Source organism: Ochotona princeps, chromosome 4 (assembly GCF_030435755.1).
Source record: "Ochotona princeps isolate mOchPri1 chromosome 4, mOchPri1.hap1, whole genome shotgun sequence".
NCBI classification, from domain to species: domain Eukaryota; kingdom Metazoa; phylum Chordata; class Mammalia; order Lagomorpha; family Ochotonidae; genus Ochotona; species Ochotona princeps.
Genome location: NC_080835.1, coordinates 105,116,803 through 105,188,891, shown reverse-complemented (window position 1 = coordinate 105,188,891; position 72,089 = coordinate 105,116,803). Strand labels below are relative to the sequence as shown.

General features: G+C 42.0%; 1 protein-coding gene across 1 annotated transcript; it reads left to right on the top strand.

The window, feature by feature from the left end:
• The first annotated feature begins 12,201 nt into the window (after nt 1-12,201).
• LOC101532403 (beta-galactosidase-1-like protein 3) lies at nt 12,202-61,474 on the top strand. The gene is made up of 19 exons (XM_058662336.1): nt 12,202-12,386; nt 12,571-12,783; nt 17,866-17,934; nt 18,596-18,691; nt 19,958-20,066; nt 22,396-22,488; nt 26,309-26,390; nt 27,310-27,374; nt 40,311-40,395; nt 41,906-42,028; nt 42,714-42,794; nt 43,465-43,571; nt 44,764-44,904; nt 45,216-45,287; nt 45,754-45,832; nt 46,127-46,214; nt 48,529-48,640; nt 60,952-61,068; nt 61,209-61,474. The coding sequence occupies exons 1-19, from the start codon at nt 12,202-12,204 to the stop codon at nt 61,272-61,274; spliced, it is 1,983 nt and encodes a 660-aa protein (XP_058518319.1). The 3' UTR covers nt 61,275-61,474.
• Nucleotides 61,475-72,089: the final 10,615 nt, after the last annotated feature.

The window sequence follows — 72,089 nt, the reverse complement described above, 5'->3', positions numbered from 1 at the left end:
AGCGTAGGTAATCAGTAACAAGATGTCGGTAAGTACAGCATCAATCACATTCTGAAACAGTTGCTAGGAACAATTGAAGCTAAGCGTGTGATTAGTTTCATGACTTTTTTCCCAAGCATCTAGCCAACCGGGGTTTTCCACTGTCCCATAGGTCTATATTCAAAATGGCTTCAGTGTGGCTATAGTGCACGGCTCCTGACATAAATAAATCTTTAAAAAAATAATAAAGAAGACTAAATCAATGAATAAATCATGGCTGAATGACAGGACCAAATTACCACCTATTTATATTAACCCTGAATGTAAATGGCTTAAACTCATCAACCAAATATCATAGATTAGTAGACTGGTTTAAAAAAACAAGCCCATATATTTCTTGCCCACAGAAGATAGTTCTCACTAACAAAGAGCAGCAGAAACTATACTTCATGAATTTTTATGTTTTTGCTTTTATTTTCATTTCTCCAAAACAATTTTTTTCGTATTAAATTCCTCACTGACACCCGCGCGAAAGACCCGGAAGATGTTCCTGGTTCCTGGCATCGGATCAGCGCGCATCGGCCCGTTGCGGCTCACTTGGGGAGTGAAACATCGGATGGAAGATCTTCCTCTCTGTATATCCGGCTTTCCAATAATAATAAAATCTTAAAAAAAAATTCCGCACTGACTCATAGATCATACAGTAGCATCATTTTTTAAAAAAAGGGTTTTGATTTTCATTTCTTCAGTGACACATGTCATTCAGTAGCATGTTATTTAACTTCATGGCATTGTAAATTTCTTTTTTTCTTCCTGTTGTTGGTTTTGTTCATGGCTTTTCATTTAAGGGGATGTATAGTAACTGTGCAGTGGAGACTATCATATCTAGCAGCATGTTATTTAACTTCATGGCATTGTAAATTTCTATTTTTCTTCCTGTTGTTGATTTTGTTTTGTGACTTTTCACCTGGGGGGCATATATGGTGACTGTGTAAGGGAGACCGTCATGTTCAGATGTGAGGATACAGTGCAGTGTGCATCTCTACTTCTGAATCGGGGATAAAGTCCCAGTTCAACTGTTGCATGTGTCTTGACAATGGGACACTGGACTCTCTGCCATTGTCCATGCCCGCAGTGATGGAGTTATGACTATTTATTAGGAGCTATGCTGTTGTACTGACACAGGGGAACTCAGTAGGAGGGGATTTAGGAGGGAGTGAAGGAAATCCCAGGACTTATGGAACTGTATCATGAAATGATAATAATACTATAAAAGGGGGAAAAAAGAAAATGAAGGATAAATATGCTACTGAAAAAAACACATTACAAAGGATCAGCTTGTATTTAAAATTAAAAATATATTCTGGGTTGACATTGTGGTGTAGTGAATGAAGCTGTAGCCTGCTATGCCAGCATCCTGTATATATTCTATTTCAGCAGTATCCTCATGGTGCGTCCGGGAAACCAGTGGAAGATGCTCCAAGTGCTTACACCTCTGCACGCATGTGGGAGACCCAGATGAAACTTCTGGCTCCTGACTTTATCTTCCCCCGCCTTGGCCATTGTTGCCATTTGTGGAGTGTAAAAGCAGATGGAAGATCTTTTCCTCTCTCTCTCTTTCTCTGTGTCACTTCTCTCCCTGTAACTCTGTCAAACAATAAATACATCTTTAAAATAAATATATTCTTAAGAATACATATTTGTTCAAAACAATGATAATTATCCCAGGATCTGTTAGTAAAGAAAATAAAGCTTATTTAAAAAGTCTAATGGGAAGCATATAATGGTTCCATATTTTTGCAAATATCATTAGTATCATGAATGAAAGCCAACTAAATTCTCATAACTGCTTTAATATTCAATGTTATTTAAGGAAAAATTCTAATAGAAGTAAAATAATGTCAACTTAATCAAAACAGTGATTATTAGTAAATTTTAAAGATTTACTTATTTTTATTGGAAAGCAGATTTATAGAGAGGAGAGACAGAGAGATTTTCCATCTGCTCGTTCACTCATCAAGTGGCTGCAATGGCTGGAGCTGAGCTGATCTGAATCCAGGAGCCAGGAGCTTGTTATGGGTCTCCCACGAGGGTGTGGAGTCCCAAGGTTTTGGGCTGTCCTCTACTGCTTTCCCAGGCCACAAGCAGGGAGCTGGATGGAAAGTGGAGTATCTGGGACACAAACTGGCACCTATAAGATCCCGGCTCATGCAAGGCAACGATCCAGCCATTGAGCCAAGGCACTGGGCTCAGTTATTAGTAATTTATTATTAATAGAAATGCCTTATTTTCCTTTTCTTGTAGACAGTCCAAGCCAGCAATGAATAACAACAACAAAAAGGTGGATCTCAGTTGAAATGTAATTTAACATGCATTTGGTTATGGAATGATTTTTCATTTTAATATTTAAAAATGTTTATTCATTAACACTTTAGGATGTAACTTCAACAAAAATCCAAAGTTGGTGTAGAAGTGAGCCAAACAGGTAACTGAAAAAAGGTATTTTCAATACTCCAATTTCAAAATGTTGAAGGATATCTGGCCACATGCCAGTGTTGTGACAAACAACATTAAGCCACTGCTTGTGACATTGATTTGCATTTTGGCTGCTCCACTCCCTGTTAATACACCTGGGAAGGCAGCGGAAGACAGTCCCAGTCCCTCAGTGCTCGCTTGTCATGGGGGTATGGCCCCGAGGGTACTGTAGTTATTTGGGGAGTGAACCAGAGTGTAAGATCTCTCTCCTCTCTCCTTTTGGCTTCTGCTTCTGTCTCTGTCACTTTGACTTCTAAATCAATCGGTCAATCAATCAATGAATGCATAAATTAATAAACTGGTTTCACACAAAAACGAAACTGGGGAAAGCAGAAATCTTAGTAATCTTTTGTGACTATTAGTGTGGATGATTCATCTTTAATGCCTAAACTTTTTTGAATAGTTTGTTAAGGGTTAAAGCCTGGAATTCAAGTCATATAGACAAGCTTCTTGGCCTAATATAGCACATATCTCTTACTGAGGTACAATTTTGCACCAGTGTCCTTTGTTTCATTGAATTATGCAGATCTTCAAAATGTTGACATGTTTTATTAACCAGTATGAAAAAATTCACCTATTAATATCACCTAACAGAAGTAAAATAGTCTTTAAGATTTTTGTTTATAATATTTTTTTGTTTATATAAAAAGTCAAATATTATATACTGATCTTCTGTACCGTTGGTGAGAATATAAATTATTATAGGCACTATAGAAAACAGTATGGAAAATAAAAAAAGAAAAAACCCCTAGAAATCGACCCACTAAATGATGCAGTGCTCCCATTAATGGGTCATTCCCAACAGACATGAACTCATGGCTTAAATACCTATTTCATCATGCACGGTTCACAACAGGCAAGAGATTAGATCCACCAAGGTGTCCACTGTCAGATGAACAGATGAATAGGCTGTAGTATATATGCACAGTGAAACTTTATTCAATTATGAAAACAATGAATTTTGGTTTACAGCAAAATGGACTGAACTGGAGGCTGTAATGTGCTAAGTGAATTAACTGAGACATAAATGTGGGAACTAAAATTTAAGAAAAAGAAAGAAAGAAATGGCAGGCCCGTTTCTTTTCTTCTTCTTCTTTAATGACAACCTTATTGAGCTAAAATACATTTGACAAAGTTAATGCATTTAGAGTAAAATTGGGTAAGTTTGGAATAGTCACAGCATTGTACAATCGTTATTGACAGCCTCCCTGTGGAACATTTCTGTCACTTTAGGAAGACAGTGGTCACTCCTTTGTGGGCACTCCCTGTTTGTCCTCCCTGCACTTCCTAGGAGTTAGTTATCTACTTTCTGTCTCTGTAACTGTTTTTTCTTTTCTATCAAAATAGATATTTTATAACCTGCCCATTCTCTGCCATTTTTTTAAAGATACATTTTTTTTGAAAATGTCCCTCCCCGAATGCTGTCTCACTCTCAGTTATCCGCAGAGCAGGAGCCAGGCGTCCCAGAGATGCCTGACATTGTTCTGCTGGTGTTAGCTGGAGCCAAGACTGTCCATTTAGTCTCCGCAGGCTTTGTTAGCCTTGAGAAAGCTTAGAGCCTGGAACTTGATGGCTTCCTTTTTTGGATTATGCTTTCTGCTTTCTGCCAGATAAGTGTTAACAAAGGCCTCCTTCGACTGTCAGAGGGAGGAGCGTTACCACACACCATACAACTGTTTTCTTCTTTAAGCCCTCCCAACTTGCTGCTCAGAATTTTCCTCCAAATTATATCTTTTTTTAAAAAAATCTTCTTCGTCATGCTTTTTTTTTTAGCCTTTTAAAATTTTTAGTGCTGTAAAGGGAACAGATTCCATGCCTTCCAGAGGCACAGCTCCAAGAAGACAAGCTCACTGTCCTTGCTGTGTGCTACACGCGCCCACAACCCTCCTTCCCTTCCTGCACCTCAACAGTATCTGCACAATCAGCGTTCTAATCTACTCTAGTCACAGGCTTGGTGGAGTTTTAGACTCTTTACTGTGGTCCATCAAGGTTGAAATTCCTCACTAGTTGAAATTCCCCACTGGAGCCTTACTCAAAAGCAAATAATTCTTGGGACTCAGACCTAAAGGGATGTGAACAAATGCATCTTCTACATCTAAGATGTTATTGTATCCTCTGGCGAACTGGCCCACAGAACATAAGAATTGGGTTCTATGCGATGGTGAATATGCCGATCTGCTTCATTCATGCCCATAAGGTCCTATATAAATATACACTCATTAAATCCAGGTCTCTTAATAGGTCACATAAAGATGTCGTGGGACCTATACGTGGTCTGGTTAATTTATAAGGAGGCTCATTAAGACTGTAAGATTCTAGCTCTTGCTTCGAGTCTCTGGTGACATTTCATAACTATGGCCCAATGATTAGTTTGTTTTAGTATCATCTTTACAGGTCAAGTGTTGACAACTTGTCCAACCTAACCTGGGGTTCATATATCTGGATTAACCCAAGCTAAAATATCTGATAGAATGATTTCAGGATGTTTATGTGCCTTGTGAGAGAAACAATTCCCTTTTTGTCTCCTTAGAACTTTCTACTTTGACTTGGTCTTGCTTAAATACACGGTAACACCAAATTAGTTATCAATATCTTTCCAAGACTGTGATGGGACACATGGGGACACAAAGGAGCAAGAGAGTCACAGCTTTAAAACTTATTTTATTGTCAACACTTCCAGAAATTTCTTCATTTTATCTTTCCCTAGCACTCTGTTAAACATCATACTCACTTTTCAAAAACTATTTGTCCATTTTTGTTGGAAAGGCAGATTATTAGAGAAAGGAGAGACAGAGAGAATGATCTTTAGTTTGCTGTTTAACTCCCTAAATGACTGCAATGGCTGGAGATGAGCTGTTCTGAAGCCAGGAGCCAGGGGCTTCTTGTGTGTCTCCAATGGGGGTGCTGGCTCTCAAGGCTTTGGTCCATTCTGCTCTGCTCTCCCAAGCCACAAGCAAGGAGTTGGATGGGACGTGGAACAGTTGGGGATGTCTGCACTTGGAGGTAGAGGATTAGCCAGTTGAGCCAATGTACCAGCTCCTATGCTCACTTTTAAAGACAATCTATTTTAGTGATCAATTTACTGTATTTGCCTCCAGCATCAAACAAAAACTTGCCTTTCATCATTTCTATCTCCAGGGTAGCCAGGGAGTCCTGCGGGGGAGGGGGGTAGATTTGGACTTCATAAAGAGCCAAGTGGGGAGCCCTGGCTCCTTCCATCTCCCTCTATCAAGGGTAACTTAAAGGAATAGGGAAAACCCTTGCTGACTTGGATACTCCCATATGAAGGGTCTCCTCATTTTGTAGAATGCACCTTGGTTAGGCTCTCATGTGGCAGGTGGCCTAGTTTTGGTTGGGCATTGGGGATGAGGGTTACTCATGTGATGCAGTTTCCCTTGTCTCCCCTTAGCTGGAGGAGGCTAAATAGCTGTGGCCAGTAAACCACCTGTCCCGTTTCAGTTGTCCAGCACTGTGAAGTCAGTCTCCACCAACTTAGAAGGGTTCATCCCAGGAATGATAGCCAGTCTCTGGAGCTTTCTCCAGAAGGTGCTTCAAACTGCCTGAAGTTCCTGGTTTGTAGGGCTCCAAGAATTTTTGTCTAAGACTGGCTTAGTCTCAGCAAGGAGGCGTTCCTTGGTGTTCCCACTTGCGGCCATCACTGGGACTGATTCTACTGTTGCATGCTTTCTTCCTCCCCTCACAGAGGGAGTTTTCCAGAGCTCAGCAATGGTGACCCAGTACACAGGAAGTAAGGATCTTTTTCCAACTGTACAGACATAGAAAAGTGGTAAATCTCACACACCACGAAGGAAAGCACAGATGCAGAAAAATTAAGTTTCAGACATAATTCCACAAATGATAATATTTTCTATTATTTTCTAGCTGTTCCCGGAAGAGATCTCTAAACTTGAATGGTGTCAAACTTATGAGATTAGGATGAACACGGTCAAATAACCCAGAAAACCAAGCCTGAGCATTTCCTGGGGTGCTTCTTTTGCAATCCTTAATCCTAGAGTGGACCTGATATGTTTCCCACTGTCCTGGGAAAAGTCTGACCCTGTTTAATTGTTGATTCTCTCCTGATAGTGTAGTTCCTCTCTGGCTTTCATTTTTAGCATGCCTTAGAGATTTGTTATGAAGCGGTCTCAATTAACTCACCCCTTGATTTCATCAGGTGTTAGATAGAAAGTGGTTCAGTTGGTCATTTTCACCCCTTGGACTTCTGAATAAGCAACTCAGGAATGCTAGGTGTCACATCAAGCATCCCATATGGACAAGATAGAACAAGCCATGGACAAGCTGCTGTTGCCAATTGCTTCATTTCCAGTTGCGTTTGGGTTCACCAATTTCAATAAGGAGTGGTGTCAAATAATAGCGTTTGTGTAGAAGTTGCTCAGAGGAAAGCTTTTTGGCAGGAGGAGAAAGGAGAAACAGGGAAGGTTTACTTTTCTCAAGAGTAGCCTTTGTGAGAAGCAGCTTGCAAGGGCATGTATAATAAGGGTTGTGGGGGTGCGTCCAGGAGGGTTCAGCAAGGCCTTTCCTGTTGTAGCACCAGGTCTTCATATACTGCATGTTTAAGATCTGACTTAAATTAGTTTCTCACAGCTTTGATTGATCGAGTGTAGGTGTGGGTCCCTCCAAACACAATGGTGTGAATAATTTTACCTGGAATATCCTCTGATAACAAGCTCAAACACTGAACTGTTTTATATTCCTTGCACTGTTCTTGTACCTTTTATTACCTAAGGTATACACTCTTCGTTAGAAAATCCACAAAGTGTGTAGGAATGATTGAATTGAAAGATGGTTTTGAGTCTTATCTGTTCTTCTTGCAATTCAACTCTGCTAACTTGCTGGGGAGGGAGGTGAAAAATGGCCCTAGAACCTGGAACCAGCCTGGGTTGGAGTTTCTGGCTTCTGGATTTAACCTGGTTCAGACTTAGATGTTGTGGCTCTCTGGAGAGTGAACCAGTAGATAGAAGACACTTCTTTCTTTCTCTCTTTTCCTCCCTGTCATGCTGCATTAAAAAAATGCTTTTTTTTCTTAACAAAAGGTTCATTTTAAGCATACTTTCTTGAAATCTATGTATAATTTTTCATAATATGTATTTTACATGAACTTTTTGAAGATCACTTTGTGTTCTGTTTCTGTGGTCTGACCTCAGACTTCAGCTTGGAGAGAAATAATAGGTTCTCATTAATCTTTGATTTTCAGAGACCAGAATACAGCTTCACTGAGGAAACACATTTTTGAATAAAGAAAGCAATACGTCATTACTGTGTCTTAAATATAATCTAATTATGTTTAAGAAAGCATGGCAAGTATTTAATTTTCTTTTTAAAAATATTTATTTATTTCTATTGAAAAGTCAGTTATACAGAGAGGAGGAGACACAGAGAGGAAGATCTTCCTTCTGCTGACTCACTCCCCGAGTGGCTGCAATGGCCAGAGATGAGCCAATCCGAAGCCAGGAGCCTAGAGATTCTTCTGGGTCTCCCAATGCTTTGGGCTGTCCTTGACTGCTTTCCAAAGCCACAAGCAAGGAGGTGGGTGGGAAGTGGGGCTACCGGGATTAGAACTGGCACTCATATGGGATCCCAGTACATGCAAGGTGAGGACTTTTAGTTGCTGTTGGAAAACCTATGCCATATCTTATTGCTGCTCTCTTATTGTCTTACGAAGTAGCTGACACACAATAAATAGTAAAAAATAAATAAATAAATAAATAACAAACCTGTAACTGCAGAACAAGTTCAAACTTGCTCTATTACACAAATAAGATAACATATTGAAACATTTGCTTTGGTGATGATAGAATGCGGAGACTTTTTGGGAACACAATGTAACATGAAATATTGAAATATTTGCTGACAGCAAACAACATTGGGCTATTTTTTCAGGCTTAATATAATAAAAAGTGACAGGTGCCCTTGTGTGCTGTAGCCTAAGGCCTCAGTGGAATACAGTCCACTATTGTTGCTCAAGGTTGTCAAAAACCAAACAACTTGGTCTTTGTCTTAACTTTTTCACTCCTCAAGCTAAGCTGTAAATTCACCTTATGATTAGGGAGAAACATCTTATGATTAAGGAGAAACATCTTAGAACAATTATGGAGGTAACAGATTAGGTCCTTGCTTTCATTCTCCGTGGTAGAAGCAATTACTTCAGCTGACGACTTTGTGACTAACCAGATTTATGTTTAAGGTAACAGATCAATAATATTTGCTCAAGAATCGCAGAAACTGGCCTTGAGAAACTCAAGTGAGATTGCAAGGCAATCTGGATCACCCGGCTGGAGGCCAGCATGTAGCTAATCCTGTCTCTTGTCCCCCACTTCCTGACCTTCTTCCTTTTGTCCTCCTTTTTTTCCACCAAATTGCCTCTGATAACTTGCAAGGTGAGGACTTCAGCTGCTGTTCTACAACACTAGGACTGGCAGATTAACTGCTAAGATGGTTGTGCCGATCCCTGCAGAAGGAGCATTCCCTTTGGAAAAGGACTCTGTTTCTGTGTGTGAGAATTTCTGTCTCTGTGGTGAGCTATGAGAAGCTCAGCATCTGTTCCACTCCAAATCCCTTTGACCTGAAGCCCAGCTGACTGGAGAGTCTATAGTTATTATGAAACACCCTGCATGATGTATGTATGTGCTGGTTTCCAAAGAATAAGAAGGTTCAGGGTGTCTCCTGGACTTTCAGAGCTAGCTGCATCTTCCCCAATGGAACCAGAGCTTGAGGAGCCAAAAGTTCCAAGTGCAGTTGAGCTAATCAACCAAACAACAAAAAAACCCACCACTAAACCAAAATCAAAACCCAAACCCAAATCCAAAATCCAACTGTGTAATTGTTGCATGAGTCACAAAAAAGGCAACCAATTAACTACTCCAGTCATTAGAGCACTGAGGGCTCGTTTGATGCTGACTCCTGCTCTAATAGGGACTCGTGCACTGTTGAGGTGATCATCATATCTTGTTTCTTTTCTCTATAAATTCACTTTTATATTTTGTTTGGTGCATAAGCTATAATTATAGTGCTAGCATGTAAAGACAATAACCCCAGTCTCTCGATCTCTCTCTTCTATAGCCTGTAAATATCTAAAGAAGTTTACTTCTATTTAAAAAATATTTATTTTTGATACAGTTCCATGGGCTTCAGAATTTCCCCTCACTGATTTTCCCTATCTTATATATCCTGACATTGTAGCTATGGACAATGGCAGAGAATCCAGCATTCTATTGTCAAGATACGTTGAGCAGTTCATTGGGAGTCCATCTTTGCTTTGGAGATAGAGATGCACACTGCTTTGGAGCTTCAAAGCTCAGAATGATAGTCTGTGTTATACAATTCCTAAGATGCATGCTTACTTATATGTCTATTGTTCTTTTATTTTACATGAAGTTTTTCTTCGATCAGAGAGAACGTATGATATTTGTCCTTTCAGGCCCCAAGATTATCTATGTAGAAAAAAGAACAAGAAATCTACTACCTCCTGAAAATAATAAGCGCGTTTACCACGTTCACGGGCTTTAAGTCAGAACAAGAAACTCTTTACATATTTATAGACCAACAGTAAACATACTAACAAAAATATAATAACATTTCAAATATTTCAAAGGAAAATAAAACTGAAGTTCAATAATCTGGTGTCAAATTTCTGTATTCTGGTTGAGACAGAAATTAATCTAAATTTTATATGGCTAGACAGAAGTCCTGGAATAGTTAAAAAATATTGACAAAAGTATGTGATGAGACTATAAAGACTATAAAGCCAACTCATAGAGAAAATCAGAATGGTCACAATGATGCATTGCTGACACTGCAAATGAAGTTGATATAAACCATCTGCAAACATTTTGGGGAGCTTATTGCTCAGAGAGGAAAACACACACATTAAAGTGGGAAAGAAGGAGAAATGACAACTGATTTTGTATGGTGGAGGAGAAGTAAGGGCATTCAAGGGAAAACATTAAAAGGTTTCTTTCATGGGCCTAGAGATCTTAACTCCAGTATTTCTGAAGTTGGGCCCATCATGTCTCCTCGCTCTCAATACTGCTGTGTAGTGTGAAGCAGGGTGGTCTCTGGGCCACTAATCTCACACAGTTTTCAAGAGCTACCCCTTTCACCGCACTAGTCTCCCCTGAGCCTGTATGCTGCTCTTGTTTCTTATTTCAATCACAGATCATACCACTCCCTTCATTCTGGGGTCGCCAGGCCTAGGAGATGATTTATTTCCCATTTAGCCTCCATGTTGCATCAAGCAATCTGCAAAAACCAAAATACCACTTGGTTTCTCTTTGAGATTGTTTAATGGTCTCCCTCCACCACATTGACATCTGGAAAGATACGGAGCAACACGGTACTGCATCCACAGTCACGGCTATCCTGAACTTTCCTTCTGCCTGGCCCCTGCTACCTTATACTTCAAGAATTCCAAAGCAGTCCTGACACGTCCTGTGCTTTGTAGCTACTTCTAAACTATTCCCAAGGCGACTCTCATTCCTGTCATGACTCAGTTTGGAAACGTGGCACCCTTCAGTGCAGCCTTCATCCTCCTTCACTTTGTCTATACTTTGTGGAGCTTTAAGGAAGCATTTGATTTGCCCGTTGAGAAAGACTCATTCTTTTCTGATCAGAAGCTCTGTTTCTGAACATAATGGGAACCAGAGATATCAGGACTTCTTGCTCTGTCAAGTACAGGAAGGCAGAGTTCTCTCTCCCTTTTCCTCCCACTCACTGATGTGTTCCCTGCCTGCTGGCCGTGCACTTCCACAGTGCATGACTGGAACTGATAACACAAGGTTCCCAGGGCTGAAGGGCACCTCCATTCCTGAGAGCACACACAGTCCGGAGCTCTGTGCTGGGTAGGTCCGCAGCTGGAAAGCTCCCACTTGGGGCCGCAGGAGGTTCCCAGATCTCAGGCTCTGCACAGTGGAGGGTGCTGACAGACTGCAGCGTTGCTACTAGCTGGTTTTGAAAACCTGCCCTCAGCTTCTGCTCAAGCGTTTCTCTCTCTACAGAGCACACCGGTGAGCCTGCCTTGCCCTGTGGAATCCGGATCCCGGTGCTGAGTTTGAGATTGCTGAACAGGAGCTGGAGCAGCACGCTACGCGGGCTTCCTGGTCTCAGCGCCATGAGCACTTGGTCCTGCTTCAGGTAACAGACTCCTCCAGGGGCCCTGGCAGGTGCTGCCCTACCTCGTGCCCCACCTGGATCCCTTGGGTCCCTGTGTGCTCTCCTGGGTGCTTCCTAACTATCCTCAGGTTCTGCGGGTGGGAGTTCATCTTCATTGTGTGAGACATTGGGTAGTTCTGGGGGCCCTCAGCCCTGCTGGAGTCGGCTCCTCATCTCTGTGAGCCAGCTCTTCTGTAGACTTTGGACTCCACTGTGGAAGAAATCCAGGCTCCTCCTCCTCCTCAGGACAATGTGCTCTTACTGACCCTGAGGGGATGCACAGGGCCTTTTCTCCTCCTCTGTCAGTCCTGGATCTTCTGCAGGTGTCCAGCTCCATCATGTTCCAGGATATTCTGAAGCTCAGGTTCAGATGGAAAAAAACTGGGGCACATTCCAGGGATGGGATGCCTTATGGAGTGGGTGGAGCCCAGCCTCCTCTGTTAATGTCCCCTAAGACAGTACTTTTCACCAGAGGGTCAGTTTGTGACTCCCTTCTCTGCAGAGCAGGATAAGAATTCGATGGAGGAGGCTGATAAGCTCCCTGTTCCTGTGTCTCTATCTCCTGACAGCCTGTGGTTCTCCTGGAGAAGAACCTGGGCCATCATTTTCCTGCCACTGATCTCAGCAGGACTCGCTCCCCGCCCGAAACTGAGAGGGAATCTCCCGTCCCAAACAACACCGTCATCTCCTGCCACTCATGCCAGGTTTGCGGGGGCGGGGGGGGGGCGCGAGAGGCGGTATGCTGTCTCTTCCTGGAGAAAATGATGTACATAGGCAGGTGCAAATCGTGTCCTGTTCAGCAGAAGCGCATTTCCCTGGGGGCTCAGCAGTCCCCGCTCTTTCCCATTCTTGGTCCCTTTCTGATCTCCCCCTCCATCCCCTCTGCAGATATAACTGGCCTCATTTGAGCCCCCTGGACCTGAAGAACCGATCTGTGGGCCTTGGCACTGAAAACCCAAGCACAGGTCACGCACACTTCACCCTGGATGGTCACAAGTTTCATATCTTCGGTGGCTCCATCCACTACTTCCGGGTTCCCAGAGAGTACTGGAGGGACCGCTTGCTGAAGCTGAAGGCCTGTGGCTTCAACACTGTCACCACGTGAGTACAGCCCCAGCCCCCTCACCTCGGGACCCTTGGGGAGCTAGCACCTGGAGCTGCAGCCTGACTATGAGTCTTGACTCTGTTTGGGACCCAGAGTGAGGACCTTCCTTCTGCCTAGGCTTCCTGCCAGTGTCTGGCATGCTCAGGCACTCAACGGTCACCTATGTTTCCTCTATGATTAAGGATTTTGGGGAGAGGGAATATGAGATAAATAGGGGTAATACAATAGGATTGTGTAAAACTGAAAAATTGAAAGATCTATAGTTTTGATGCAAAAAAGATTGGAATCCATGCACAGTTTTCTTCCAGTGTGCGTGTTGCCTGATCTTTTGCAGAGTGTGATTTCCTTAGGAATTTCTCTGTGTAAAATGAGTTCTCAGTTCCCTTAGGTGCATTTAGTTTAATGGCATCAAATGTGTGGTTCTCCACTAAGTATGTGCAGAATAAAATAAAAATCTATTTTAAAAAAAAGGATTACTTATTTTTGTTGGAAAGTCAGATTTACAGAGAGGAGGAGAGACAGAAAGAAAGATCTTTCTTCCACTAGTTCACTTTTCAGGGCTAAAGTGTTCCAAAGCCAGGAGCCAGGAGCCAAGAGCTTCTTCTTGGTCTCCCATAAAGGTGCAGGGTCCCAAGGTTTTGGGCCATCCTCCACTGCTTTTCCAGGTCACAAGTAGGGAGCCGATGGAAAGCGGAGCAGCCAGGACACAAACCAGCACCCATTTGGGATCCCGGCTTGTTCAAGGCGAGGATTTATCCACTAAGCCATTGAGCTGGGCCCCAAAGTTAACTTTACATTGAAATAAAAACTTCAAGAAAGCCCTGTATAGGTTTTCAGAATAGCTATGTTCCATAAACTTTTTGAGTCCCTCTCCCATGTGCATGGGTTTCAACATTCTTTGCACTAAAACAAACTCCTACTTTAACTTTGCTTTCCTCAAGCTTTGTGAAATCTCCTTGTCTTCTCAAGGTTTGCCTACAGATGAACACACTGTTACAGATGAATACATCTTGCTGAATCAGTGTTTATTTGCTCAAAGGGCCATGTAAACTATTGACAGCAGTATCAGAAAGAGAACTTTAAAAAGCAGAGGGCAATTTAGCTTCAGTGGAGCAGCAGGGCCTATAGGGAGTGAGCTCTGTCATAGCTGAACGCATTGAGGGTTTGGCAGGCTTGGCCACCTGCCCAGCCTCTGCCTTTCTTACCATCACATCATGTCCCCAGTGTCCCTGACTATACCAGTTGGTTTGTAAGGATTGTCATGGTGGCTAGAGGGGGAGGGAAGCTTACTATGATCTCTGTAAAGTTTCTGTCACCACGCCAGGCATTTTAACTAGTATGTTCCTGGCATGCATGAGTGTGTGGCCAAAACAAGGGGGAGCCAGGGCCTGTCACCAGGATTGATGTGTTAGTTGACATGTGTTGACATGGTTTGTGAGACAGAGCTGATGTGCTTTGAAGGAGGAGAAGGCTGATTCTCAGGCATGTTGCAAGTATATTCTCACATCATGTTGCTTTCCTAACTGTTCTGAGACATGAGCAGTGCAATTCCCACTTGCAGAAGAAAAGGAGGGCTGGGGGTTCATGAGCTCACGAAGGAGAGTGCCAGATGTCTGCTTCACAGTGCAGCACAGCTGTGTGGAGTTAGAAACAAAACCCACATCTGTACAGTGTGGCCTGACTGTGTGAGACTGAAATTAGGAGGGACAGGGTTGCTGCATGTGCATGGATCAGAAGGCAGATACACACCAGGCACAACGTGAAGAAGCTATGAGCAGTGAAGCTCTGTTGCTAACATACTAGCCATCAGAAAAATCTTTTTTTAAAGATTTATTTATTTTTATTGGAAAGACAGATATACAGAGAGAAGGAGAGACAGAGAAGATCTTCTGTCCGATGGTTCACTCCCCAAGTGGCCACAATGGCTGGAGCTGAGCCAATCTGCTGAAGCCAGGAGCCAGGAGTCAGGAGCCTTTTCCGGGTCTCCCACGTGGGTGCAGGGTCCCAAGGCTTTGGGCCGTCCTCGACTGCCTTCCCAGGCCACAAGCTGGGAGCTGGATGGAAAGTGGAGCTGCCAGGATTAGAACCGGCACCCATATGGGATCCTGGTACGTTCAAGGCGAGGACTTAAGCCATTAGGATATTGAGCCGTTTTCATGTATTTTTTGACATTATTAATTATTTTTAGAATTGCTTGTTCATACTTTGTCTATTTGGAATATGTATGTTCTTGCTTGTTTTTTGATCTTCTTGACTAGGCATATTGAACATTGTGTTAACCTGTTGACCAGCTATGTACCTTCTTTTTAAAAACATCCCTATTTAATGTGCATTTAAAAGTATTTATTTATTTGAAAGGCAGGTTCCAAGGAAGGGAGAGACAAAGAGAGATACTTCATTTGCTGTTTCACTCCCCAAATGGTCACAAAGGCAAAGGCCACGCCAGGATGAGGACAGAAGCCTAGAATTTCATCCAGGTCACTCTCAGGGCTGACAAGGACCCAAACATTTGGGTCATCTTCTGCTGCTTTCCTAAGTACATCTGTTGGGAGCTAGATGAGAAGTGGAGTAGCTAGGACTCCAGTAGGGGCCCATTTTCAGTGCTGGTGCTGCAGGCAGTGACTTAACCCACTGTATCACGACCCTGGCCCCTATTCAGTTTTAAATTGGATTATTTCTTTCTTTAGGACCTTGTTGATATCCTTAGTTTGGTTATTAACTCCTTGTTAGGTGTATAGTTCTAAAAGCTCTCCACCCACTCTGTAATTCCTCTCTTTTGCTCTCACTGTCCTTTTTTTTTCTTTCCTGTACGAGGGCTTTTATTCCAGGAAATCCTGTGTGTCTGTTTTCATCCTTGTTCCCTGTGCTTTTGGAGTCTTATCATGGACTCCTTTTCCATTCCAATTTAATACGTTCTCTGCCCTGTAAAGATTTCAAAATTTAGTACCTTAGATTTAGATTTCAATCCATTTTGAGTTTATTCTTATTTATGATAAAAGGTAGGAATTTTAGTTTTACTCCTCTTCATTTAAAACATTTTACTTACATAAGGGGAACAAATTTCATGTATTCAATATGCACAGTTTTTTTTTAATATTTATTCATTCCTACTGGAGAGGCAGATCTACAGAGAGAAGGAGAAACAGAAAGATCTTTGGGTTCACTCCCAAAGTAACTGCAGTGGTTGAATCTGAGCTGATCTGGAGCCAGGAGCCAGGAGCCAGGAGCCAGGAGCCAGGAGCTTCTCAGTCTTCCATATGGGTGCAGGGTCCCAAGGCTTTGGGCCATTCTCGACTGCTTTCCCAGGCCACATGCAGGGAGCTGGATGGGAAGTGGAGCAGCCAGAACATGAATGGGTGCCTGTATGGGATCCTGTACATATAAGGCCAGGATTTAGCCACTGGGTCACTGTGCTAGCCCTGATAGCATAGACTGTATTGAAAAATTAATTTATGGTTTAGCTGAAGTGCACTTGGCTTGTTGCTTCTGCTGGATTTTCAGTGAACCTGGGAATGTAGTTTCTGAATCATTTCTTTTATTCTCATTCTTGTCAACTGTGTCTTTAAGATGCACAATTGTCTACTCTGTTGCTGTTTGGAGGGATGGAAGTATAGCTTTGAGAAGGTCCATATTTAATCCAAATTGTATGTATATTGCTCCAAACAGAGTTTGATGTCAGTCCCTGGCAAATGTGATAGCCTGGACCTTATTATTGGTGTTGAAGAAGGAAATTTGACTGCTACCTTGTCCTCCTGGGAAGCCTGAGTGATGCTGGCACGTGTGGCACCAAGTGCATTAGCTGTGGGACTGTGTGATACACATGGATATTTCCTCAGGTCCTGTTAGGAGATTTCAATGGGTGCTGTGGCTTTTAATATCAATAGCCGTAATATGAGGGCTGTTAGAATCTTACAAGGTGACTACAAGGTATACAAGTTGGTTTGCTCTGGATGCTGTGAGACCAGAGAGGTAGAATACAGGTAGATTCCAACCTGTGTCCACTGGGTGGTTTCCAGTGGCACCAAGAAATTTAGAATGAATTGTTACAGGTCTGGTGTTTCAGGTCATTCCTTGTGGTTGGAATGATGATGTGGATCTTTTAATTGACTGATTTTAGTGTTTGCTTCCAGAAATTGAGGTTATTCCCTCTTGTTCATGTAGTGAGTGAACATAGCTGTTGGGCTAGTGCCCCAAGCTTTCATAGTTGCCTCAAACTTTGCCCTGCTGGTAGGAGTACAACAGTAAAACAGAGCAAGCTTGGAAGGCTTCCATGGCCAGGCATGGTGCCAAATGTAGTTGGAATGAAGGCAGCCCGCTAGCTGCTCAGACTGCTACCAGGTTGAGTCACATCTGGGTCCCATTAGTCACTGGTATTCTTGGCAGGCCAATTTGATGCTTCTAGTGGTTTGTGCAAAAATGAGCCCATAGTACCACCAAGCACGAGTCTCTGTCTAACCCCATGACAAGTCTGGAGGGTCATTTTGTAGGCATTGGTCTGGGCTTGGAGGTCTTTGAGCTTGATCCAGTGTGGGGGTTCAGAGCAGCAGTTGGCAAGGCTCTTGAGTCCAAGGTAAGGTCCCAGATTCCTTCTTTTGTCCTCTCTACAGCAACAGAAGCCTTGTTCTGCTTTCTGGTTGATGGAGGGGTAGTGGACAAAACTTAGCATTGTGGGGTTCAAATCCTCTGCAAGGATGAGCCTAGAAGCCAGGCTATAACTCTAAGTGCAGTAGCGGTGGTCCTGGCATTGAGCTTCAGTTCCTTCTCTCCTCAGCAGGAAGTGACACTGGAAAGTTGTACAATTTAGATCTGGGTGAAGAGAGACCTAGGTGACCTTCACACCTGCTTCGTTCAATGTGATTTGGGAAAGTTATACTAACATGAGACACTTTTCTCCCATCTTGATTCTGTTCTGAACATTAATAGGTGCACAAACAGCTGTCCAAATTGGTGTCTGTGAGTGGAGATGGTCCCTTGTGCTTCCTCCTCAGCTGCTTGTGGTTCCCACATTCTTGTAATGACTTAACAGTTTGGAGAAGAGAACAAAGAATCTTATGCTGCTTCTCTCTTATGTCTTCCAGGTACATTCCTTGGAACCTCCACGAGCCAGAAGAAGGCAAATTTGACTTTTCTGGGAATCTGGACCTAAAGTATGTGATGCTGCTGCTGTGAGCTTGTCTGGGGGTGCAGGGAAGAGGCAGAGAGGTGCCTACACAGGGAAAATGAGGGAAGTGTGCTGTCTCCTGTGAAAGCCACAAGGCATAGGGCTTGAGTCTCTCCTCAGCACCATGTAAGAGTTTCTTCTCCACAGATATGACTCATGTGGGTTGTGTCTGCAGATGGAAGGCTACTGTTTGCACCACAGCCCGGGGAGAGTGACCTACCACTGCAGTGAGACTCAGCAACATGGGATGGGACAAATACTGTTTATTGGGTTCAGGTTCACCTTTTAACTGTTTGACATCCTTTAGGCTCCCAGGCTCCTTCTTTTAACTTCAGGCTCCTTCTTTTAACTGTCTGACATCTTTCAGGCTCCCAGAAGGGTTGATGGGTGGTCATAAGACTGGCAGTTGGAAAGATAAGTTCCAGAGTAAGCTAGATAGCTTACAAGTCCTCTGCTCTGTGACTTAGTGTAGGGACACCCTGATCTGCTAGGGGTATAGCCGAGACTTCCCTCATTTTATTGTCTCTGGTGGCGAGAGAGTGGGAAAGAGACAGACCTCTCCTGTAACCTGCAGGGCACTCATGCTCCCATCCACCCAGCCTTTGCTCTGGACTCAGGCCCAGGGTTGAAGGGTTTTATCTTTCCAGAGCCTTTGTGATGACAGCAGGGGAGATTGGGCTGTGGGTGATTCTTCGTCCAGGCCCCTACATCTGTGCTGAGGTTGACCTTGGAGGCTTGCCCAGGTAAGCTGAGTTCTTACACCTGACCTGTGGTTTAGTAAACTACTTTAATTTGTCAAAAGTAAAATTTAAACCTAGTTATGACGAGAACAACTCCAGTGGCTGAGTGTGTGTGTCTGGCATCGGATCCTGGGCTTTACTTGTGTTCCCTTTTTTCTGCTACCTGAGAGCTGTGGTCATGGGATGGTTCCATAGTCACTCCTATTGTACAGAACAGTAGTGGAAATGGCCTGGTCTTGTTCCTACTGCTGTGGTTTTGTCAGGGAGTAAGGAGAACTGTGAAGAGTAGGGGGGATACTGTCCCCATCCCTTCCCACAGGAGGAGCTATGACCTTTCTCTCTTCTTAGGCAGAATCAATCAATCAATCAATCAATCAGCCAATCAATAAAGGAAATGGAAAGTTTGGGCCTGCAAAGAAATCCTCATTTTACTAGTCTTTCTCTCATGTTGTTGCCACTTCTTAAAGCCATGAAACTTGACTAATCCCTTTCAATCTCACTTCCTGCATCCAATTTACTCATTTTAGATGTTGGCTGTTGACACAGAGGTGAGTTTTGGGAGAGAATCAAGAATCTTGTTCTCTTATCTCTGCCATCTGATAAGATTCCTGGTTTCTTTCCTGATGTGTTTCCAGATGAGCACTTGTCTCATATTCATATGGAGGACATTTTTTTCCCCATGATCAACTCCTTCTGTACTCCAGTTTACGAAAATGAAAAGCCTGGGCCTTCAGGAGGTAGAATTTTAGAGAATTAACCATTCCTTTTGCTGATCAGTCACGGACCTGGCAATATCTCAGTGGCCAGCAGGGGAAGAGTCCGTGGACTTTTAGCTCCCATCCTGCACGTAGGTGTTAGGGGAAATGTGACCCTATCCACAAGGAACAGATGCTGTGTTCAGGAAACTGTGCTTAAGGACTCAAAAGAGTGGAGATGAGCTGTCAATTCATTGAAAACAAAAAATTCATAAAGCCAGGCAGGCTCAGTCCCTTAGACTGACCATTCGGATCTAACTCTTCTAGGTTGTAAGGTGCTTTGGGGATGCAAGTGATGTTTGCTTGTAAATCCCACCAGAGTGGGAGTGGTCCAAGAACTGGAGCAGATCTTTGCAGGATTCCCCGGTACATCAGGGCTCTGAGTAGGAGCTGGATGTGTAGAGGTGAAAGCTGATGAAGGTGGCTTTTAGGAGGGCATAGAAGTTATGCTCAGTGCCCCACACTTTATCCTACCTTCCTGTCTCTTCACTGAACCTGTCCTTCCTCCCCGCAGCCGTCTACTGCGAGATCCCAAGCCCCAACTGCGGACGACTGAAAGAGGCTTTATTGACGCAGTTGACAGGTATTTTGATCATCTGGTTCCACGAATGATTCCTCTTCAGGTAAGATTTTGTGTTTTCCATCTTCCCCTCACTCCATGCAATGAACATGTTTTATTCTGCCTGACATCTCTGGACCTTCAGACTGCGTACCATCAGCTGAGGACTTCTTTCAGCTCTGTTTCACTGGGGCTTATGGAACTATACCAGGGATTATCCTGGATCCTGGTGGACACTTAGTATTTACTAATGTGCTGGCATACATCTAACTTGTCTCTGCTATTATTTCAGCTTTGCTGTTTTACAGTTAATGCAGATTTTGCAAATATTCTTGCAAGGCAGCAGAGTGGTTAGTAAAAAATCAAGGCTCCCTTTTCATCTGAACCAAAGGCACATAGCTGTCTGGAGGAGACAGCCAACTTGCTAAGGAAATTGTAGAGGAAATTGTAGACAGAGAGTCAAGTTACAGACCTATGACAGTGGACACTGCATTAAGGACATAATGGTTTGAATGGATCAGACTAGGGCTTCAGCTGGTAGGCATGGCACGGAACAAAGTTTGGTACTGGTAGGGAATTCCTTGGCATGTTTTCCATGGAGACCTGGAGGCTGAGCAGGCCGTTAGCTAGGCAAATGTGTTGGTCCTGAGTATCGATAACAGAGAAGTAATAGATGGGAAGAAATGGAATGAGGGGCACAGAGACAGGAAGCCCAGCATGCCTGGGCAGTGGAGAAGAAAGAGAAGTGAAATGTGACTTGTAAAAGAGAATTCCAAAACATTCTCATTGTCTTCTGCATCCTTCAGAGTTCTATCGTCTTGCCTGAAATAGCACAGCCCCTCTGTGGTTAGCATCTTTGTTATGGACAACGGGATTCTCTGGGTTGTATGTTGGGAATAAAGAGATCAGGCTTTTGTTCTTGACAGTATACTTTGCCGTCAGTATCTTTAGACTCCAAAAAGGAGGAGATATGCTCACAGCGTAAGGACTCTAAATGGATAAATCCAATCAACTGGAATTGTGCTTTAGCACAAGCCTTCAATATTAGTGAGACTGGGTGGAGGTTTTACTAACACAGCTTGAGGAGCAACCAGAATGTGAGAAAGCATAACATGGATGCAGTGATCTGTGGCTTTCTTAGGAAGACAGAGTGAGAAAACCGTGGGACACATCCTAGACAGCTTGACCCTATTGCTGTGTGATGTGAAGATCCTGGATAAATGTCCTTTATGGTGGAGGTCACTGACATGGAAGGAGAGGTCAGAGGCGCATGAGGGAAACTGTGCCAAGAACCTAAGCATGCGGAGGGCACTGGGACCCGGCATGAGATGATAACATCATCCAAAGAGAAAGCAGGAATTTAGGAAGTCTCTTTTGGTTCTACACATCGTCTGCTTCCTGCTTCTTTAGTTACATTACAACCCAGGAAGCTGAAACAGAGTCTGAGTCTGGATTGAGTTTTGATTGCCTTTGCTTTTACTCTTCTGCGCAGAGTCTTTCAAAGCATGACACCACTGTTTCACTCTTGGATCTTTTTAAAAAAGCTTTATTTATTTTTCTTGGAGGGACAGATTTATAGAAAGGGGGAAAGACAGAGAGCAAGTTCTTCCATCTGCTGGCTCATTCCCCCAACGACCACAATGCCAGAGCTGAGCCTATTTGAACCTAGGAGCTTCTTCTTGGTCTCCCACACGGGTGCAAAGCCCCAAGGTTTTGGGCCATCTTCTACTGCTCTCCCAGGCCAGAAACAGGGAGCTGGATGGGAGTAGTCATAACACAAACAGGGATATTGGTGCTTACAAGGAGAGGATGAGCCAGTTGAGTCATTGCTTAAGGCCCTCCCTCTTTTATCTTAAATAAAAGAACGAACATTTTGAGATAGTTGATAGATAATGGTAGTTTATTTGGTTCTTAGTTATGAAGAAGTCCCAAAGTATGGTTCTATCATCTTCTCAGATCATTATGGATGATTGCCTCCTTAACTTCAATTAATCTTCGTTCATTCCTAAACCTCCACCTTTAAATTGCACTACCAGAGGACTCGTAGGCTGTTTGCAACACTGGAAAATCTGGTTTCGAATGAGATTGTTACAGGTGGGAGTGTGGGCAGAATGGGTAAGAAGCATGTGACTGTGGGTCTGAGACTTCGTAGTCAAGTGTGATAGTCAAGTTAGAAACAGAGGAAGCCTGTGGTAGCTCTTATCTTGAGCACTGTAGAGACAGAAGGGCTCCTGCGTTTATCTTATTATCTGGTTGGAAAGAGATGCCAGACTCTAAAGGACTTGGACTATAGCCCCCCAGACAAGCTGTGCAATTATCTCCAGTGGCTCTCAACATTTCAGTATTTGTTCCTGGTAGCCTCATTCTTCAACCCTCATGTGCTTGTCTTTCAGTATCTCTATGGAGGCCCTGTCATTGCGTTTCAAGTAGAGAATGAATATGGCTCATTTGATAAGGATAAGCGTTATATGCCTTACCTTTACGAGGTAAGAACACTTGCTGTGTATCCACACTTACATGCATACTCCCTCAATCTGTCTTTTTTCAGCACTGGTTTCTGATTTCCTACATGGAGATCACCATGTGAGGCACTGTGCATTACCAAGATACCTAAGATCAAATTGAATTTCTTTATGAATTGATAACTAAGGACTTTCTTTGTATATTACTGCCTTTTGTTTGCTGTCTATATCCATATCTCCGTGACCCATATTTTAAAAATTAAATTTAGATATTAGTGAGTACATTTATAGTTACTAGTGTTTCAGTGGCATGATGGTGATATCTAGTATAGCAGTTTGAAATTTCATGGTATTATGAATGTTTCATCTTCAGATGTGTTTGTTCCTCTTTTGAAGGACTTCTCATCTCAGGAATTAACTGCAGGAATTAACTGTTGTCTTATCTGATGGTGCAGGTCCCTCCCTGTCCCTGAATGACCACATCAGGGGCTGATTAGGTTCTATTCTATACTTGGGGTATTGATCAGGATGAGGGACCCCACAATCTGGCCTGACATACTAGACTGCTGTTCTGATTAGCTCTTTGCATAAGGTGAAAGATCTGGGGGAATCATCAGCTGGGCAAGAAGAGGTGGGCAAGCACACTGTGGGACTCTATAGATTTGGTTCCTGACCAACAGTTGTGGAACTGGATAAGGTCTGCGAGGAATTCCTCTCTCACACTTGTCTCAGGGGCTGCTAAATATCTTAGTCAAATCAATTTGACTATTATTATTTTTTGTTACGTTGAAATTTCCACTTGACTACATTCCCAGACACAATTAGGCACAGCTAGAAGAATAGATGAGATACATTAGGAATACAAGTTGAACCCCTCACCATCTATCTATTTCCTATACTCTCAGTAAAGCTGATTTTTAACTCCTCCTTCCACAGTTATAACATTCATTGCACAGGGTTTAGTCAGGAGCCAATGTTTGTAACACTGATCAGTATTCCTTCTTAGAACCCATGGCTTCAGTCTGTGTCTTCAAGCACAAAATAACTCCCATATTTTATTTATTTCTTTGCGTTATATCCCCCTTTTGTTTTCTGACAAATTCTTCTTTTTTCCCCTGGAGGGTTTGATTGTGCGGTGTCAGAGACCATGCTCAGCTAGTATTTGGGTAGGAAAAAAAAATGCTAGGTTGGACAGATGTGGTAATTCCTCCAGTGTCTTAGCTTGCAGATAGTTATTGTATCAGTCAGGTTCAGTACTGTAATGAAACACCCAAGGCAGCCTACTTCTGGCGTAAGGAGGTGTATGTTAACTCATGGTTTTGGACGGCGCAGTCCAAGATCAGGCATCTCCCATTTGTCTAGTTGTCTAAGGAGGCCAGTAAATTGCAGTAGTGGAACATGAGCAGAGGAAGAGCTCATGAGAATCATGAAGTAGAGAGTGGCCCAGTACATCTCAGGAGATTATAATCTACCTTCTTACAGCAACTGCTTTCTCCAGTCACCTATGGACGTCCTACTAGTCCCATTTACTGGACACTAGACTTGGATTAAGTGTCTAAGCTTTTAGCACCATGAATTTATGAACTGATTTAATTGTATGAGCACAACATACATAATTTACCCAAGTCCTATTGTTTTACCTCTAGCTTCCCCAAACTCTATGTCTTAAATACAGCGTGCAATCATTTCCTCCCCAGTAATTTCATAATCTCAATTTCATCCCAGCATTGATTTAGACTGAAACTCAAGTCACACTTCTTCAGCTGAAAGTCCAAAAGTCCAAATAACAAGATACAATGATGGGATGAGCACAAGGCATACATTCTATTCCAAACGTTGATAGCAGGGAAATAGAGAATTAACTGGATCAAAACAAGACTAAAACCCCTGAAGACAAGCCTTAAATGTTAAAGTTCTATATGCATCCAGGGGACATTGTAGTAGAAGAGGGTACAATGGCTTTGGAAACTGCCTTTAATACCTTTCTTGGTTAAACCAGGTACTTTAGTTATTACCCTTTGAAGTCTTATGATTGAAAGTCCACAAACTGCTTTCCTATTAGAAATCTCATTTATGGTTGGCATTGTCTTGGTGGGGTTTCTTGGTAGTGGTTCTGTCATTGTGACAGGTCTCTGCCCAACCTCTTGAGTGGTCTGAGACATCTATAAAAACAATAGGAGGATTCTATGCCTCTGTCGCTTTGTTGCTCTTCGGCATGGTCTCCCTCTGAAGATGAAAGCTGATGCATACAACTTTTCTGAGTGAGCATATGCTGCCAGTTGGCTTACCTTCCTGAGGTGCTCGCATTAGGCTCACTACCAAAGCTTCATTAGATATTTCTCCATTAAAGGCTCCTTGCAGAAGCTCCAATCCAATAGCATGATTCTGCCTGGTTTTCCAGTATTTCCTTTTGGATCTTGGCAGAAGTATCATGACCTTGTCCCCTTGCATTCTGCATGCCTGCAGAAGAAGTATTGTGCAAGTGATGTGAAAGTCTTCCTGCCCCAGTTATGTCTGTATGCATTGGAAGCAGGACTGCACAGACACAGAGCGCTTTGCTGGCAAAGGAGAATCTGGAGCTTGCCCTGGGATAGAAGAATGCATTAGGACTCTTTCCTGAAAGGAGCTCTCCAAGAAAGATCTTTGAAACCAATTTGCACTTCTTGGCTTCAAGTGACACTGTGATGGGAAGGGCTGGTTCCAGGGTCTCCTAAATGCCTTTGTACTCTTTTCCCTCAATTATTTATTAGGATATTGTTCCCTGCTAATTTTTTTATCAAGGCATTTCCTATGATCCTTCTCTACTTGCACAGTAAAATTTAAGTATATCCATTTCATACATTATTGCTTCCAATTCTCAGTGCAGTTTTTACTGAGAGCTACATAAAGCTAATGGTGCAGTCCTAGTACCTTGCTGCTTGAATTCTCTTTCTCACAGTACACTAGTATGTCATTTGTAAGGCCTGCCTCCCACAAACAGATAGCTTCTGTGCTAGGGAAAGGCAAGTTTTTAGTTCAGTTCCTAATGTAACTCTGATCACCATCTGAAACCTCACGAGGGCTTTCTCTCAGCATTCTGGTCATGACAGCTTAGCCAATCTTTGAGAAATACTGACTCCATTCTAGATTCCTTGTCCTTGAAGCCTTCACCAGCATCCCTCAAAATATTCTGACAATAATATTCTAGAATTTTTCTAGTTTTAGGGTCCAGTAATTTTCTGATGTCTGCCAGGTCACTTACTCCAAAGCTGTCTTTTTATTTCAAGTATTAGTTATATTAATGATCCTTTGATATCCTTAAATATCATTTTTTTCTGTATTAGTCAGTTTTTTAGTACCACAATGAAATACCTGAGATATGCCATGTATGAAATATGGAGTTTTCTTTTGTCACATGGTGTTAGAATTTCATAGCTCAAGATTGGGAGCCCTTTTTGGTGCGATCATTTGGAGAAGACTCAAAGTGGCAATAGCAGAGAACATATAGAGAGAGTATCAGATGGCTTGCTGGGAAGCAGCGTGGCTGGTGTAACTCCTGCCACTACATGAAACATCTCCAGGGAACTATCTTCCAAGAGCATACCACCAATGGTCTTAGTGTCTATCGCCCGCCACATGCACACCATAATTGGATTAAAGTTTCATCCTCTTAGTATCACACAGTTGTGTCTTGGGTTTTAACTAAACTAACTGCATGAGTTCAACAAGTCATAGTAGCCGCACTCTGAATCCTCTAGCTCACATCAGCCCACCTGAATCCAGATGTGCCATTTCTCAATTGATTTGTATTTTTCTCCTGTGGAAACAAGGGACAGGAGCTAATTTTTTCCAATTTTCTCGACAGGCTCTAGTGAAAAGAGGGATTGTGGAGCTGCTCTTGACCTCCGACAATGAGAATGAAGTGCTGAAAGGCACCACCGAAGGAGGTACAAGTTATGGTGTTATGGGAAGGGAGAAATGAGGCTCTTATCCAGCTGATGTGAGACTTGAACAATCCATGTGGCTCTCCAATGCATGTCTTCCATGCGCCAATTGAAATGGGTGCCAGAGATTATGTTACCTGAAGTTCCAGGATGTAGCTGAGAGCTCATTGCTGCCCCGGAGCTGTGGCTTTTCACTGCTGTCATCATCTTTAACAGGGCACAACAAAATTCGTTATGACTAGTCTGTTTTTTTTCCATGTTCCATTTTTTTCTGATAAGCTCTGGGCATGTTTATCATCCTGACCATCCCCCACTAAGACAGTGGAGAGACAAAAATAGGTGTATAAGGAACACTGCCTGGCAGAGCCCATCCCTTGGGGTCCTATAGCTTTAGATTGAGTAATGGTATTCAGTACATCCTAGAAAATGAAGTAAGAGGACAATTCAGCACATTATTGGAAGGTGACAAAAACGAGGGGAGTGATCACTTTGAGTGGACAGGTGAGTCCGGAGCCTCTATCAGGGGACCTTTAGCAAAGACCAGCTGTTATAGCCAGCGGTTGTTTGCCTTTTAGTTGTTCCTCCCTGCAATGACATAGCACACTAGAATGTGTGCTGAGTCTGACAAAAAGAGACCTGCGTATAATTCTGAGATATATTCAAGTCAATGGCATTGTCCTGGCCTGTTTCTCTGTACTTAGTGTGCTTGCATTTGACTGTCCTTTTCAGCAAGACGAATGACCCCTGCTGGTGGTCAGGGAAGAAAAAAATGTTAACAAAGGCTTTACAGTGAATTGAAAGTAGTATCTCATATTTCTTACTCAGCATGCCTCCAAATTCTCCTGTGTGTAGCCTGTCCACCACCCATTCCTGGATGACACGTTCAACAATGACCCAACAGATCTTTTTATTCTTTCTGCAGCATTAGCCACTGTCAATCTGAGAGAAATTCGTGACAATTCCTTTGATCAGCTTCAACTTGTGCAGGTAAGTTACTTCAAACATGAGCTGTGTACTTTTGTTGTCATAAGCCATGCCCCCTGCCCTGCTTAGCACGTGCAGGGGAAAACAAGATGTTTGGCAGGAATATCGCAGCTCTCCACCCTGTGCGTCTAATGTTCGCTACCATGTTGGGAGTGTGTTTTCCTTTTGGGGAATGAAGAAATTCCACTTCTGGATTGATCAGTTTACAAAGGATGGTGGGAAGGGAATGGGCTTATTTGAGGTAAAGCCTAATTGCGGAATGAGATAGGTGAGATATGTAATTACTGGTTACACCTGCTTCTGCATGGTTTCCTCATTCTAGCACACAGCATTCCTATTTCCTTTGACTTTGCCCACACACATAGGCAGCTGTTTACCCAGTCTACCTTACTACTTAGAGGTCCTATGACAAGAGAATTAGTCCATTAAGTTAAGGAAATAGCATTGGTGAAGGACCATCTTGCCTATTGTCCTCATGCTAGCATATGAAGTTGTAGTTGAGTATTCTTATTCTGCGTACTATTTGAGGGAGATTATGGAAAAAATTGTCTTTCATGGTCCAGATGTCTGGTTACACCATCCAAAGGGATTGGCTGGAAGCCTTGACTCATAACCTGTAGCTGAATGTCCTGTGCTCTGTTAGAGACAAACAAGTGTATTCAAAATACATTCAAAATACATATTCCAAAGGGAGAAAGTAAGAATGTACAAGATACGGTATTAATGAGAGATGACAAACACGATTTCCATGACCCAGTATATTAGGCCAGACATTCCTGCCCTGTTCAGTCTGGCCCTGGAGTTGCCTGGCCTCATCTAAGAAGCAGTGGATTCTGTTTTATGCCTATACAGTTTGACTCTAAACCAACATTCTGCATGAGGTCTGCTGTTCCCCTCCCCTCCCCCACCTTTGGGACAGTTGTTAGCATGCCTACAGTCTGCTTTTTTGAAAGACCAGGTTTAGAAATCCCATTGTGCTTGCCCTATTAATGGCTGCCTTCCACTTGGTGAAAGTTGTGCTTTGCTTTGTTTTTCCAATTGAGGAGTCCCTGTCCTGGCTTGTTCTTTTTTTCCATTAAACCTGTTTGTTAGAGAGATGCATGAAAAATCACAAGTTTGTTGGCTCAGGTATTTTTTGTTTGACCTGTATTCTCTCTGTGGCTAATCTCTGTTCCCCCAAAGTGAAGATGATCTCTAAATAGTTAACTTCCTGCTACCTCATTGGACCTTTTCCTTACACATCCTGAGGCCACATTCTGTTAGAAAGTTGAGAGTGCATGTCAAAAGACCAAAATTCACTCTTAGTGGGTTATCAGACTAGATCTTCACTTTGCTCCTCTCCTCCCAAGACTTTATCTTTGGCAAGGGCCTGTCCAACTAGGGGGTGGGATGGTGTTTAGAAATCTTAGCAGCAGCCCTGTCCAGGTTAGCTGTTGCTTGGGACAGTTCCATATCCAGTGACCTAGGTTTTTTTTTTTTTTTTTTTAGCAGAGTTGATAAGGTCTTTCAGAACCAGCTTCAGTCATGGCTGCTGTGTTGTCACTGCCTGGGCCTTCAACGTCTGAGTCAGAATGGCCTTGTAGGACACTTCTGAGAGCAGATCACCAAGGAATGCAGCTACCAACTGGTCCTGCTGCCTATCCTTACGATGTTTGTTTTGACTTGTTCACTTTGATTTTTTTCCCCATTTATCTATTAAAGCTGGGCCAAGGTGACTAACAGCCCAGCAAGGAGGGGGCTTGTGGCTTGTGCCTGGGCTAGAACTGTGCTGTGTGGGCTGGCTGGGGTTCCTCAAAAGGGCCCAAGGCTGGAAACACACAGACCAAGATAGTCGCCTGGCCTGGTGGGGTAGGGTTCTGTGTCATGTGGGACTAGGCACAAATTAGATGGACCCATTCGCTGAGATTTCCAAACCTGTCACTTACAAGACCTATACCTTTAATCACCTGAAGAAGAGATGAAACCACATTTCTTCACAGTTATAAAGAATGACTACATATGTTCTCTTTGATATAAGGCAATCTTCATGCAAAATACAAGATCAATAGATATGTAGGTAAACATGCATTGACATATAGCCATCTAGAGGAACTGTATAAACCAAACTGTCACACCCAGATGTGAAGATACAGTGCAGTGTGCATCTCTCCTCCCAGTTAAAAGATGAACTCACAGTGAAACTGTTCAATATATCTTGAAACAGCATGCTGGACTCTCTTACATTGTCCATATCTATAATGCCAGTATTCATTTAAATAGCAGAATGATGGACTTCTGACTATTTATCAAGGACTTATACTACTGTAATAATATAAGGGAAATCAGTGAGGGGCAGAGATCTGGAGAAGAGAGGAGAAATCCCAGAGCCTACGGAAGTGTACCATAAAATAAATAAAATAAAAAAAAAACAATTTTGCATAAAACATAAGAAAGAATAATGGTCAGAAATCTCTGAGAGGGAGTTAAATGGGTCAGTCAAGTAGCAAGACCAGTCAGGAAACAGAAGCCCTACTTCTGGCCTGTGTAGCAGCCCTTTGCCCTGCTGCATCCCCTTCAACTGTGGGTGGTATGTAGCCACTGCCCTTCCCAGATTACAAGAAGTCAGGCAACCAAGAGGGACACCCTCTGTCTCCCCATGGACACAATGTGAAATTAGAAACATCTCTCTCCCAACTTTCCCCTCACTGCCTACTCTAGCCCTGAATGTGTGTTCCTGATGTCCTTTTAAATAAACTTTACAGAACAGGAGCTTATTGTGACCTGCTCTGTGATGCATAAAATTAATAGACAAATAGAAAATGAGCTAGCCTTTCTCATGTGATCTTTCATTTAGCATGTTGCTACAGGTATGTAGTAAGTCTTATTTTCAGTGTCACATCAGTATTATGGTCCCAGGATGAATCTTATTCAATTATCATGTATTTTATTTGAACATATTCTTGAAATCAATTTTTATTTTTGGGTGATTTTGGCTCACACATACATGGTGAGTATTGGTCTTTGCCTTTCTCTTAAAAAGAGAAAAATATTTAATTTTGGAATTTGGAAAATCCTGGCCTCATAAAATAAGTGTGAAGCTATTCTTTAAATTTTCTGAAAGAAATTTATGGAATTATTAATATTTTATTAACATGTAGCATAGTAATAATTTACATAATAACAAATATAATGATAATAAAAATTAATTGTTAATATTAGGGGAAGCATATGGAATTTTCATTTTAAGTTTTTTTCATTTATTTAATTTCATTTTATGACACAGTTTCATAGGCTCTGGAATTCCCCCAACCCCTCCCCGTGCCCTCCCCTATGGTGGATTCCTCCACCTTGTTGCAGTATTACAGATTAAATCCAATCATGATTTCTTCATTGCAAGCATGTACCATGCATAGAGTCCAGCATCTTATGGTCCAAATAAATTCAACAGTTTCCTTGGGAGACCATCTCTGGTCTGAAGGTAGAGCTGGCAGAATATCATCCTGATCAATTAAAAGCTACAACATAATATCAACAACAATTTACAACATTATGGAGTTAATTGACATGGTATTGAGTAACCAATATGTTAGACAAGGCAAGTTCTTAACCACATCCTGTGACTACTTCATTGACATTTCAATTTTAGTTTATATACAATTGGCTGCTATACACCTTAGAATGGTTATAGGGTACTGTTCAGCTGTCTCGTGTCTATTTTCATTTTTATATTTAGCAGTTTATAATATTGAAGCATTATTTTTGCTGAACTTGGCAACTTTTAGGATAGTCCAAACTGGCTTATAACTCTAACAAGGCATATGTTAACAATTGAGGCACAAAACAGTTTTAGGAGGGGTGTGCAGAGAAATCTTCAATACCTTAATGAGTAGTAACTAATCTTTGTGTCCTACCTAGTAAGGTGTATGTGACTCCAAGCTGACTGTTTTCCTGTCTGGTTCTAAGCTTTCCTCATTGATCTCTGTCTATCTAATCTAATGTTAATTTTTTTTTGGGGGGGGGTGGCTGCAGAGCGAACCTGATAGTCACTGCAAGAGAGGGTGGGGATCCAAAGTTGGAACTAAGTAAGGACCAGAGAAACTCCCCTCCTGAGTCCCGAAGGAAGTTTACTGTTCTTCTGTTTCTGAGGTCGGCTCAGGGCTCCCAGCTATTTTTCCAACGACGTTAGATCCTGTGAGGAAGGATCTGGGTATCTTCCATCCCTTGTGGTAGATCCAAGCACGAGTGGATGACCTCAGAGTTCTTGGCCTACGAGGGCAGTCCAATTCCCCGTGGTCTCCTTGGCAGTTGAGATATGGTCCTTGGTGCCTGGACTGATAGTCCTTGGTGAGAATCCGTGAGTCTCCAGGGTTGGGACACAAGCCTGCTTCTGTCCGCCTGCTCCACTGTGGGGTCCCCCCCTTGCTCTGCATTTGACCTCCTGTTAAGAGGTTGTCAGGATCACTCTTGATTCCCCCTGTATGTCTTTATAGTTTTGCTACTGTCTAATGCTGATTTGAGTCTGTTGTCTGTAAGTTACCTGTTATATTCTTGATAGGTTATACTTAACGTCTTCCTCACACATTCTAAGAAGGTGGAAGATTTCTCTGCTCTCCTGCCCCATTACGGAATAACATAGGGTATTGAAAGTATATTAGGTTTTACATTAGGTTTAAACAGAATTTCATTTTTTGCTAGGACATTCAGAATACTTCTGGTTATTTCTTCTTCAGTGAATTTCAGTAGTTTGTACTTCTCAATGACTAACATTCATTCTGTTTTATTTTTTTGAACCTGATATAATAGAACCACATTGTGTCTTTTCATTCTAATTAACATAATTATTTCCAGTTTCATCCATTTTATTGCAAATATCAGAATTTCACTTTTTTGACAGGATAATAAACCTTTATATAGAACATATGTATACTCACACATCATTCTCATTTTATTTTTATTAATGTGAAGAGGACAGAGTTCACGTGTTCCACAGGTAGAGCTGCAAGAAAATAATCATGTTTCCCTCATTTTCCTGCTCCACTCCCAAACCCCTCCCTCTCTTCCCTTTATTCAACAGTGTTTGTAAACATATGATTTTAATCTACTCTGAATCCACAGACTTAATTTGTCACTAATCATAGTATTCAACTAGTAAAAAGAATGACCACAGATCACATTTACACTGGAGTACAAACCTGAACTGAAAATGGCAATCAAATCCCAAAGTTACCATTTCATTAATGGAAAATATATGGTGATTACCTTGTTCAAGGTGGCTTAATTTGCTAAACACAATGGCATCCAGTTGTATCAGTAACATTGAAAAATACAGCATCTCATTCTTTTTATGGTTGAGAAGTATTTTTATAGCATAAAGTATTTACTCACATTTCCTTTTTGTAAATAAATTTATTTATTTTTATTGGAAAGGCGGATATACAGAGAGGAGGAGAGACAGAGAGGAAGATCATCTGTCCGATGATTCACTCGCCAGGGAGCCGCAATGGCTGTAAGCTGAGCCAATCCAAAGCCAGGAGTCAGGAGCTCTTTCCTGGTCTCCCACGTGGGTGCAGGGTCCCAAGGCTTTGGGCTGTCCTTGACTGCTTTCCCAGACCACAAGCAGGGAGTTGGATGGGAAGTGGGGCTCTGGGATTAGAACCAGCGCCCATATAGGATCCCAGCATGTGCAAGGCGAGGATTTTAACCACTACACTATTGGGCTGGGCCCTCCCACGTTTCCTTTATTCTGTCATCCATTTGATGGATATCTAGGTTAGTGTGCATCGATCTGCTATAAACATGGGGTGTAGAAAATTCTTCCATATAAAGCTTTCACTTATTTTGGATAAATTTTCAGAAGTGGGATATCTGGATCGTTTCTCAGATCTATTTTCAAATCTCTGTGGAATCTCCATACCTTCTTCTAGTAAGATCTTACTAACTTATATCTCCACCCAAAGTGTATTATTGTTTCTTTTCCCAACATCTTTGCCAGTAGTTACTGTTTTATGATTTTCAATAGTAGCCATTCTGACTGGGGAGGGGTAAAACTTCACTTCTGTTTCTATTTGCTTTTCTGTTGTCCACTTGGATTTCATCCATTGAAAATCACCTGTTCATAGCCCATTTCTTAAGTGGACTGCTTATTTCATTGTTGTTTAATTTATTTCTTTACAGCTTATTTCTTTAAATTAAATGAATAAATTTCATGTATTTGACAGTATAGATTTAGGAGCATAATGATAATTCTAGCCCTTCCTAGTCTTGTACCCCTGTTGCCCACCCAACAACATTTTCTTCCTTTCATTAAAAAAAATTACATCGGCATATGTTCATTCACCCCAAAATCACAGAATACTTCATTAAGTGAGATTTTTTTTAACACATAGCTTGAGCTATTTTTATAACCTCTATATTAGTTCTTGATTGATTGTATAATTGACAAATACTTTCTTTCATCCTTTTGGTTACTTCTTCAGTTTGTAGGTAGCTTGCTTTGCAGCTCAGACTTTTCTTAGCTTTATGTAAACCCATTTGTTTATTTTGCTTCAATTGCATATCCTTCTGTGGTCTTTTTGAGAAACTCTTTTGCTTATGCCTGTGTTTCCCCCAAACCTCTCATGATCTGGTATTAGATCATATATTTATATTGCTGATACATTTTGATTGGATTTTGTGTGAGGTATAGGGTAGAGGCTCTTGTTTCATGTTCGTCACATATTTTGCACAGGTAGATTCAATGTTTCCAGCACTATTTGTTGAAGAGACATTGCTTTCTGCCTCGTTTGATTTTTGCTTTCTTACAAAAAATTGTCTGTAGATATGTGGATTACTTTCTGAGGCTTCTATTCTGCTCCATTGATATTCACGTCTATTTCTGTGCCATTACCAGGCTGGCACAAATTTTGGCTATTTTGATCACAACTGCCCTGTATTATGTTTAGGAAACTGGTTTTGCAATGCCTCCAGTTTTGTTTTTGTTGTATAATATTGCTGAAAGTATTTTGGTACCTTGTTTTTCCATGTGAATTTGTCATCATTTTTTTCCAGATCTGTGAAGAATGTCCTAAGTAGTTTGATTGACTCCACATTGAATTTACTTTTCTTTATTTTTTAAAAATAGGCTTCATTTTTTTTTTCTGAAAAGTCAGATCTACAGAGAGACAGAAACATCTTCCATGGCCACAATGGTAGGAGCTGAGTTGATCCAAAACCAGGAATCAGGAGCCTCTGGGTCTCGCATAGAGACTTAGTCCCAGGGCTTTGGGTTGTCCTCTACTGTCTTCCCAGGCCATAAGCAGGGAGCCAGAAGGGAAGTGGAGCAGCTGGGCCATGCATTGGCACCCACATGGGATCCTGGTATTTTGTGAAGGGAAGATTAGCCAACTGAGCCACCGTGTTGGGCCCCTAATTTAAAAAAATGTTATTTTCCACGATACAGTTTTGTAGGTATAAAAATTACTTCCTTTCTCTTTCCATTTTCCTCTCCTACGCTTCCACCCATATTGCTACAGTTTTATATATAGTCCTTAAGTAAAAATTACAAGTATAACATTCTGCTATTTAAATGTATCATAGAATTGTAGGGCGAGACAAGGATAGAAAATCTAGTGTCATATTGTCAAGTTATATTTAACTGTTTTGTAAATTTCTTTTAGGATGTTATGGTGATGATATTAATTTTGCCACACCATGAACAATTGTGCCTTTTGTATCTGATTTGCTTAAGTTTTTTTTTAAATTGTGCAAGGATGTATATTTTATCAAATGGCTTCTTTGCATCTATCAAGATAATGTGGATTTTTTATTCTTCATTTCACATATTTTGAGGCATTCTTACATACCAAGAATAAATCCCCTTTCTATGGGGTTCTTTGTTGTTTCAATGTTTTTGCTATTGTGGATAGTGTTGCTAGAAATATAGGGCTGCAGTTCACTTTCTCATAGGTGGATTTTGCTTCCTTTGGCTATATTCCCAGGAATGTTAGAGCTAGATGTTACAGTAGATCAATTTTCAGTTGTCTGAGCTCTCTCTATACTGACTTCCATAATGACTACACTAGTCTACACCCCCCCACCAACAGTGCAGCAGGGTACCTTTCTCCTCACATACACACCAGTAGGTTTTAGTAGATTTCTGAATGTAGGTGGAAACTCCATATGGTTTTTATTTGTATTTTCCTAATAGCTAGGGAGCCTGAGCATTTTTTCTTATGTCTGTTAGCCATTTGAATTTGTTCTTTTTAAAAATGCCTACTCATTTTCTTCACCCATTTCTTCACAGGGTTGTTAGTTTCACTGTCATTAAGTTTCTGAAGTTCTTTGTAAGTTCTGGATATTAGTCTCCTATCAGTTGTGTAGTGTGCAAAGACTTTCTCCTGTTCTGTTGGTTGCTTTTGCTGATTTTTAAACTGGATTATTGGTGTTTAATTTCTTGAGCTCTAAATGCTAATATTTTATAATTGGTGTGGTTAGCCAACCTTTTCTCAGTGTTTTTTGGCAATGTCAAATTTTTGAAGGTGCGCTTGGCAATGACAACACTTCGTATCTTGTTGTGATCCTTTTTGTTTGATTTCTTTTTAATTACCTGTGATTCTGGAATCTTCCAGAAAGTCTCTGGCTGTGCCAAAGTTTGTTGGTTTCCCTGCTGTTTACCTCTACTTTAATAGTTTAGATCTATCTTCACCAGGGACATTAGTCTATGGTTCTCTTCATTGTTTTTTTCTGGTTTGGGAATGAAGCTGATTCTTGCCTCCTGGAAGGTATTTTAATGATTTCCTCTATTTCAATGCTTCTGAAGAGTTAGAGGAGAAGTGGAATTAGTTTTTGAAAAGCTTGGTAGACTTCAGCAGTGACATCTGGTCATGGGCTTTGCTTTGTTTGGAGGTTCTGTTTGTGATTCAGTCTCACTCTTGGTGGTTGGTATGTTTATGTTCCCCATGTCTTCATGACTCAGTTCTGGTCAACTTTATGAGTCCAACATTCTATTGATTTCGTCATCACTTTCCAATGTATTGACAAATAGTTCCTTACAGTAGTTCCTGACGATTCGTTTTATTTCCTTGGTACCTGTGGTAACATCTGTTTTTTTCATCTCTTTTTATTTATTTGACCCTCTTTTTTTGGGCCAATGGGGTATCAGTCTACTTAAAAAAAAAATCAGCTCTTCCTTTCGCCAATCTTTTGTATTATGTTTTAGTCTCAACTTTATTTCTTTTGTAATCTTAATTATTGTTTTCCCTCCTACTAGTTTTGGGTTTGGATTATTGTCATTTTTCTGGATCCTAAATGGATTTACAGCTCAGTTATTTGCTACCTTCCTTTTTCTTGATATAATCACTAATTGTGATAATCACCTCTATTAAAACTACTTTTGCTGTATCCAATAAGTTTGGACATATGCTTTCATCTGTTCATTTCCTGGAATCTTCTGATTTCCCTTTTAATTTTTTTTTTATGACTCATTGTTCATGTAGGAGCTTCTTTGTTCATTTTCCATGTGTTCCATTTCTAGAGGTTTTTTTTTTAAGTTGTTAATCTCCAGCTTCACTCAGTTATTTTCAGGCAAGATATATGGTGCACTTAGATTTTTTGAATATTTACCGAAGTTTTGGCATAGTATATGATCTACCCTAGAGAAATTCCTTACACTGATTAAAATATATATTTGCTCTTTTGGGATGAAAGGTTTTGTAGAGTTTAATTTTATACTTGTAGTTGGTAGTAATACTTAGCTTTGTTATTTGTTAATTTTTTTTTTTTTGGTCTAGCTGACCTGTTTATTTGGTGAAAGTGATATGTTGAAGTTCATTATAGTGTATCCCATGGTTCCATTTAATCCATTAATTTGTGGACGAAGGGGGACACTTAAACACTGTTGGTGGGAATGTAAAGCAGTGCAGTTGCTGTGGAAAACAGTGTGGAAATTTCTTAGAAACTAGAAATAGACTTGCTATATGATAAATTCCACCATTGGATGTAATTAAAAGCCTTGAAAAATATATATATTTGTGTATATATATATATATATATATATTTCAGTGAAATGTATCAAATATATTAATTGAATATATATTGAGTATATATTCAATAGAATGGCTATTTGGTCATAAAAAGAATTCATTTCTACAAATCACCACAAAATTGATGCAATTGGAGGACATCAAACTCAATCAAATATGTCTGACTCTGAAACATTACCATAACTTGTTCTTTTATGTGGGAGCTTATAAAAAATACTAAAAATAAGGAACCAGGGAATATTTATGTGTATCAGTGTTGTTGCAAATACAGTTTTGTAAACCTTTTTTATACTTCTGTTTGACCAATTATTAATATTTTATACTACTATAGTTTTAATGATGTGTGGCTGTTTTATAATTGACTCTATGTGGGTAAAGTAGTAATTTTTCTATTAAATTAGTGATTACAGTCATTGCCTGTATTCCCATTAAACCAGTGTCTTTTGCTTTTAAAAAATGAATTGTGCCTGTGGAATTTTAGTGCAATTAATTTTCCCACATATTTTGAAGCTCTATTGCTAGGTGAATTTAGAGTTAGTCCTATGTTATTTGGTTAGAAAATTGACCTCTTTATGTAATAACCTGCTTCCTTATTCTGAAGTTCATTATTTTCATGTATAGGTGATAACTCCAGGTTTTGTTTACTGGGCATATTAATAGTACATCTGTCTTTATTTACCTATATAAGTTACCTGTATTTAGGATGTGGGTTTTTTTTAGGTAGTATGTGTTTTACATATTGCTTTTCTAAGCTCTCAATTTCAGAAATTCTTTTAATTAATAGGACTATTGATATTTGAAGCAAGTATTGAGAATCAGGTATTGTGGTAGAAAGGGCTATTTGCTGCGTGGGTCACCCTCATCCCATGTTGGCTGGCTTGGATTAAGTCCCATGTACTTTTCTATGTAAACCTATCTCCCTGCTTTGCACATGTGAGGCTTAGTTTTCTGTAATCCAGCTTGGAGCCCTGAATAAAATTTTTGGCTTCTTGTCTTAGATGACCCAGCCTCAGCCATTGCAAGCATTAAGGGAGTAAACCAGAGGACGGAAATCTCTCTCTTCCTTGTTGTCATTCTGCTTTTCAAATAAATAATTAGTGTACTTATTGATATGAGAGACTAAGCCATGACAGAAGTCAACACAGAATCCAAAAAAAGATTGTACCCAACCCCAAGAATTAGCTAAAACAAGTCCTGCACTTCCAACTGTCCAAGCTTGGAATGTGATCATTTGGATCGTAGCCAGATATGATTGAGGATAAATCCTCTGAATGCCTGTGGATGCTTCCAGAGAAATTCAACTAAAATATTCCTTGTTAATGCTCTCCACACAATAAGTTATTCCTGCTTTAGGGGTGGGAGGAACACTTAGCCTTAAAAAGAGCATGTGGCTTAAGCAGTGTTTAGAGTGTTTTGGTAGCTAAGATGTGGATGACTGGCTAAGAAAATGTGTTATGTATGTAATGCAGAATACCTCTTAGCTGCAAAATGAATTAAATCTTGTCTTTTTCAATGAAATAGATGCACTTCTAGAAACCAGTATGCTTAATGAAATAATCCAGTTCCTAAAAGATAAACAAATACTTGTCCTGACTTGTTGTAATTAATACACAGAGCTCCAAAATGTCATCTATCTGAGAGATTTTATTCTTATTTTCAGACTTTGTTTATACTTTTGAGGAATTGTAGGTTTTTGTCTACCTGCTATGTGTTGAAATCTTTATCTACTAGAGTAATAAATCTGTGACTGTGAAGTGATATGAAAATATGCCATGGTGAAAATTTTTAAAAAGGAAGAGCCAGGAAGGTGGAGAGTTGGCAGGGAACATGGGCAGGAGGGAAGAATGAGAGGGAAGTACCACTTTGCTCCCAGAACTGTGTAGTAAAATACAGGACATGTGTTTATTTATATAAAGAAAATAACATAAAATATTTGCATAGAAATGGAATGCAGGTATCATCATGAAAGCCTGTGGCCACTGACAGTTTAGGAAATCAAAGATGCATTTTTAAAGAAATGCCTAAATTTGAATTAAGAATTATCCCAGGAGTGTTGAGAAATGTACTGCTTTCACACACACACTGCCTGGATCATAAGATGCATATAAGTAAGAGGCAACATGGCGTCAGGATTAAGAGTACACATTCTAAAAATAGGCTATTAAGTTCAAATCCCACTTCTATCATTCCTAACTGAGGTGCAGACAGATTACTTCAACTCAACTTCTTCCTTGGTAAAATGTACAGGAGAGTGTCTCTGTTCGGCATAGTTACACAAAGTCCACTATTCTAGTGCAATCAGTCCTAGCATACAGCTTAAGCTGAACAATGAGGATTCACCCCAAAGGCTTTAGATTTTTTAAATACATAAAATTTACATTTAATAAATCCATGATACATTTCACAAATTTTAATATACCAGTTTTTCTTAAAAAATGCGTGTAACATAAGCAAGAGTAAATGGATAGAATATGGCCTTAATAATTTAACACAGAGGAGGTTGAATACAGTCAGATAAAGATCTAACTAAAATTAACAGTGCAATGAACAAGCCATATATCTGCAATAGGCTGAGACTGGGGCCTGGGTGCTAACTTTGTTCTCTGAGACACATGAGCCCTTTGATCCTTGGGCTCCACAGAAGATTCTAACCAGGTTTCTGTGTATTCAGATTCTTTCAATGCTGGAATCATTGCTCTCCATATACAGAATGGAGGCACGTGACGCTGGAAGGAATTAGGAGACGTGGCGGAAAGGAGGACCCAAAGCAATGGCTGTTAATAAAGAAATGACAGGGGCAGGATGGATCAAAAGGGAAAGCTGGAAAGGGGGAGAAGCTCATGAGACATGACCTCATGAAGGTCTGGTCTGTTACACTGAGGCTCATGGTGTTTCTCGTCTATTTCCTCAGGACTTAGTGTTGGATTTTATTTGTTTCTAGAAACATAAACCCATTCTCATTATGGAATACTGGGTCGGCTGGTACAAGAAATGGGGAGATGAGCAGTCTCTTCCAAGGGAGAAAGGTAAGAGTTTGCTGATGCTCTACTCCATGTAAAGATGCCTCCGAGTCGCAGATTATGCACACAAGTCTCCACTAAATAATTCACTCATTCAATCAGAAATCGTTATCAATCTCCTGTTAATTGCAAGCACTCAGTCCCTAAAGATATGCCTTGTGAATATAAAGTACATCACACCCATCCTGCAGTCAGCTTATGATTTAGTGGTGCTAGCAGATCATTAAAATGCAAAACAACCAATAATAATACGGTTTCACATTATGCAGCCTTTTGAAATACTAATCCAGTGTAGTTATGGAAAAGGTGAAAAAGGAATCTGCACAAAGCAAAATGGAAGTTTGTCTTAGACAGTCACATCTCCACAGAAGATGATGGAATAACACCCACCAAAACCAAAGACAAATGCGAGGAACATCCAGTAAAGTAACAGCAGATGACTAAATCAATAAACAACCCATTGCTAAAATGACAGAACAAAATTGCCACCTGTTTGTTTTAACCCTAAATGTAAATGGCTTAAACTCACCAATCAAATATCAAAGATTAGTAGACTGGATTAAAAAACAAAATACATCCATTTTTTGCCTACAGGAGACACATTTCAACAACAAAGATACGCAGAAACTATATCTCATGAATTTTGATTTTTTTGTTAGTTTCATATCTTCAAAACACTTTCGTCTGATTAAATTCTTCACTGACTCATAGATCATACAGCAGCATCATTTTCTTCAAGAAGGTTCTTGATTTTCATTTCTTCAGTACACATTAGTCATTCAGTAGCATGTTATTTAACTTCATGGTGTTAATTTCTTTTTTTTCTCCCTGATTTTGTTTTGTGTCTTTTCATTTAAGTGGATGTATAGTAACTGTGTAATGGAGACTATCATATCCAGATGTGAGGATAAAATGCAGTATGTATATCTACTTCCAGATAAAAAATGAACTCCTAATGAAACTGTTTACTATATCTAGACAATAGGATGCTGGACTCTCTGCTATTGTCCATGCTTACAAAGATGGGCATATGACAGTGTATGAAGAACTATACTATAGTAATAATATAGTGGAACATAGATCCCCAAGGAGTCTTGGGAAGGGGGTAAGGGAAATCCTAGGGTGTATGGAACTGTATCATAAAATGATAGTAATAATAATAAAAATAAAATTAGATGGGAAAAAAAGACAGGACTCTTCCTTCATGATCTAGATTGGGATAACCAGAGAAGTCGAGTCTAAAATAGTGATTATTTCTGAATTGTTAACCATCTGCACCATATTTGCTTGTTATAGCTATTTAAAAATGATTTTATTTTCAGGAAATACTTTTTCTCTCATAGTAGTTATGTGTTAGCATACACAATCATATGTGTGTGTATAGTTTTTAATGATATAAAATATGTGTATCATACAACTTAAACAACAGTAAAATATAAAAATATTCTTTATTAAAAAAAAAGACACCTTCCACTAATTTCCAGTTTGCTCTGTATTCTTTCTTCTGCCTCCACAGAGGTTGAGACAACAGTGTCGGAATTCCTCAAGCTCGAGTTGTCCTTCAATGCATACATGTTCCATGGTGGGACCAACTTTGGCTTCATGAATGGTGCTGCATATGTTGACGATAGGCACAGGGGTGTCGTTACTAGCTATGGCAAGTGTTGGCTAGTGCCTTGGCCTCCCCACACTGATGGGGTGGAATTTCTTAAAGAATGTCCTGCTGGTGTTCTGGGGTCTTGTAGCGTTAGCCTATGATCTATAGAGAATTTTCAAGTCTGTCTTCCTGTTTTTTGTGATGGTTAACTATGTCCCAGCAGTCTGCCATTATAGTGCAAAAGGCTGCCCTGATTTATAGCTCTGTCTTGCTCATCTTGTACACTCACAACTTACCTTCTCTCTCTAAAATATTAAGAAAGATGAGAGAGGATGGGAAAATGGGTGGGAGGGATGGTATGATGGGAGTATCGCTGTGCTCCCTAATCTGTAAATTTGATATACATGAACTTGTTTTTCTTATGTAAATAGGATAGCTTAAAAAGAAAAGAGGATGGTTATTAGGCATAGATATCAGAGTCAGGAATTCAGAGTCAGGGATCAATAGAATAAGAAGGTAAATTGGAGGGGTGGTCCCAATGTCAGACATGGTCAGGTCCCCAGGAGGTGGGGAGTGTTCGTAGGCTGTCGTTACGTGCCTAGCTTCGGCCTGCTATGGAACATTCTGCAGATAGGAGTACATGCCTCTCCTTTTGTCCCTTCCTGTGGTTTGAGACATGTTGTGTAGAGGTTACATGGCATATGACAGAACCCTGGGTGTCTTACAGACTATGATGCTGTGCTGACAGAGGCTGGAGACTACACAGAGAAATATTTCATCCTTCGAGAACTCCTTGGATCTGTCTCAGGTACGCCAGCAACCTCCATGTGGAGGCTGATCTTCTTCATGTGGCATTTTGGGGAACAGAGAAAGGGAAGAGTGTAATGATGCTCTAGAGAACTAAGGCAACCTAATTAAGCTGACCACGGTTTCCCACATCAAAACTGCAGTTTTTGCAGGAGCAAGTCCTAGTCCTTGCATCTTATTTGTTTCAATGAGACATGGAAGTAAAAACTTTGTCTTGCGGGTGAAGATTACACAAGCTCTCGTTTGTAAAGCTCTCAGTGCCATGTGTGACAGGGTAAACCCTTTACGTACAAACGCACTCTGCTTAATTTTAATTATTTAAACATATTTAACCATGTAGTAGCAGCTAGAAACTAGGTAAGGTAAATATGACTTTGATGAAAAAAAAAAGTGAGCCAGACTTCTTCCTCCCAGAGATCACTCACTCAAAACATTAGTTTTGTCACAAATGACTTCATAATCTGCCTGGCGTGTGTAGGTCCTAAACAACTGGGCAGCTGTCAGTTATTGTCTGTGGACTGTCATTGTTGGAGAACCACATACACATTTCAGGATATTGTTCATGTCATTTGTTGTCTTTGGGATATAACGGGTCACGGAGGGGTGGGAAGTCTTGGAGAAGATGTGTTTGTTTCAGACACCTCTCATCCTGTGGACCATTTTCATTGCAGAAACTCCACTGCCCCCACTACCTGAGAATAAGCCCAAGGCTGTGTATCCTTCTGTGACAGTACTATACTGCTTGCCCCTGTGGGAAATTCTCCCATTCTTAAATGCTGTGAGTAAATATGTTTGGCCATTGGAGAGGAGGGAAAGAAGGATTTACTACATTGATTGGGGAGTCAATCAGGAAACTTTGTTTTTTTTTTTTTTTTTTTAAAGATTTTATTGTTATTGGAAAGCCGGATATACAGAGAGGAGGAGAGACAGAGAGGAAGATCTTCCATCCGATGTTTCACTCCCCAAGTGAGCCGCAACGGGCCGGTGCGCGCCAATCCGATGCCGGGAACCAGGAACCTCTTCCAGGTCACCCACACGGGTGCAGGGTCCCAAAGCTTTGGGCCGTCCTCGACTGCTTTCCCAGGCCACAAGCAGGGAGCTGGATGTGAAGTGGAGCTGCCGGGATTAGAACCGGCACCCATATGGGATCCCGGGGCTTTCAAGGCGAGGACTTTAGCCACTAGGCCACGCCGCTGGGCCCAGCAAACTTTGTTTTAAAAACATGAAAACTGATCCTCTGCAGTTTGTTCAAGATTGGAACTGTGCACAAGAGCTACCAGCTCCTTCCATGTGGACGGTGAAGCGGTTTGAGCTTGAGGCACAAATGTGTGGGAAGAGGGATATCTGAGGAGTGGAAAATCTTGTTTGCTAGCTCAGGTGAACCTGTGCAGTGCACTCTGGTTTTTTGCACTGCATAACCCATGTAAGAAAAGTCCTGTGTTTCCCATTTCTGAATCCATGATACTGAGCCTCTGTCTTCACTGACAGTCTCACAGGCCAAGTCAATGAACTGTGGGTTTCTGCTCTGCTTTTCAAATTAGACTACATGTTTCCCCTGAAAAAATGAGAGCTTTTTGAAAAAAAAAATCTCTTGTGTTTAGATGGTGTTCAGCTCCACCGACACTATCTTGCTTAAAATGTGCTCATTGTTACAGTTAAGATGCTAAATGAGTATTTGCTTTTTGATTGCCATTACTTTAGAATGCAATTAATTTACTATTTTGATCAATTCTGATAATTATTTGTGATTGTTCCCTGTTCACTGAGCACCCACCATCTCTTGACTCACTTATCAGAGAGAATATAAAACACAAGTGCATTGTCACATAGCATCAGTCCTTTTATTTTTTATTCAGAACACCCTTGGGGACAAGTATATGGTAAAACAAAACAAAACAAAATGACAGAAGTCTTTGGAGGAAGACTTCAGGCTTCTCATCATTTTGGCTCTTGCTGTGTCTCCTGCACAGCCGGTCAAATCAAAGATCCCAGTCAGTATGGAGAATCTTCCTATAAACAATGGAAGTGGACAGTCCTATGGATTCATCCTCTACGAGACTCCCGTCTGCACTGCAGGCCATCTGTATGTTCATGTTGAAGATACAGCACAGGTGGGTATTTCTGAGATGCTCTGGTTGGTCAGGATGAGGTTTGGCACACCTCTGTCAGTGCGGGAAGGTATTTAGTTACTGGTCCACTTTACCAGCATCTGATGATATTGACAGCATCTGAAATGCAGGGGACATTGGGAATACAAAGAGAAATCCTTTTTTTCCCAAACAAACCAAATTCTGTTGCAACTTGATAACATTCAGGCATCTGTGAGCTCCCTCATAGAAACCTCCTTTTGCCTAAATAATAACCATTCTCCTCCCTTTCTGCATGTGAACCTCTAAGTATGACACTGGCTTTTGTTTTTCAGGTGTTTCTGAATGATACATTAATAGGATTTCTGGATAAGAAGAACCAGGAAGTGAACATTCCTCAATCCACGGTATGTAATTACAGAGCCAGGAAATGCTCTCCTCATATACTCACACAGATTTTCACATTTGTCTTGACTATCCTTGGTGTCTCTCCTGCCGTGGGACCTTAGCTGGAAGAGTGAAGGGCTACAAGCCTAAGGCATCTACCAGGCCCTGGTCCATGAGGACCTATGTAGGTATTTAAACACGAATCACATTTCCCTGTTATGCCCTGAGTCAGTCATCAATCCCTGTTTGGATCTCTGACCAAAGGCAAGTCTTAGCCTGTCTTTCCTAATGTGAGCAGCAGAGCAGAAAGGAAAGACTGAGCAGCGAAGAACACAATGGTGGCCTTATGAGAAAGGGTATACTTTTGGGTTCTGTGAACTTTACTTTCATTTGCTTATCTTTTTATCTCTAACTCGGGGAAAAGTATGATTCATAGAACTGTGCTTGATGGTGTAGTCTCCACAAACTTTTTTTTTCTCCAAGCAGGACTGTCAGATTTTGAGGATTCTGGTGGAGAATGAAGGCCGAATCAATTTCTCATGGAAAATTCAGGAAGAAAATAAAGGTGGGATCTGCCTTGAGAAGCAGGCTTTAGCTTCTCTTCGATTGCTTGAACATAATATTGGGGTGCATTAGATTTGAGAGGAAGAAAGTAACTCCACAGAAAGCAGATACCGATACCTGTCATAAGGCCCAATCTCTTTTTGGGATTCGTAGGCAATGTTTCATACTAGAATTTCAGACAGAAGTCTTGCTTCTTGGTTGCTTCCTGAGCCTCATGGCATCTTCGTGCTTACATTTCTTTGCTCCTCTCTAGAAAATATCCATGCTTCTCTCACATTCCCTCTCCTGCCTTCAGGAATAGTTGGAAATGTTCGCCTCAACGATGTTTTCCTGAATGATTTCACCATTTATTCTCTCGAGATGAAAATGGACTTCTTCAATAGGTATGCTCCTTCTTATTCCCAATGGGTATTTTTAATGTCAGTTGTCTTAGTTCATGTCCTTTTAGTATAATGAAATTTTGGAAGCTAGGCTGTTTGAAAATAATCCTGAAGGTACAAGGATGTGGGTCTAGCCTAGGACTGACTATAGTGAGGTACTCATGGTGCACAACAGCATGTGTAGAAGAGACAAATAGAGAGCTGAATACCCAAGCTCACTGAAATAATCCACCTTGTAGAACAAACATCAACTTATTTTGAAGATAATCATACCATCGTGTAATAACCCCTCACCAGGACCCAGCTTTTAAAGATTGTACCACTTTAAAATTGCACATTAGAGAACAAGATTCCAACACAAGGAAAATTGGGGAAGAATGGCATTCTTTTTCTGGCCTTCAAAGTTCAGAATCCTTGTCAGAATGTGAAGCCATTCACCCCTTTTTAACAGTTCCACAAATCTTAACTTGTTCCAGTATCAGTCAAAAGGGCCAAATGAAAGATCCATCTGCGACTCATCTGAAGGCAAACGCTTTCCATCTGTGAATAAAATATTACTTCTTGGGCGTAATCATGAGATGGTGTGAGGATCAGGGCTCTTATTTTCAAGGAGAGAAATCAGAAGTAGAAAGGAGTCACAGGCTCCTAGCAAGACTGACGTGCAACAAGGCATCCACTGAAAATTAAGTCAAGTGTTCTATGCACACCGTGCTGGAAGGTGTGTCCTCAAGACCTCAGGCAGCCCTGCGGCTGAGGACGTGCTGCTGTCAGCCCAAGTGGCTGAAATCTGCTGGCTTTGTGTGCTAGTGCTTGTAGCTTTCCCAGAGCTGTGTTGCATGCTGCTGTTGGCTTTAATGTTCTAGGGTCTCAGTGCTGGCTGTTCCTCTACCTGACTCCATTGAACATTCTGATGGTGATTTTCATGCAGTGGCTCCCCCTTTGCTTTTGGTACTTGACACTTCTCAGGCTTTTCTTGGGAAGCTTAGTGGAAGTATGTTCTCTAATACCCTTGCCTTGTGCAACTTCAGAGTTAACATCATATGAATGCTGTCACAATTTTATGCTTCCTGCCTTCAGAGTGGCACCAGGAGCCGTGTCTGGCCATAGAGTGCTTTGATGGACAGCTGGGAGCCAATTCTTAAGATGGCCCTAGGCTGAGCGTGAGTAGTGGCCTAGGCCTGCTTCCTGGAACTATGCGTCCCTTGCAGGCTTCTGAGCCTGAGATGGGAGACACGTTGGGATATTTCTGACATGCCACTTGGGCTTTTGTCCCATTGTTTTGAAGTGAAGTATCAGACTTCTTTGTATCCCATTTCCTCAGCAAAAAGCCTCTGGGTGCTACTTATACATTTTTCCTCCATTTTTTAGCCAGCCTGAAAATGTTCTAATCTTTGTTTTGTATTTGATTATGAATTTTGTCTTCAGTTTGAATTTTTCCTCCAATACGTGGACTTCATTGGTTAATGGAAATCAAGCAGTGGCTTTTACACTTTGTTGTACACAAATGTTCTCAACCAGTGTTTCATTAAATTCAGACTTCCAGGAAATCCGTGGGCACAGTTCAGCCAAATTCTTGCTGCTTTGAGACAAGGACGCTCTTGTATTCTGGTTTATACTGATATTGCTAATTTCTAGCAGGGGCTTTGTCAGCATGATCTTTACTATTTTTTCTGTTCTTATCACTGCTTGTACCATGGTGAAAATCAGTTAACCAACCTTGCAGGTGTGATAATTCTTCCCTGATCTTTTTGTCTTCTGGGTCCGTGCCAGCTCTCTCTGACTCCTTTAATAATACCAACCCTTTCTAGCCTATTCCAACGAAATGTTCCAAGACCACACATACGTAATTTCAATGCCACTTCCGCATTTTCTGTTCTCTTTATAGTAACAACCCTAGGGCGGGGTACTGATTTCCTAGCGTAATCTGTTTTACTCTGCTGGGACAAAATACCCAAAGCTGATTTTAAAGAAAGAGAACTATTTGAGTCTCAGATCTGGATACCCAGGAACATATGGTCAGGTCTGGTGAGGCACTCATCATGGGAGGTATTAGGGCTCATGCCTGGTGGGGGCAAACTCACACTGTGGCTGCACAGCACTCCCTTTGCAAGTGAGGAGCCCAATATCCAAAGGGAAGACATAGACTCCAGTGATCATGTTTCAGAATGTGAAATTATACAACAAGCACCCTTGTTGCACTTGGAATACCCCCCACCTCATTGAGAAAGAATCCTAGCACTGTATGGCAGTCTGAGGTCAATACTGAGATGAGAGCCAGAATGCTTTTTCCTTCCCCTCCTGTCTTGGATGTTTCCAGGCTCCGCTCTGCAACTTGGAGTCCTGCTGCAAGTAATCCTCTGGGGCCTACTTTCTACAAGGGGGTCTTGAAGGCTGGTTCTTCTCCCAAGGACACATTCCTGAGCCTCCCGGTAAGCAGCTCCACCTCTTCTCTTCAAATACTGGAACATATTGTGTGTGTGTGCGTGCGTGTGTGTGTGTGTGTGCGCGTGCGTATGTGCGCACGCTTTAAATCATCTCAAAGCAAAACCATAGGGTTTCAGGTGGGAATATTTCCCTTTCTACTTCCATCTGATGTTTCACTCCCCAAGTGAGCTGCAACGGGCCAGTACGCGCCAATCCGATGCCGGGAACCAGGAAGCTCCTCCAGGTCTCCCACGCGGGTGCAGGGTCCCAAGGCTTTGGGCCGTCCTCGACTGCTTTCCCAGGCCACAAGCAGGGAGCTGGATGGGAAGTGGAGCTGCCGGGGTTAGAACCGGTGCCCATATGGGATCCTGGGGCGTTCAAGGTGAGGACTTTAGCCGCTAGGCCACGCCGCCGGGCCCGCATAAACTCTTTATATTGATAAAATTCAAAAATATGAGAAACTAAAACAAAAAGGGGAATGAGCTTAAAAATGTTCTTCTTTAATGTTCTTCTTGATGTCTTACCTAATCTCTAGCTCTGAGATCTTAACACTGCCTACAGTTTTTTATGTGCAATTTTCCCTAAACACAGCACACGCACACTTTTCTCTCTAGAATGATACCATAAATTACACTCTTCAACTTGCTGTTGTTTGGAGAGGAGCGCATATCTTCTAGATATAAACAAATACAGAAATATAAATCTAGAAAATGTGAATGAACTGATCCACAAATTATCCCACTTACTTCTCATTGAGTAAAAAAAGAAACCAGTCATTAGGATTCCTTACGAATGTTGACTTCTTTTCTCCACAGCTAACTACCAACTTAAGTCCTAAACTCCAGCTCAGTACTTTTCAAAATTAAATCATAACCATGAATTCTTTTATAATATGCTGTTTAATGTATTGATTTTGCTTCTGTAGTGATTTGCTAAATTTTAGGGAACAGTATATCCAAGTTATTTAAACAGGGTATTTTGTGAGAAAGTTTGTAAAGGTCAATTCATTTTTTTCAAGGTTAAAGTTTTATTTATTTTATTTTATTTATTATTTTCTGTTTTAGTCAAGGCTTATTTATTTTCTGTTTTCCAGTTAAAGTTTTATCTATTTACTTTATTATTTCTGTTTTCAAGTTTCTTTTGAAAGATGCAATTGTGAATTTTCTTACATATTTTTTAAGGTTTTAAGATATACATTGAAAAAAATCCAGATATTTCACAGTATAGATTTAGAAGTGCAGTAGAACTTCCCACTCGCCCCCCCTTGTGTTTCCCACCTGCCCTCCTTCTTACTTCTTTAATTTTTCCCTTGTTATACTTTCATTTTGTTTCACAACCGCAGGTTTAACGCTACTTTAAGTAAAGATATCAAAAGCCTGTCAAGACTGAAATTCTGCGGTTTGATGATTGTTTACAGCATTTCTCTATCCCACTGAGGAATGGTAGGATGTTTGGCCGTTCCTGAAAGTGTGTTGGAGTTCAGGAGTCTCTTTAGATATAATAATCTATACATGTTAGTGCAATTTAAATTATTTTAATTTCAATTTTATTTAATGTTATTAGTTTTAATCAATGTTCAGATTCAATAAATAAAATTCTGCACATATACTGAGATTGTTGAACTTAGTTGATTGTAGCTATGCGGGTTAATTTTTGAGATCTTTGGTCCATTGGTCTGTGAGTAACTTCCACCTGTGTCAGGGTTTTTTCTAAAAAATTTTTTTGTTATATTATTTTTTATTGATTACATTGTATTATGTGACACAGTTTCATAGGCTCTGGGATTCCCCCAACCCCTCCCCATGCCCTCCCCATGCCCTCCCCCCATGGTGGATTCCTCCACCTTGTTGCATTACCACAGTTCAAATCCAATCATGATTCCTTCATTGCAAGCATAGAGTCCAGCATCTTATTGTCCAGATAAGTTCAACGGTTTCTTGGGGAGACCATCTCTGGTCTGAAGGCAGAGCTGGCAGAATATCATACTGATCAATTAAAAGCTACAACATAATATCAACAACAATTTACAACATTATGGAGTTAATCGACATGGTATTGAGTGACCAATATGTTAGACAAGGCAAGTCCTTAACCACATCCTGTGACTACTTCATTGGCATTTCAATTTTAGTTTATATACAACTGGCTGCTATACACCTTAGAATGGTTATATTCAGCTGTCTCGTGTCTATTTTCATTTTTATATTTAGCAGTTTATAGTATTGAAGCATAATTTTTGCTGAACTTGGCAACTTTTAGGATAGTCCAAACTGGCTTATAACTCTAACAAGGCATATGTTAACAATTGAGGCACAGACAGTTTTAGGAGGGGTGTGCAGAGAAATCTTCAATACATTAGTGAGGAATGACTTATGTTCGTGTCCTACCTAGTGAGATGTATGTGAGTCCAAGCTGACTGTTTCCTGTCTGGTTCTAAGCTTTGTTTATTGGTCTCTGTCCATCTAATCTAACTTTTCAGGGGGGGAGGCCTCTGGAGCGACCCTGATCTGATTTCTTTTTAGGAGCACTAATTGCCATGAACTTCCCTCCTCACACTGATTTTTCTGTATTCACTAAGTTTTCAAGTGTTCTGTCATGTTCATTCATGTATCTTTGTCAGTGAAGTGTGTTCCTTGTTTAGTAAGCAGGTATTGCCAGTCAATGTCTTTAGACCGTCTATGTCTTTAGATTGGATCATTTAAGACATTTGCATTCAGTGCTGCTGCTGACATGTAATGAATTGTTCCTCACATTTTCCATAAGTATTCTCATTGCTTACTTTGGATTTCAAAGGTAGGTTTTTTTTTAAAGATTTATTTATTTTTATTGGAAAGGCGGATATACAGAGAGGAAGAGAAACGGAGAGAAGATCTTCCGTCTGATGGTTCACTCTCCAAGTGACTGCAATGGCCGGTGCTGTGCCGATCCGAAGCCAGGAGCCAGGAGCTCTTCCGGGTCTCCCACGTGGGTGCAGGGTCCCAAGGCCCTGGGCCGTTCTCAACTGCTTTCCCAGGCCACAAGCAGGGAGCTGGATGGGAGGCAGGGCCACCGGGATTAGAACAGGCACCATATGGAATCCCGGCACATGCAAGGCGAGGACTTTAACCATTACGCTATCATGCTGGGCCCTCAAAGTTAGTTTTACTAGGAAACTTTCAGTCTTCGTTCTTTATGGTGGTTATTCTCTGTTTTTGTGTGTAGTGCATCTCATTTTTGGACATTTCTTTTTGTTATTTTTTTTTTGATGATGTGATTTTGTAGGTATAGGGATTCCCCCCTCACCCTCCTTTCCTCTATCCCCATTCTCCCCCCTCACTGTTTTGTTTTTTAATTTTATTTATTTTTATGGAAAAGCAGATATACAGAGAGGAGCAGAGGAGGAGAGGTAGATCTTCTGTCCGTTGATTCATTCCCAAGTGACCACAATGGTTGGAACTGAGCCGATCCGAAGCCAGAAGCCTTTTCAGGGTCTCCCACACGGGTGCAGGGTCCCAAAGCATTGGGCCATCCTCGACTACTTTCCCAGGCCACAAGCAGGAACTGGATGGGAAGCAGGGCTGCTGGGATTAGAACTGGCGCCCATATGGGATCCCAGTGCATTCAAGGCGAGGACCTTATAACCGCTACGCTATCACGCCGGGCCATGCTCCTCCCTTCTCTCTTTCCCCATATTATTACAATGTACACTCCTTCAGCAAGACTCACAAGCCCAACATTCTGCTATGCAAGTTTATCCTGGCATTGTAGCTGTAGGCAACGGTAGAAGCTCCAATATCATATTGTCTAAGTACCTTAAACAGCTTCATTGTGAGTCCTGCTTTATTCAGGAGTAGAGATGCATTCCACAATATATCTTAACTTCCTGTTATGTTAGTCTGTGTTATATAGTTCATCTATAAGAACATATGTATATACATGTTCACTTACATATCTACTTGGTTTGAATTTTGCATGGATGTTGCCTTATACCAGAGAGAACATATGATATTTTTATTTTGGGGATTGACATACTTCACTGAGCATAATGGTTTCCTGTTGGCACCGTTTTGTTACAAGTAATGCAGGCGAACCGAATCCGAAAGTCACATAAATAGATCATACATGGTGACCAGGCAGGATTTATCCAAGCAATGCATTCACAATCAAGAGACATTGTCAATCACATCAAGAATAACAGGACACAAGTCTTAGGTCCCTCTCCACGCATGCAGAGAAAGCATGCCGTAAGATTCAGGACTGCTTTGTGATAGAAGCATCCACAAGTTAGATATAGGAGGCAGGAATATCAAAATCATGAAGACACTTTGTGACAAACCAATAGCCAATATTGTAGTAAATGGCTAAAAAGTCAGAGCACCTCTCTTCAGATCAGAAAATGTTGTTACTATTTTGATTCCTCTTTTGTCACTGTTATTGGATGTAGAACAGGGAGTTTTAGCAAAAGCATTTAGGGGTAAGAAAGAAAGGGCTTTGAAATTGGAAATGAAAGATCAAATGGTCTCTGTTTGCACATGACATAATGTTATGCATACAAAAACCTAAACACCCCACCAGAAAGTTGTTATAGTAAGTTGCAGACTACAAAATAAGCATACAACAGTCTGTAGGTTTTATACATTAATAGTGAACTCAGACTCCATGATGGACTGTGACAATCAGTGGCTTCTTCAATGACCTAATCGAGCTGGGAGGGATGTGACTGGCAGCGATCCATAACTGGAAGACTATTAAGACCACTTGAGCAAGTATCTCAGCATGCCCCACATCTGGGACCTTGGGCGGGTGGGAGACTGGGTGGGGATTCTCCCTCAATATCCCCCTTCACCTCAGATACATAAATAATATAATAAAAAAATATATATATATATAAAATAGTGAACTCACTGTAAGAAAAACGAAGGAAGAAATTTCATTCAGAATAGCCAGAAAAATTAAAATATTTAATGATAAATTTACCTAAACAAATGAAAGAAAGATCTTTACTATGAAAATTAAGAGTTAAGAAATCAAGGAAACAAAAAAATTAAAAAATGTTCTTTGCTCACAGATTGAGAGTTAATATAATTAAAATGTATTTATTACTTTGAGAAATCAACAGATTCTTATGAATACATAACATCTTTACAAATTTAGGGAAAAAAAAACTCTAAAACTTATAAGGAGTCCCCCAAAACCCAGCGTGAAATTGAGCAAGAAAAATCAAGGTGGAGGAATCAGTCTCTGCCTTCAAAACTCTAATGATTAAAATACCATGGGCCCGGCGGCGTGGCCTAGCGGCTAAAGTCCTCGCCTTGAAAGCCCTGGGAGCCCATATGGGCGCCGGTTCTAATCCCGGCAGCTCCACTTCCCATCCAGCTCCCTGCTTGTGGCCTGGGAAAGCAGTTGAGGACGGCCCAATGCATTGGGACCCTGCACCCGTGTGGGAGACCCGGAAGAGGTTCCAGGTTCCTGGCTTCAGATCGGCGCATACTGGCCCGTTGCGGCTCACTTGGGGAGTGAATCATTAGACGGAAGATCTTCCTCTCTGTCTCTCCTCTCTGTATATCTGACTTTGTAATAAAATAAATAAATCTTTTAAAAAAATAGCATGGTGAAGGTGCAAACCCTGAAAACAGGTCAACGGAACAAAATAAAGACTAGATATTTCACCTACATTTTTCTAGCCTGCTGATTTTTGACAAACGTGCTCAGAGCAGACGTTGGGGTAAGGGTAATCTCTTCAGCAAATGACGTTTACAAAGCTGGATGCATGTATGGAGAGAATCAAATTATTTACATGCAACTCACCACCTAGAAAATCAACTCAAGACAAATCTTATTTCCATATCCATCAAGTCATTTTACGGAGTTTAGTAGGAACATTTGGTCAACTGACATTTAAGTTACAGCTCTATTATTGCCATTTTGATACTGTTTTCTCTTTTCTTTGTCTTTTTCCTTTCTTCCTTCCTCCCTTCCTTCATTTATTGTTTTCATTATTTCTTCATGTATTACTGTCTTTAAATGTAGTCAAGTGATTTATTAGTGACATATTTTGTTTGCTTTTATTTTTACTATTTTTTTTTCTGGCTACCAAGAAGTTTACAAAAGCTTCTTTTGAGTATAACAAGCTATTTTGAAATCAGAATACAAAATTGAGATAAAAAGGAGGGCCTGGCATGGTAGCCTAGAGGCTAAAGTCTTCGGCTTGCAAGCCCAGGATCCCATATGGGAGCCGGTTCTAATCCTGGAGGCCCCACTTCCCATCCAGCTCCCTGCTTGTGCCTTGGGAAAGCAGTCGAGGACGGCCCAAGGCTTTGGGACCTGCACCCATGTGGGAGATTCACAAGAAGCTCCTGGCTCCTGGCATTGGATTGGCTCATCTCGGCCATTGCAGCTACTTGGCGGTGGGGTGTGTGTGTGTGAGTGTGTGTGAATCAACAGATGGAAGATCTACCTTTCTATCTCTCCTCTCTGTATAGCTTTCCAATAGAAATAATTAAATCCCCCAAAATGAGATAACAAGGAATATACAAAAGAATCAAGTGTTATCAACTCAGAATATCATCAAACTGGACCTGAAATTTAAGAAAGAAAGAAAGGATATACAAAGCAACCAGAAAAAATGTGAATAAAAGATTTGTAGTTTGAACCTGCTACAATGGCTCAGTGGCTAAATCCTTACATGTGCCAAGATCCCATATGGGCACCAGTTCATGTCCTGCCTGCTCCGCTTTCCATCCAGCCCCCTGCTTATGACCTGGGAAAACAGCAGAGGATGTACCAAAGCCTTGAGATCCTGCACCTGCATGGGAGACCTGAAAGAGGCTCCAGGCTCCTGGCTTCAGATTCTCTCAATTGCAGACATTGCGGCCACTCAGAGAGTGGACCAGCAGGCAGAAGTTCTTGCTCTCTGTTAATCTGCCTTGCCAATAAAAATAAGTAAATCTGTAAAAAAAAAATTTGGTTTGCACCAGTTAAGCAAAGCACATGTCATTATTTAATAAATGAGGACATTTGGTACCAGGGGCTGTCAGCTTGAAGCCTAGCTGCAGCTGTATCTAGCTTGCCTCCACCCTCCTCCAATTTGAGATAAGATTTTTGCCTGGATGGAGGTGATGGGGTAATCTGTCCCAGGATCCCACTCAGGGCATAGAACTCTCTTTCCTGGAGGAGCAGCATTGCAAGCCTTCCCTACCACCAATAACCAAGGACATATTTAAAAGGTTCTCTGTTATTCAATGTTTATTCCTTTAATCTTTTTTTTTTTTTTTTTTTTAATGTATAATCCATTTTATTGTATTGTTGTTGACAATCTTTACATAGTTAACTATAGTTGAAGGAAAATCAAGAAAGAGAAGGAAAAAAAAAAAAAAAGGTTCAGGGGGATAGGGAGGTGGGCAATGCTATTATGTCCATATTGTTTCCATCATGTATCTGAGGTAAAAGGGGATATTGAGGGAGAAGCCCCACCCGGTTTCCCGCCCACCCCAAGTCCCATATGTGGGGCATGCTCTGAGATATGTGCTCAAGTGGAGTTAATAGTTCTCCAGTTATGAGTCACTGCCAGTTTCGCTCGATGAGGTGGTCCACTGATTGATATGGTCCATCATGAAGTCTCCATTTGTCCCATATTTCGCTGCCAACATGTAGCTGAGATGAGTGATTGTCCTATTCTGTCTTCTGTCTTTTCTTGGTTAGAATTCTGAGTCCAGCAGTTCAAGTGGGGAGATCTCCAAAGATACTTTGAGGTATTCTCAGACCAGATTCTTGTATGTTCTAGCAAGCACAGGGCCCGGCACAGTCCATCACCCTGATCAGCTGGTGGTTGCAATTGCTGTGTTGGTTCTGTTTTCAGTCCCGAGTTGCACTGGAACCAATGGGTGTTGCAGTCCAGTCTGGTTCGGCCCTTACATCAACCAGTGGGAGCTGCAGCCTAGTCGGGGCGACCCACAATAACCCCCACCAAGCCTGCCCCCTACCCTGGTTTGCCAATTTGTGTAGCAGAAGACCAGTCTGTCCCCCATCCCATTTGGCTCTGGTACTTGTCAATGGGTATTAAAGCTTAGTTCTATCTAATCGACTCAACCATCCAGCCCTCACAGATGTTGTTGAGTGCCTCTGTCTAGCCATCCCAGCCCCCGTCCTAGTTTTCATGCCCTCCCACGGGAATAGTGACCCAAGAAGGGGGAACCCACTTTTTCCCTCCCAGGTCTCTCTGTCCCGGTTTATGCACTCTTTAGGTGGTCCTGTGATTTGACTCGACAGAATTAGTCCCCAGTGCCAGCTTCTGCCAGCTGGTGCTGTGGCCCTGATCTAGTCCACATGCAGCGCACAGGTGTTGTAGCCTTGCTTAGTCGTGTCTGTCTCTATCCCAGCCAACACTCTCCAGTGGGAGTGGTTGTCCAGCGAGGGGACCAGCCCCTTAACCCCCCCGCCAGCTCTGCCCCTCCCTTCCTGGATCTCACGTGTGCTGGATGGGTGTTGCATTCATATCCAGTACAGGCAACCACGCCCTGGCGTTCCAGAATGTGTACTGGTTTTGTCGCAACCAAACCCGGCCCATTCCACACTCTGTTCTGGTGATCGGATTTGCCAGAGGATGACATGAACTGATTCAGCCTGGCCTGCTCCTGACCCATGCCGAATGCATGCCAGTGGGAAACTTTCCATGGCCTATTCTGGGCTGTTTCCAATCATGCTTCTCGCGCTTACCTGCAGGGACTGTGTCCTGCCAGAGGAGTTGCCCAGGCTCCTCCATCAGAACCCCTCCCAATGCCAGATTTTGCGCTTGCCAGGGGGTTCTTGAGCCAACCCTACTCAGTTCACCTCCTGTCCTAGCAGGAACAGTGGCTTTTCCTGGCTGGCTTTCACCCCATTCTGACTCTTGTTGTTGGATGTTTCAGCCCAGCCATGGCTCGTCCATACCCACATACAGCTCACACATGGCTCAGAAGGGGATTGAGACCCAGCTTAGTCAGTCCCACATCTACCCTGTTTCTCCATAACACCAGGTGGTGCTGGGATCTGAACCGGCCTGGTGCATCCAATCCCAGCCCACACTAGTGCCTCGGGTGACTACAACTGTTTCCTAGATAGAACGCAGCCCCCATTCCAGCACATACACCCCTTGGTGGGAACCTCATCCCAGCTGTGGCTTCCCAGATTGGGACCAGTCCTAGCTGTAAATCACGCACCTGCACGTGGTTGCTCCGAGGACCATTAGGTGCCAGCCTGCTACACAAGCCGGAGCTTATCTTTTACTTGATAGGTGTTCAAAGCTCAGCATTATTAAGGGATTGGAAGTTCTTCAAAGGAAGAGTTACTGGCATTGGGAATTTTTAGGATTGACTCAGATCCCAGAAACAGTGGGGTCACTCTAGAGCTATCTCAGCAGCGATTCAGATGTCCAATACCCCAGAGCTCCCCGGCCGGGCGGCCAGTAGGCACAGCCTGGCGCCAAATGGCGCACTGGCCGCCCTGGCCCAGCCCGCCATGAGCCATGGGCACATGGCGGACTGGGTTCGGGATCCGAGCTAGACGTCCTCTCCCGCAGCCCTCGGCTTGCCTCTGGCAGCCGGAAGTTAAATCCTGCAGGCCCGAGGTTGCGCCCCTCCCCAATCCCGTTCACCCACCACCCAATGAGGGTGTTGGGTGGGTCCCGGACATGCCCAGTCACGGAGGCCTCCCCCCTCGGCGTACTCACCCCAGAAGGAAGCAGGCCGCACCCAGGCATGTCCGGGCCCAGCCCGCCATGAGCCATGGGCACATGGCGGACTGGGTTCGGGATCCGAGCTAGACGTCCTCTCCCGCAGCCCTCGGCTCGCCTCTGGCAGCCGGAAGTTAAATCCTGCAGGCCCGAGGTTGCGCCCCTCCCCAATCCCGTTCACCCACCACCCAATGAGGGTGTTGGGTGGGTCCCGGACATGCCCAGTCACGGAGGCCTCCCCCCTCGGCGTACTCACCCCAGAAGGAAGCAGGCCGCACCCAGGCATGTCCGGGCCCAGCCCGCCATGAGCCATGGGCACATGGCGGACTGGGTTCGGGATCCGAGCTAGACGTCCTCTCCCGCAGCCCTCGGCTCGCCTCTGGCAGCCGGAAGTTAAATCCTGCAGGCCCGAGGTTGCGCCCCTCCCCAATCCCGTTCACCCACCACCCAATGAGGGTGTTGGGTGGGTCCCGGACATGCCCAGTCACGGAGGCCTCCCCCCTCGGCGTACTCACCCCAGAAGGAAGCAGGCCGCACCCAGGCATGTCCGGGCCCAGCCCGCCATGAGCCATGGGCACATGGCGGACTGGGTTCGGGATCCGAGCTAGACGTCCTCTCCCGCAGCCCTCGGCTCGCCTCTGGCAGCCGGAAGTTAAATCCTGCAGGCCCGAGGTTGCGCCCCTCCCCAATCCCGTTCACCCACCACCCAATGAGGGTGTTGGGTGGGTCCCGGACATGCCCAGTCACGGAGGCCTCCCCCCTCGGCGTACTCACCCCAGAAGGAAGCAGGCCGCACCCAGGCATGTCCGGGCCCAGCCCGCCATGAGCCATGGGCACATGGCGGACTGGGTTCGGGATCCGAGCTAGACGTCCTCTCCCGCAGCCCTCGGCTCGCCTCTGGCAGCCGGAAGTTAAATCCTGCAGGCCCGAGGTTGCGCCCCTCCCCAATCCCGTTCACCCACCACCCAATGAGGGTGTTGGGTGGGTCCCGGACATGCCCAGTCACGGAGGCCTCCCCCCTCGGCGTACTCACCCCAGAAGGAAGCAGGCCGCACCCAGGCATGTCCGGGCCCAGCCCGCCATGAGCCATGGGCACATGGCGGACTGGGTTCGGGATCCGAGCTAGACGTCCTCTCCCGCAGCCCTCGGCTCGCCTCTGGCAGCCGGAAGTTAAATCCTGCAGGCCCGAGGTTGCGCCCCTCCCCAATCCCGTTCACCCACCACCCAATGAGGGTGTTGGGTGGGTCCCGGACATGCCCAGTCACGGAGGCCTCCCCCCTCGGCGTACTCACCCCAGAAGGAAGCAGGCCGCACCCAGGCATGTCCGGGCCCAGCCCGCCATGAGCCATGGGCACATGGCGGACTGGGTTCGGGATCCGAGCTAGACGTCCTCTCCCGCAGCCCTCGGCTCGCCTCTGGCAGCCGGAAGTTAAATCCTGCAGGCCCGAGGTTGCGCCCCTCCCCAATCCCGTTCACCCACCACCCAATGAGGGTGTTGGGTGGGTCCCGGACATGCCCAGTCACGGAGGCCTCCCCCCTCGGCGTACTCACCCCAGAAGGAAGCAGGCCGCACCCAGGCATGTCCGGGCCCAGCCCGCCATGAGCCATGGGCACATGGCGGACTGGGTTCGGGATCCGAGCTAGACGTCCTCTCCCGCAGCCCTCGGCTCGCCTCTGGCAGCCGGAAGTTAAATCCTGCAGGCCCGAGGTTGCGCCCCTCCCCAATCCCGTTCACCCACCACCCAATGAGGGTGTTGGGTGGGTCCCGGACATGCCCAGTCACGGAGGCCTCCCCCCTCGGCGTACTCACCCCAGAAGGAAGCAGGCCGCACCCAGGCATGTCCGGGCCCAGCCCGCCATGAGCCATGGGCACATGGCGGACTGGGTTCGGGATCCGAGCTAGACGTCCTCTCCCGCAGCCCTCGGCTCGCCTCTGGCAGCCGGAAGTTAAATCCTGCAGGCCCGAGGTTGCGCCCCTCCCCAATCCCGTTCACCCACCACCCAATGAGGGTGTTGGGTGGGTCCCGGACATGCCCAGTCACGGAGGCCTCCCCCCTCGGCGTACTCACCCCAGAAGGAAGCAGGCCGCACCCAGGCATGTCCGGGCCCAGCCCGCCATGAGCCATGGGCACATGGCGGACTGGGTTCGGGATCCGAGCTAGACGTCCTCTCCCGCAGCCCCTATTCCTTTAATCTTACGGAGCTCTGAGCAGCTCTTCTCTATTTTTCAGAAAGCTCTTTCTGAAAGAAAAGCTGGTCCTAACCACCTGGGTGTTTCCTTAGTTTCTTCCCTCTGTTCTTACTGTATTCCTGCAAATTCTGATTATATTATTTGTCGATCAGTAAAGATTATATAGATTTTTATCAGTAGCATTGTCCACCTCTGCTGTTTATTACTGAAAGGAAGAAAGAATGGTACCATTATCTGTACCTTGCTCATTCCACATGTATTTCTCTCTTTTACTCATGAGCAGCAGGGCTTGATTTCTAGGTTACATCACATTCTAAACTCAGCAACAGTTTTCATTGTTGCAAAGCACCTCAGTCCTGCTTTCCTCTCCCCAGATGCCTTACATTTTCCCTTGCCTGAATGAACCCAGTCCTATGACTCTTCTCTGTTGTTTTTAGGACTGGAATAATGGCTTTGTGTTCATCAATGGCCGTAACCTTGGACGATATTGGAACATCGGACCCCAGAAGACACTTTATCTCCCTGGTGTCTGGCTTCATCCAGGAGATAACGAGGTGAGGCTACTGAACCCTTACCTAGTGGTCCACACAACCTCACATTGACCTTTTGCCAAAATGGGAATCTCTATGTCTTGCTCATCATGTCATAAATAGTTTTAGCCTTTCTTATTGTTGACATTTTTTTTTGTTCCTAGATTATACTGCTGGAGAAACTAATGGCTGGCACATCAATCAAATTTACAAATAAACACGATCTGTAAGAGTGTTTCTAAAATCGTTTCTGAGGAAGAAGACATCTTGTTGGAATTTTTTATAGCAAGAAAAATGCGAAAATGATCTAGAATCAATGAGATTTAAATGTGCTTTATAGTGCACCTGCATGCTACCTATTTTCAGACTTTAAAAGGTTTCAAAATCATTAATGACAGTATTTTCTAGTGAAGATTTATTGCTCATTATGTGCTTATTCTCTACTCAAGTGTGCTGTCAAGTCAGCTATGAATAAAAATCAGCTAAAATTTTTCTTCTGCTTCATGATATTCAAGTGGACAAATGGGTGAAGGTCTCCAGAGTGGAGGAGAGTGGTGATGCTGTTGTCCTCATGCCAGAGACAGTGTAGAACCTCATGACTGGCAAGTGTGTGTGTGTGTGTGCAGGCATGCGCATGATGTAGGAGGAGGGATGGAGAGAACAATGAACAATGGACAGTGTCCCCAGGGATTTCTCTGCAAACTTACATAGTGGAAAGTTATCAGAGAAGACAGTGAAATTTGCTACCTTGTCTAAGATACGTCAGAAGCCACCATGGAGCCCGCCATGTCTTTTACCTCATTAGTTGACAGGATATAGTCAAGACTTACTGAGATTTTTCACATATTTGTGATTAGTGTCAGTAATCAAACCATTGTCAAATGGTCTTAAGAAGCTAAAAAGTTCTTCTAAACAAGACACAGTACTTCCTCTAAATTCAAACAATTGTATAATAACAAATGAATGCCATTTTATTAAATATTGTTCTGTGGTGGGACTTAAGATTATTTAGAAACTACTGGTACCTACAGTAACGAAGGAATCGCATGTTAGAAATGACAACAGAGTCAGATGACTTTCTCTATACTTCCTCAGCTGCATGGCCGTGTCACTGAAGAACTGGGCCATGTGACCACTCAGTTCTTCTAAAAATATAGATTCTCTGGGTGTGTAGCTTCTAATTTAGGAACCCTGTGGGGACTAACAAAAGAGAGAAAAACAGAGCGTGTGCTGCTGCTGATGACATTACCGCTCAGCTGTGACACACGCATTGACTTCACTACTCAAAAATGCACCTTTTCCATTCCCCCGAAACATGAAGCATCCAAGCTCTTCATATTGTAGGCAAAACTTGTTTTATACTCTCTTTAAATAAAAACAATGGTAGCAGATTTAAGGTACTACTGTATTGTTTATCTGAAATCCCTTAAAACAAGAAACTTTAACCATCAGATCCAAAAATATGTGTGTGGAGTAATGCTGCATTTTAAATTCATAGAAATCCTCTCTAGATTGTTGTGTGCGCTCAGCTTTTATTTCTATGGAAGAATAGTCATGTCTTTCAGCAAGTATCATGAAAAGTACCCTGTGTTCTCAAGACAGGCAAATCAGTGTGTTCACATGCTATGCCGGTTAAAGCAAATAAAGCATTGTGTGTGTAAGGATACTATATTGCCATTTTTGTCAGGAATTTATGTCATTTTTGGCCCACATACAAAGAAACACCAACTACACTTGCTGGCGAGGATGCGGGGAAAAGGGAACCTTACTCCACTGCTGGTGGGGCTGCAGGTTGGTACAGCCTCTCTGGAAATCAGTATGGAGAACACTCAAACAGCTCAAAATCTGCATACCGTATGATCCAGCAATAGCACTCCTAGGAATATATCTAAAACACCTGTTACACGAGAAACCAACATGCACCCCTATGTTCACAGCAGCACAATCAGTAATTGCAAAAACTTGGAAGCAACCAAAATGCCCATCAACAGAAGACTGGATAAGAAAGCTATGGTTCATCTACTGCATGGAATACTACTCAGCTATTAAAAAAACAAAATGCAGTTCTTTGTGGCTAAATGCGCTCAACTGGAAACCGTAATGCTAAGGGAAATGAGCCAATCCCAAAAGGTTAGATACCACATGTTTGCCTTAATTTAAGATGAAATGATGTCAATATGAAAAATGGCACCTGTAAAATCTAATATTATCTAAACCTCAAACAGCCTATCTCACATGCAATGAGATATTGTGAAGTAACCAACGAACCAACAATCAATGTGAGTCATACTGCTTATGATCTACATCAAAGAATTGCAAAACCTAATTGCGGAGACCAGCTCTGGCTGACTGAGAGCTTGCAAAGGATGCGTGGGTCGGCGAGACGATATGAAGAAGAGAAAAGACACGGACCACTATGGCTTGATGTTCATGATGGACCATTCAGAAAAGTTGCCTTCTTTATTTATACACAAATCACCACAAGCTTTTGCACAATATCCAATTGTTTCATTTTTACATCATGGTGAAGAAAATGCAAAAAACAATCCTAAAGAAAACATTCTCAACAAATCATTACTCATTGAAACCTGCAGTCACCTGACTGAAGCCAGAAACTCCACGGTTGGCAGCACATGCGGTTACACAGTGAGAAGTAGTTTACTTATACTCAAAATCAATTTTTTTATTATTTATTATTTTTAATTCATTAATTACATTGTATTATGTGACACAGTTTCATAGGTACTTGGGTTCTCCCCACCCCTCCCCAAACCCTCCCACCATGGTGGATTCCTCCACCTTGTTGCATAACCACAGCTCAAGTTCAGTTGAGATTCCCCCATTGCAAGCATATACCAAACATAGAGTCCAGCATCTTATTGTCCAGTCAAGTTCAACGGCTTGTTGGGGAGACCTTCTCTGGTCTGAACGTAGAGCTGGCAGAGTATCATCCTGACGAATTAAGAGCTCCAACATAACATCAGCAAAAATTTACATCATAATGGAATTAATTGACATAGTAATGAGTAACCAATATGTTAAAAGTAAATGCGAGTTCTTAACCACCTTCTGTGACCACCTCATTGACATTTCAATTTTAGTTTATACACAACATATAACATACATAACATAACATGTTATATATAACATCATATCATCTTAAATTAAGGCAAACATGTGGTATTTAACCTTTTGGGATTGGCTCATTTCCCTTAGCATTATGGTTTCCAGTTTGGCCCATTTGGCCACAAAGAACTGCATTAATTTTTACTAAACACAAACTAATATTGATTAAAATATTCAGAGTACAGAATTAAAAGATCATTAATGAAAGGATTTTATAAAAGCATATAACATAAATTCTTTGCTAAATCTTATAATCAAATCATGCATTAATTACCATCACCTTCACCTAGTGCTGATTCAATTGTTTTTTGTTCTTTTGTTAAAGGGCAGTGAAAGGGATCAAGGCAGCTCAGCCAATCTACAGAGGGCCCTTACAAAAAACTTCCTTTTATCTATATAAACTGTTTTCTTTCCCCAAACATAAGTGCCAATATAAGATAGAGATTTTAAGCCATTTTGAGGGGGTTCACATTTATTTCCCTTTAGAAGATGCCCCATATACTTTTGCTTTCTGTGGTGAGAAACTAGAATGCGTCATATCATGTGTTGTAACAGTTTGAGGTGCATGGTAAACAAACTCTTTGTACCTCCATGATTGCCATCAGTTGCAAGATATTATCAAGCCATTTCCTAAGGATAACATTACTTATACTAGGGCAAATTCCAGGACAAAGTGGGCACATTACAGGATGTTTGGAGATGTTGTGGGCTCAATTGCACTATTGTATACTTTTAGCTGTGTGTCATAGCCTTACGTCGCTAAAGATGTTTTTATCATAACATGATTGATCAATTTGAGGTGTCATACCAGTTACAGGAATCACTTCACATTGGCAGAAAAACAACAACAATACCCTCAGGAGAATTCTATGAAGCATCAGAGAGGTGATTGAGTGTCCATACAATGGGGTGAGGCAGCAATGAAGTGACCAGAGACATTCTGCCAGGCCTTGCCTCGTTGCCAGAAACTCCTCGTAGCCTTGCTAACCAAGGAGCGGTGCTCATCAGACACCCATGCCATCCTACCCAACTGCATGGCTCCCCACACCTAATATACTTTTGATACTCTATGTTATTCCATAATGGGGCAGGAGAGCGGAGAAATCTTCCACCACCCTAGAAGCTGCGAGGAAGATGTGAAATAGTAGTTGTTCTTCACTAGGGTATTGAGGATTTCTCTGCACACCCCTCCTAAAACTGTTCTGCACCTACACTGCTGACATATGTCTTATTAGAGTTAGAAGCCAGTCAAGACTACCAGAAAAAAAGCCAGGTTCAGCAAAATTATGCTTCAACACTATAAAATCCTAAATATTATAATGAAAATAGACAGGAGACAGCTGAAGAGTAATCTACAGCCATTTTAAGATGTATAGAACCCGGTCGTATATAAACTAAAATTGAAATGTCAATGAGGTAGTCACAGGATGTGGTTAAGAACTCGCATTTTTTTTTTAACATACTGGTTACTCAACACTACGTCAATTAATTCCATAGTGTTATAAATTGTTGATGATGTTATGTTGAGGCTTTTAATTCATCAGGATGATACTCTGCCAGCTCTACGTTCAGACCAGAGAAGGTCTCCCCAACAAGCTGTTGAACTTATCTGGACAATAAGATGCTGGACTCAATGCTTGGTATATGCTTGCAATGAAAGAATCTCAACTGAACTTGAACTGTGGTTATGCAACAAGGTGGAGGAATCCACCATGGTGGGGAGAGTTTGGGCAGTGGGGGAATCCCAGTACCGATAAAACTGTCACATAATACAATATAATTAATAAAAAATGAGTTTTTGTATTATTTTTATTATTTTTCCTGATACGTTTTTGTAGGTCTAGGGATTCCCCCTTCCCATTTCTTTCTCCCTATTTTCTCCTCTCATTATTTCCTCCATTTTATTACAGTAGTATAGTCCTGTAGTAATAGTTACAAGGTTCATACTCTGTTATTTAAGTTTATCATGGAATTGTAGGTATAGAGAAAGAACATTTAGTATCATACTGGCCATGTATATTTAGCTATTTCACTCCCATTTGCTATATTCCCCAAAATGGGAAAGCTGAATCCTATAGTGGATCAATTCCTTATTGGCTGCACTAGCCTGTATTTCCATTAACAGTGGAGCAGGGTACCTTTTCCCCACATGCACACCAGTAGGTTTTGTTCGTAGATTTCTAAATGTAGGCCAGTTTTATTGCAGTTAGGTGGAATCTCAATGTGGTTTTTATTTGTATTTCCCTAATAGCTAGGGAGCCTGAACATTTTTCTTATGTGTGTTAGCCATTTGAATTTTTCTTTTGAAAAATGCCCGCTCATTTCCTTTGTCCATTTACTTACAGGGTTGTTTTGTTGTCATTGAATTTCTGAGGCTCTTTGTTAAGTCCTGAATATCAGTCCTCTATCAGTTGTGTACTGTGTGAAGATTTTCTCCCATTCTGTTGGTTGCTTCTTCATTTTGCTGAACGTATCCCTTGCTGAAGCTTCCACGGTTGATGCAGTCCCATCTGCTTATTGTGGCTCTGCCTGCCTGTGCCTTTGGTGACTTTTCTACGAAGTCTTTACTAATGCTTATATATTGTTGTTGAGTGTTCCCTATGTTTTCCTTTAATAGTGTGGTGTTTTCTGGGTGCACATTTAGGTCCTTGATCTATTTAAATCTGATTTTTGTATAAGGTTAAAAGGTGGCCATTTTGTTTCTTACTTCTGCAAGGTGATATCAATGTTGTAATTTTTACCTGTGGAGCATTTGGCATAATAGCTAAGATGCCTTGGTCTTCATGACTAGCCCTTTGGCTACAAGCTGTGCCTGCCTCCCATATCAGAGTCCCTGATCTGGGGCTCCTCTACTCTGCTTCATATACCTTTCCCTGCTAGCATGCATTCTGTAGCCAGTGTCCCTGCCATTCAAGTGGAAGAGCCAATTACATTCCTACATCTGGCCTTACCCAGGGCTGGCCCAGTAGGCATTTTGAAGAGCGAATCAGAACATAAAAATATTTTTCTCTTCCTCTCCCCTTTTCTCTCATTCTTTGTGTGTTTCTCTACTTAACAACTAAAATAAATTTAGAAAATCAATGTATGACTTAACCATCAGAACAAATGCTATTAACTATTTCAATCTCTTTGGGAAAGGAGAGTTTCATCTAGAAATAGGTAGCAAAAAAGAAGGCTAAGTAATGGCTTCACAAGAAGAATGAAAGCAGCACAAAAATGAGGCCTGAGTTTTGGTTTGATGTCAGTCCTGTTGGCCTTTCATGGTGCAAGTTCACATAAATGGTTGTACACACAAGCATGCAATAACTTTCTGACTTGGAATTGACAGAAAAACATTCATGCTTCATATTACAAAGTGTAATTTATGTATGTTTTGTGACTGTACAACATATATACTGGCTTTCACTGGTAATAGAAGCTTCTCTATGCATAGAAAATAATCATAAAACACCACTAGGAAAAATAGAAAAATTATTTCTATTTGACTGAGCATGGTGTTGGTCTTCAAGCATCAATTAAAATAGGTTATTAGATTTTGGCTTACTTGTTTTCCATTTGAAACACCCAAGGCACGAATGTGTTCTTCATTGCCTAGAGGACTCAATGTCCACAATTGAGCCAATCTGAAGCCAGGAGGGAGGAGCTTTTTGCAGGTTTCCCATGTGAGTAAAGGTTTGCAAGGTTTGAAGCTATTCTTCTCTGCATTCCCAGACCACAAACAGGGAGCTGCATGGGAAATGAAACAGCCAGGAGGTGAACCAGTGCTCGTATATTATAGTTCTGGCTATTTTATTTTATAGATAGAGAATTAGTCAACTGAGTCATCACACAAGCCCACAACTGTGAGTTCTATATGAGACCTCAGGCTGTCCTGTGTTCTATATGAGACCTCCCTTTTGGATGAAACTTGAACCCACTCCAAAGAGAATGCAGGGGGAACCATCTTATAAAACTTGCAGCTCCCAGACTGCAAAGGTTGCCCAGATTCATTGATGGGAAGATCATAACTTTTGATTGTTCCTTAAATCTTTCCCTAAAGCAACCAACATAACATTATTCACACTTCATATTTCACTGAGGAGCATAAACACCTAGAGGCTTATCCCACGCTTGTCTTCTACTAAGCTACATTGTTGTTTTATTTCTGCATCTCCAAGCTGGGTGTATTTTCTTCTCCTATGCTACTAAGAGATAGGTGCACCCAATTGGGAACACACTCTTTTTTTTTTTTTTTTCCAAATTGGGCATAGTTTCTTTTACTTGTGAACTAGGGACTCAGAATCTAGCAGACAAGCTACTGGGTCCACATAAACAACCAAGTTGTAATTTCACCTGCAAGTTTCCTTTGTTTTGCCCATTTTCTCTGTGTCTCTGCTGACTCAGTAATTGTTGCAGAAATGCGGCTTTATTGTGCAAAGGGCCATGAGATCAAAAAGGGGGGATAAATCTGAGACTGCAAATGATGCAGCTTACTGGAGGATGCATGGATAAGGTAGGATCTGGGGTGGCTGCAGGACATATGCCCCTGGTGCCACTAGAAAGAAAATGTTTTATAGCAGAAGTTGGTTCTTGGATTGATGACATGGGCCTGGCCCTTAAAAAAAAAACTTAACAGCACAAGAGGCATTCCCAGTATAAGATAAAATACATCTTAACCTTAGACAAGAGCATCAAGTATGACTAGTAAATTGTCTTAATCTCTTCATTTATGCTATGAAACTTGGGATGATCATCAAGTTTACAAAAAGGTCAAGATGACAGTTATATCCAAAACTTCTATGGTCCTGTAACACAGAATAACTACAGATGCTGATTGTGTCCTCAGAATTAAACCCAATGGAATCTTTTGCAATCCAATCCACCAAATTCTGCACCCAGAAGCTTATATCTTCAAAGCTTATCTACCTATTCCATGAAGGTATTTGATACTGTGTGATGTATGAAAAGAATCCATGGGAAGTAGTTTAAACTTCATTGCTTTGATTTATACTGAATTCACCAGTCAATAAAGGCATTGGTGTTCTTTTCTCGGACCATTTACTATTCTCACTATCTTGTAAGAGAGACAAATATCAACATACCTAGTTCAGTCATGTCCAGCAAAGGGTAATCTCACTGATATCTTACCCTATTCCAAACCCTACCTCTAACTATACCTAGTTCTAGATTATTTAGCTTTTCTTATTAAGGAACCAAAACAATGAAGCTTAATGATGTCTATGAAAATTACTCCATTGATGTCTTATCCTCAAATGGCCTTGTAGTACTTCTTATTTTTTATACAGAATATCATATAGTTTTTTTCAATTCTTACACAGCTAAGTACCTGGGTCTCTGTTGCATTTGCATTGCCCTCTTTAGTCAGCATGAACTTTTGGACTTTGTTTATTTATTCACTCATGCATTCATTCAGGAGACAGAGGAATTCAGAAGGACATAAGACTACCACCTGCTGGTTCACTCCAGAAAAGCCTACAACTATTTACAGGGCTGAAGTTGGAATCTGGGAACTTGGCATAGGTTGCCCACTTGGACAACAGAAAGTCACATACTCGGACCATTAGCAAAGCCAAAGAAAGCATTGGGTTAGGACATATTAAAGGCAGGAGCAAGGAATCCCACATTGATTTTCCAGGCAAGGATGCAAGCACTTCCCCAGGGTGCCTTCCAGGTTTTAAATTAGTAGTAAGCAGGATTAGGAGTGGAGCAGGAAATCAGACCAGGGTTGTTACCTGTTGTAACTAACCCACTGCATTTCCATATACCTCGTGTTTTTAATTAATTTCAATTCCCTCTTCCCAGCAAATCTCTTGGCGTCATGAAGGTTGTGGTGCAGGGGGTAAGACACCGGTTGGGATGCGACATCCTGTACGACAGTGCCTTGAGGTTAGTCCTGGCCATGTTTCTGACTCCAGCTCCCTGTTTATGCACCTTCCTGGAGGAAGCAGCTTATGGATAGAGTACCTAAGAGGGAGCCTCTGCCAGAGCTCCCAGCACTCTTGATCCAACACCAGTTGTGCAAGCTGCTCAGTGGAACACTGGGCAGAAAAGCTTTTTGTATCTCTCTAACAAAAAACTTCGCTTGGCCCTGTTCATTTTGTGCTTCAAAATGTATTCCAAATAGCTAACCAATCTTGCAACATAAGCATGATACATGTATGTACAACTGAATGTCCTATAAATATTCCTATTTTATCCTGCTGGACTTAGAACTAGACTAAACTTTAATTTTATAAAAGAGACAGAATGTGACTACTTTCATTACCAAACTTCCAGACAGCTTCCACGTTTCTTTATATCTGAATATCTGGTATTCAAGATGCAGATATTAAATAATAGCACATGAGCACAGCAATTTATAAGTCAGGGAAAGAGAGTTTCGTAACAGGTTTTGCAGAAGAAACTTGCTAACCAAGAAAGAAAATGTGAGATTTCAAAAAATTCTTCAGCAGCTTCCCCCTGAGCAATAAATAAATAAATAAATAAATAAAATATAAAAAATAAAGCAAGCAAAGCAAAGCCAAACAAAACAAAACAAAACAAAAACCCTGAACAAAAAATACAAGTGGTTTTTTTTTGGGGGGGGAGGAAATCCCAGTCTATACAAAATTGTATCATAAAATTCAAAAATTCAAAATAAAAATTCAACAACAACAAAAAGGACACAGTCATGATTTTGAGTTGGGTCTGTTTATGCTCCACAGATCAAAGTAATCAAAACGAATGCTCTGAAGATCTTATCATAGCTCTTCCGTGTAATGTGTGATGAGTCGGAGCAAAGTGTCCCTAAGTTTGTTCATCCCTTTCATTTTGGTCACTGTTTATTTTGTGTGGATAAGAATAGTCTGCCTTAGATGATACTTTGCATGATTTTATAGTTTTTCCTTCTCATAAAAATGTGGTGTGGGAAAAGTACCCCCCAAAACTTTGAAGACTTACTGCCTGAAGCAAATTTAATATTTATTAATGGAAAAGGATCCCCTTTGTTCAAATCAGAGATTTACACATGACCAAGATTCTTTTTCCTGAATCTTCTTTTGTAGGAACTCTTCATACCTAGCCATCATGGAGAATTCACTGGAACACAGAAGGCTGTTTTCCTTCATGTCTGCATTAAAGCCCAAAATACAAAACACTTCCTTCTTTTGGCCCTGGACAGCTGCTTCTTGAAACAGAATTCTGTCGGTCCTTTGCTACTTGAGACACTGATATTTACACGTCTTCCTTTGTAAAGCAAAACTTTGTGGGGGCTGACATGATGGCTCAACTGGCTAACCCTCTGTCATGCACTGTTGGATCCCATAGCCTTGGGACCCTGTCCCTCCATAGGAGACCTGGAAGGGGCTCCTGGTTACTGGGCTCAGATCAACTCATCTCTGGCTGTGTAGACATCTGGGGAGTGAACTACAAGAAAAAAAAAAAGAGCTTTCTATGTGTCTCTCCTTCTCTATAAATCTGCTTTTTTGCAGTAAAAATAAATAAATCTTTAAAAATGTATTTTCCCCCCTTTTTTTCTTAAAATTTGTCAGTAAGCTTCCTTTATTACAACTTATGTTATTTATATAAAGTGTCAGTGAACTTCTGATGACCAGCCTTGGTGACTTTGTATAATTTGGCCTGCCAGATACCTGTGAGTAACAAAATTAAATTGAATGAGAGCCAAAATGGGTATGAGACTGGCTAGGCTATGCCACAGCACTGACCAGTCACTTGAGAGCTGGGTCTTGGGATGGGCCAGGCTGGGCTAGGGTGGGTATTGCAGCCTAGCCCTACCCAGTCTACTCCCACCTCTGGCTTTCATGTAAACTAGTAGGTGTGGTAGCCTAGCCTGGCATGGCATACACCCCATCATGCCAGTGTGCTGTGGTTCAGCCCAGTCTCGCATGGCCTGGCCCGTCCCCAGTCCTGTCTCCTCTGCT

Coding starts and splice junctions, on each gene's coding strand:
- LOC101532403 (XM_058662336.1), top strand. CDS start 12,202: ATGGAGGAGGCTGATAAGCTCCCTGTTCCTGTGTCTCTATCTCCTGAC. Junction 20,067..22,395: donor CACGAATGATTCCTCTTCAG/GTAAGATTTTGT, acceptor CTTGTCTTTCAG/TATCTCTATGGAGGCCCTGT. Junction 42,795..43,464: donor ACTCCTTGGATCTGTCTCAG/GTACGCCAGCAA, acceptor TTTTCATTGCAG/AAACTCCACTGCCCCCACTA.